At 41.7% G+C, this 72,089-nt stretch overlaps 1 pseudogene; it reads left to right on the top strand.

Moving 5' to 3' along the window:
• Positions 1-26,162: 26,162 nt before the first annotated feature.
• LOC147423279 (G-type lectin S-receptor-like serine/threonine-protein kinase SD2-5) lies at positions 26,163-50,889 on the top strand (annotated as a pseudogene).
• Positions 50,890-72,089: the final 21,200 nt, after the last annotated feature.

Here is a 72,089-nt window from a genome sequence, read left to right as displayed (position 1 = left end):
CTGATTAGCGTGTATAAATTTAGAAAGGCTCGCATTGTTGTGAATGCTCCTCCATTTGTTGCAACTGCTATATCTGCCATTGCAAATGAGGAGGCTCAGGCATTGTATGTCAAGCAACCTTACAGCCAAATATTGAGACATTTACGGAGTCAATGGATCTTCTCAGGACGACCACCAAAGGCAGCAAGTGGAATTGCAGAGGGACATGCATCTCGTGCCGGATGGGATGTAAGTTATTTTCTTTGTCTTTTTGATAGTGTTTAATTAACAAATCTTGCTCAATAGTTTAATTATTTCTCTATTTCTTTTTAGGCTTTTCTTCGATTGGCAAGAATGAGTGCAGCAGCAAGTTGGATTGCTAAACAGGCACACATGGTCACGTACTCTGATTTAGTTTATGATTGCTGGATAGAAATCATTGAAAATCTAGAAGAGGAGAATAAGAAACCCCCAACAACTGTATTTAGATACCTTTGTGGCCTTGAGGAATCAGAGGTAAAGACTATTCAAGAAGAGATTAGAGATGAGAAGATTTTACTGTCAAAGAGTGCAAAGGATGGTGATGCAACTGACATGTATGATCGAATCAAGCAGTTGAAGCAAGACAAATTGATTCAAGATGCACTTCTTGAAGGCTTCAACAATTTGAATGAGTCTTCACCATGTAAAGACTGGGAGGAGGTGGTCAAAATGTATAACATCAATGATGTTGTTTATAAAACAATTTTAATGCTATGCGAGGAATGGATCAGATCTAGTTTGACGCGTGGAACAAAGAAAATGGCTTTTCCAGATGGAGCAATAAAATACATGCAATGGGCAATTCACCTTCAAAAGGAGAAAACTGAGCCTAGAGATTTGCCATGGTCAATCTATGTGGTGAGCCTACAAATGGAAGGCAATCTCTACTTGATGCGCCACTTCAATAATAAAGTGCCTATTGGCTTATGTGTTTTAGATATGACAAAAAACGTTGGAGGCAATTTGAAGTGGAGTGAGGAGACATTTAACAATGCTTTGGATGGGATCTTGGCTATTGCTGGAGGGTCAACAGATCCTGGATTTGTCTTTCTTGCATTTGTGGATTTCACTAACTTCACAAAATTGCAATGTGCCTTTCACGCCATGGGAGATAATCTGAGCTACCATTGTTGTGGTGCATTGCATCACTTTCCATCAGCTCCTTGCAAAGGAGCAATTCAATTCCTAACAGTTATTGCCTTCTTGGGACAAGGCAATGCATTTGAAGACCTGAGAAGAAGATCAGAGGAACATCCCATGCCAATTGATTGTTCTCTTCTTCAAGTAGCAGATAACGATATGTCAGATTTGCAATATTTGGAGGCCAAAAAAAGAGCTTTGGTCAAGCACTACATTCGTACATATTGTTTTGAAGACCGCAAGCTTGTTGATGTTTTTGGTGATGGCTCCTTGGTTGCACAAGAAGGAATACAACAGAAAAAAGAAGTTATCTGCTTAATTGATAGTGTGGAGGAGGCAAAAAGCGTGGAGACCATGCTGCTAGACTTTGTTAAGTCTCATGAAGATATAGAAAAATGGGCTGGACTTCAACAATCCACTTCGCAATCAGGCGACATTGTGCCTGTTACAGAGGAGTGCTCTCCACAAAGAGAAGAAGAACAACAACAACACCATCCTCTGTCAATGGAGGACTTTTTGGAAATGGAGACACGTATGTTTTGAGTTTCTTGTGCATGTTAGTGTTTCTTGTTACTGATTTGATACTCTTAATGTTAGATTTTGCTTTATATAGTATTGATTGAGTTTGTATTTTTTATCTCAAGCATTCAAGGTTTGAATGTAAATAGTAAATTACTTGAGTTTTTGAATGGTGGATCTGTAGACTAAAACTATAACATTTAATACTCACAAAGACTTAATTACTTAAGAGCTTGAACTCAATAAGTTTTGGACCTTTTATCAATACCCCCTTGATATGATACATTAGATCGTAGCATGGTTAAATGGTGATGCTTCATAAATTGAACCTAGCTTAGACAGGTGCTGGAGCCTAAATTTAAACTAACCTTGCTAGAAGGGAGCTTATGTTTGGACTTTGAGAACTAGCATAAGTAATCAATTAGAGCATAGATTAGACATGTGGTGGTGGCCGGCCTTAGAGACCAAAATCTTAATGAGCTTGGAAAGGTATTTAAGTACTGCAATTTACTTAGTTTTAGTACTCATTAAATGCATAGCTTGACAAAAGGTGGACCTTACATGGATCCTAATTTCAAGAGGTGTGGTAGACCTTCAAAACAAGCTCATATAGCTTGGACATGTGGTAGACCTTGCATGAAGACTAGTTTAGACAAGTGTGGTACACCTTGTAACCAACACCCATTTGTTATATTAGCTTGGACAAGTGGTGGACCTTGCTTTTATGTTTCAATGGAGCATATTTTGGACAGGTGGTAGACCTTGTTTCTCTCCATGCTTCAATGGAGAGAAACTTTAGCTTGGACAAGTGGTGGACCTTGTTTTTATGTTTTAAAGGAGCATATTTCGGACAAGTGGTAGACATAGTTTCTCTCCATGGTTCAATGGAACCCACCTTAGACAAGTGAAGTACCTTGAAACCAAACCCCCATAATACAACCTACTAAATAGGTTGGAAAATTGGTGGGATATGAAACCATCCATGATAGAGCATAGTATAGGTGAAAACGTAGTGGTCCTTATATCAATTACCCATGCATAGCTTGGACAAGTGGTGGACCTTGATTCTCTCTATGTTTCAATGGATCCTATCTTGGACTAGAGATATATCTTACTTAGTTCCATGCTTCAATGGATTGTAGCTTGGATAAGGAGTGGAACTTCAAACAAAACTCCACAGCATAGCATATATTAACAATTCATGGGTTTTATAGAGATTGTCTTGCCTATTTTGGAGAGTTGGTACACCTTTATTCTCCATTCTTCAATGGATCTAAGGTTGGACAAGCGGAGCTGGAGAAGTGGTCAACCTTAAAATGAAACCTCCCATGCTACAACCCATCATAGATCGTATATGTAGTGGACCTTGAAACTCTTTTATGTCCCTAGCTTAGAGAAGCATTGCACTCTTGATTATCTCCATACATGAAGGCAAGGTTGGACAAGTGGTGGACCTTCAAACCAGAATCTCTATGCAATAATAGGCAAGTGGTGGAGCTTGTTTTCTCCATGTTCCAATGGAGCTTAGCTTAGACAAACAATGGAGCTTGCTTCTCTCCATGTTTCAATGGATCCTAGCTTAGAAAAGTGGTGGAGCTTTGCTTCTCTCCATGTTCCAATGGACCATAGCTTAGACAAGTGGTAGACCTTGAAAAACACCCCCCGTATACAACATACACTACAAGAGGCTGTTCATATTAGCGACGCTCACACAGCGACGCTCAAAAAAAAAATTCCCGGCATCGCTATGAGCGTCGCTATAAGCGTCGCTATGAGCGTCGCAAATTTCTTTGTAAATTTGCGACGCTCATAGCGACGCTTATAGCGACGCTCATAGCGACGCTCATAGCGACGCCCTGGGGTAAAAAAATAACCGAGCGCGCCCAAAAACTCAGATCTCAGATCTGAGTTTTTCGCGCCCTCAAGCAAGGAGCAGGTAACGCTCTCCCTCACTCTCTCTCTCTCTCTCTCTCTCTCTCTCTTTTTCTTTCCCACACACACACACACACACACACACGAGGAGAGGAAGGAGAGCCAGGTATGCTCCTTCCCTCTCCTCATTCTCATGTTCCCTTCCCCTCTTTCTCTCTCCCTCTCTCTCTCTCTCACACACACATACACACACACATAGTGTTTTTGAGAGAGAGAGAGAGAGAGAGAGAGAGAGAGAGAGAGAGAGAGTACAAACAAAAACAAAAACGCACACACACATACATAAACAAAGAATGCACACACACAGAGAGAGAAAAAGAGAGAGAGAGCATGCATAAACAAAAAACGCACGCATTGAGAGAGGAAAAGAGAGAGAGAACATGCATAAACAAAAAACGCACACATTGAGAGAGGAAAAGAGAGAGAAAACATGCATACGATCCAAAAAAACGCACACACATTGAGAGAGAAAGAGAGAGAAACTAATTTAACGTCGTAAGAAACTAATTAAAATTAAAAGACCTAAAGATCTAGCCGACGAGGAGTTGAACTCAAGACCTATTATTCAAGAGGGAAATGGCATAATCAATCTATCATACTTGGCATGGGTGATAGAAAGGTTATACCATTTATCTCTTTTTATTGGCACACACATCCACACACGCGCACACACACAAGAAGAAGAGAGTTATAACGTCGTAGGAAACTATCTTAAAAGACGTTAAAGATTAGGTTATATGTAGACTTACATTAAATTAGATTTAGGTTTATTTTTAACTAGATTTACGTTTATTTAAGCTAGATTTAGATTTACGTTATATTAGATTAGATTTAGGTCTCCATAGACTGCGATGCCTGCATGAAGCGGGTGAAGAAAGCCCTCAATGGAATATAGGGTATTGCTGCCTTCACTCATGGTGGGCTCCGTCGATCCAAAAGTACTGGTGAAATGTCTTCAGAAGATAGGGAAGAAGGTGGATCTTCAGGGCGGCAAGAGTCACTACATCCCCGACACAATGACCATCTAGACAACCTCTAGTCATTAGACTTACGTTAAATTAGATTTAGCTTTATTTTTAGTTAGATTTATGTTTATTTAGATTTACGCTTATTTACGTTAGATCGAGAGTCCACGCAAGAATTACTTACGGTTTAGGGTTTAGAGTTAGACGAACAGTGAAAAGATCTACTGTGAAAAGATGTTAAGATGAAGTGAAGTGCTACAGCTAGAGAAGAGGCAAAGGGGTTTTGTCCACTACATGCAGTATCATGTAGACGTGGGTGTGTAGATTTCTTATACCCACAAATATAGGTATTGACCAATAAAGACGAGATTATAACCCGGTGGTTCTGATCTCCGTGCACCTCTAGACCGAGGTGTGCGGGGATTGGACATGATGAGGAGAGAAGAGAGAGAGAGAGAGAGAGAGAGAGAGAGAGAGAGAGAGAGAGAGAGAGAGAGAGAGAGAGAGAGAGAGAGAGAGATAAGACGAAGAATGCCAATAGAATATTAAATTTGTTGTCCAGGTTATAAGTTTTTTATCCTCATTATGAGTAGCGACGAGGATGTGGGACCGTCCAACCGAAACACCTATCTCTCAACGAGGGTCTTATGTCCTTGTAATCAATGCAAGCATGCTGTGCGACGGACAAGACGTGTTTCTTTGCAGCACGTTCGCGAATTTGGCGAGTTCGATCCATCTATTATAGATCGAGTTGTTGCCAATTATAACTCGTCGGACTCTGACGCTGGCCAACAAGCAGCAATCTTGCAACCCAATAGACGTGTTCGCAGGCGCTTTGGTCAAGCAGCATATGTGAGGCCACAAGATGTAGCCTCTGACAGCTCGGGGGATGATCATGCAGAGCACATTCCCAACGAGGCAATGTTTGAGCCCGAGATTGATGAAATGATCGAGACGATCATGGATTCAGAAAGGCTTATCTATGATGATATGAAAAGTGAAGCCGATACGCCATTGTATAATGGAGCACGTATGTCTAGATTGAAAGCACTCCTGGTTCTTCTCAACATGCAGGCAAAGTTTGGATGGAGTGACACTAGCGTCACAGCGCTTTTCAGGTGATCTATTACAATTAGTTTACTTTAATAGAACTCTAAATGTATAATGATCTGATAGATTTTTACACGACTGTATCATATTTTTATGTTGTGTAGATTGCTGAAAGAGCACATACTACCAGCTGACAATGTGATGCCAGATTCCCGAGATGAAGCAAGAAAGATTTTGCGAAACTTGGGGATGGATTACAATTCTATCCACGCTTGTCCTAATGACTGCATTCTTTTCAGAGGGGAATACATAGACATGGAGAAGTGTCCGAAATGTGATTCCGAAAGATATCGAGTAGATCTCCACGGGACAAAAATTCCACAAAAGGTTTTGCGACATTTCCTCTGCTTCCTCGCATCAAGCATTTCTTCGAATGTAAGTCCATGGCCGCCCTAGCATCATGGCATGAGGAGAATAAATCTTCGGATGGTGTGCTACGAATTCCTGCAGATTGCGCAGTGGAAACATATAGATGGAACATGGTCGGATTTTGCCAGGGAAGCTCGAAATTTGCGCTTAGGCCTGGCTATGGATGGCGTAAATCCATTTGGTCAAAGATCAACATCTTACAGTGTATGGCCCGTTGTCATCGTCAACTACAACATTCCCCCGTGGTTGACTACGAAGAAGGGGCACCTATGGCTAAGCTTGATTGTGCCAGGGCGATATAAAGTGGGGAATATGGATGTGTATCTTCGTCCACTATTGGAAGAGCTACAACAATTGTGGATTGGCATAGAGGTGGTGGATATGAGCCGACACACAGGACGACGGAATGCTTTGATCAGAGGCATTCTAATGTGGACCATGCATGACTATCCCGGGCTAACAGAATGCTCAGGTGATCTATTGACACTCCTCACTCAGACACTGTAAATCTTGTTTTTCCCATAGTTGATCTATTATCATGTGTATACATGCAGGGCTTCAAACAAGCGGATACAGAGCATGTGTCACATGTGGACCTAGACTGAATGCACGTAGGGCACCCTCACTGAAGAAGCAAATCTACGAAGGTCATCAAGCGTATCTTCCAGAGAATCATGTGTTACGCGACGGCTTTTTGGGAAGAGAGCCACCAAGGATGTCTGCACAAGCATGGTTAGAGCAGAAGGAGATGTGCGATGACGGATTGCCTCCAGGGATGAAGAGACTATCTCTATGGTACGAGTTACCATACTGGCCCCGACTCATGATCAATCACTTGCTCGATCCAATGCACATATTCAAGAATGTGGGTAATCTACTATGGGACCATTTGACCGGCAAGAAAGATACTTTGGGAGCCAGAGTTGACCTTAGAAATGTGGATCGTATGGAGCAATATTGGCCGCAAACAGCGTCTGATGGATCGATAAAACTCCCTAAAGCACCATGGATTTTCACAGGAGCCCAAGAACGCAAAGTAAAAGAGACCATTCGATCTTTGCGGACCCCCACTGGCGTAATGCACTCGCTCCGAACGTGTTTTACTAAAGAAGGAAAGCTTACCGGTTTGAAGTCACACGATTGGCATAAAATGTGTCAGGTACGTTCATAGTGGACTTTAATATCATTGCATAAAATGTGGACTTTAATATCATTGCTGCACATACTTTACAGTTTATTTTACCGGTTGCCATTGAGGGATGTTTGTCTCTCGACATCCGTAACACAATCTACAAACTTGCAAAGCTGGTGCAATGGATCTCACAAAAGGAGATCAACGTAGACTCCATACCATTCGCCAAACTAAATGCTGCGGAGCTTGTGTGCATGTTTGAGAAACATTTTCCTACTACAATGCTAACCATTCAGGTGCATCTTCTTGTTCACATAGTTGATGAGGTGGAAATAGCTGGCACAGTTCATTCCAGATGGATGTTCTTCTTAGAGCGTTTCATGAAAACGCTTAAGGGATATGTGCGTCAAAAGGCACGTCCGGAGGGTAGCATGGCAGAAGGTTGGTTGGTATCAGAGTCCCTAGTGTACATTGGAGAGTGGCTAGACGGATTTGATAAATCCCGGGACACGCTATGGCGAACCATAGATGATGAGCGCATATCTGGGATTGTCATGTGCAATCTCGGTGTTGAGAAGAAGATGACGGAAGATCTAGAGGCTAAAATCAACCGATTTTGCATGCTTCACAATCCAGTGATGCAAAAGTGGATTTCACAATATGAGGATGCAAAGCAAGAGCGACAAAGGGCACGAATCGAGTGGAGACGGGGAAGACGACCACCGATGCACTATCCAGCGGTTCTGGAGAGCCTACCAACCTTCATGAGCTTAAGATGGTTGCACAACCAATTGAAAAGCGCACAACAATGCGGTGACGAAGTGACTGAAGAAGAGTGGGAGTACTCTCGGGGTTGCGCGACCAAGGTAAGTTTGCAATGTACGACTAGCAAGTGACTTTATTTATAAACGTTTGAACGGCCACTCATAATCTTTGTTCGTTGTAGTATAAGTCATACACAGCAGCATGGTGTAAAGGTCGACATTTTAGGGTGGAACGAATCGACAAAAAGCGTTTTACTCAAGATTGTGGAATCATGGCAAAATTTGAACAGTCTAGTCGACGACGTTCCTCTGATGCAGATCCTGTGGTGGCGGAACTCACTTACTTCGGCACGCTGCAAGAGATTTTGAGGATCGATTACAGAGGATTTTTTGTCGACTTGTTCGACGTGCAATGGTTCAAGATAATCATGGAGGGTCGCAACGCTACTGTGCGTAGAGGAGAGTCTGGTTTTCTTGAGGTGGATTCTACTAAGAAATGGACTGACCTAAGAGACACTTTCGTACTACCCGAGCATTGTGAACAAGTAAGTATGTAAATAGTTAACATCCCCCTTTTACAAGTTATGTGCTTGAAAGCTCTCATGTAAGTTATGTGGCTCTGGCAGGTAATATTTCATCCTACAAAGTCTACATCAAACTGGTGGTACGTCATAGAGGTAGCCCCTCGTAGTGCAAGGACGTATGAAGGCTACCATGTGCCAATCACAACGACATCAATGGAGGAGATCAGAGAAGATGCTCAATCAGAAGCCGCTGCGGTGGTGCCAGACGAGCATCAAGATGCTACTACTCTATATGGGGTGCATGCAGAGGAGCTACAAAATGAAACAGAGGATATGTGTTTAAACGGAGAGCTCTATATAGATATAGGAAGTTATGCTGAGTTATGCGAGGATGAGAGAGAGATCTCTTAAAGCCACAAATATTGTATTTGAACAATTTTGCTCCGTGTTGTAAAAGCTCTGGCTCTCTAAGTACCTTCCATGGTGTATAACGCTCTTTTCTACTCGCGCTCACATCTTTTGATTGAAAATTCTGAGTTTTCGACTTGCCTCTTCTATCACTCGATTCATTGCGTCATTGTATTTATATGCGTCATTACGTCATTGTATTTAATGGTCTTTGCGTCATTGTCTACTCTATTCATTCAATATTAAGTTTAAATATTCGTGTGTTTAATGCAGGTATGGATGATGAGGAGTTTCTTTCTTCTTTGTCACCGCAGCAGAGACAGTGGTACGTGGAGCGTCATCGCTCTGGCGCATCATCGCGCGTTCCTACTCCATCCGCATCTCCCTCTCTTTCGGAGCATTCGGCGCGCTCCGAAGCTTCGGCGTCGACGAGACGAGCTTCACACTCGTCTAGACACCGGCGCTCTAGTGGTGGCGGTGGCGGTTGTTGTGGGGATTCCGCCACCGATGCCTCCACACCGCCTCGTGTTCGACGAGGCTCTTTACCCTCCCCTTCTTTGCCCGCCCCCACACCAGCCACAGCATCGCCATCTACGCCAGGTTTTGCACGGCTGACTGTTCCTAGAAGCTACACACCTCTACCTACTCCGCCAGGAGCCACCCCACTCGACACTCCTCGCTTCGGGGCCCAGACGCCGGTGGAGACACCTGACGTCCGTACCCCCATCGACACGCCGCTAGAGACCCCTGCCGGGACACCCAGGTTCACGCGTCACCGGCCAGAGGGCTTGCCTTACTCCGTCGACATCAGCGGCGGCATCATCATGGATGATGACGGCAAGAAGGTGATCTCGCGCATGCGTGGTCTTTGCTCTCAGCTGTTTAGACACTACATACTAAACAAATGGAGTGAAGTACCAAGTGATTTAAAAAACAGAGTCATCAGCATACTTCATGATGAGTTTCCCGTTCCAACACGGGATCAGCGCTTCAATGAAGACCTGATGAAGATTCGAATGCGCGAATACTGCAAACACAAGCGTTCCGAAGTGCAAAAAGCAATCAAGAATGGGTGGAACAGGCCAGATTGGCTGGCCAAAGAAGATTGGAAGAATGCGAAGAAAGCAGCGCGCGAGAATCCCGACAAGTGGAAGCAACAAAAGGATGCAGCCAGAGCGCGAGTAGAGGCAGGGAGCTCGCACCACTTGGGGAGCGGTGGATGGGCATCATTTGAGGCCGATTTTGTAAGTGTTTTCACATTGCTCTTTATGCATGTTCGATAGTTTAGGGTTTATGAGTTTTTTAGTTCTAACATAATGAAATCTTTGTATGTTTTGACAGTGGTCGATGACAGGACGTGATCCCACACCGTACGAGCGCGAGTACGCAGGCAGGAAGGGCTTAAACGCCCTGATGGACATTCTCAGTTCTCGCGGCGGCATGGTTAGTATTAGGGTTTACTCTTTTTTATTTTTTGTATTGTTTTATAAATGTCGTTATATGTTTATACTTACTGAAAGCTGTCTTATTGTCTTTTTTTGCAGAATCCGACAGATACGCCGCTTGGACGCGATGAGACGTCTGACTAGACGACGTCAGTTTAGCCGTAGCTAGATAGCATTAGTTTAGGGTTTCTCATAGCTTATGTATCATGAGACGGATTTTATACGTCTTTTTGAACCATGTATATTATTACATTTGTCACCGCAGTTCCTTTTGCCAATCAATTCTTTATGCCTATGATGTTGTACAATTGTCATTATTACATTTGCCAATCAATTCATTTTGCCTATGATGTGTACAATTGTCAATTTTGCAAACAATGCGTCTTGTGGGTGACTATTTTGGGTCTATTATCTACCTTTGCACTTTTTTAAAAAAGTGAATCAAGTACAATATGGTTGATGGGTGGCAGGGCATTCAATGCCCTGCCACCAAAAAAAAATTCTCTCGGGCGTCGCTATAAGCGTCGCTATTTTTGGCTCTGTAGCGTCGCTATGAGCGTCGCTATAGTCTTCTGTGTAAACGTCACTATAGGCGTCGCTATATGCGTCGCTATATAGCGACGCATATAGCGACGCCTATAGCGACGCTCTCGTAGTGACGCTCGTAGCGACGGTTTTAGCGACGCCGGGGGTTATAAAAACCCAATGTATTTCCATCGCTAACAGCGTCACAAGAGCACACAACCTCTTGTAGTGATATTATGGGGTTTTCATGTTTCAATGGCTCCTAGCTTGGACAAATGGTAGAGCTTGCTTCTCTTTATGTTTCAATGGATCCAATCTTAGCCAAGGGGTGGACCTTGAAACAAGAATCCCCCCCCCCCCCATGTACAACGTATTATGGGTTTTGAAAGCACTGGGAGAAAATAATAGCTTTGATAAGTGGTGGACCTTGCTTCTCTCCATGCTTCAATGGAGCCGAGGTTGGACACATGTTGGAGAGAAGATGGTTGCCCATGAAATAAGACCATGCATGCTATAATCAATCATATGTTGTACACATGGTGGACCTTGCAATTGTTTTATATGCCTAACTTGGACAAGTGGAGGACCCTTGATTACCTCCAGATATCAACAACAAGCCAAGTTTGGACAAGTGTAGTACCACCAAACCAGAATCTATATGCTACAATAGAGTATAGGTAGGACACGCGATGAACCTTGATATCAAACCATCCATGCTACTAGAGATGATAGGTTTCACATGTGGTGGAACCTTGTATCAATGTTCTATGTGTAGTTTTTGACTAGTGATAGACCTTGAAACTAATCCCTCTAGGCTACAAGAAAAAAGAGATGGATGAGGAGGCTAGACTACTTTTGTTGCATCAATGCATCCCATGTTACCACATATACTATAGGGTTCTTGGATAAGTGTTGGATCTTGTGTCAATGCTCCATGTCTAGCTTGGACAAGTGGTGGACCTTGGTTCTCTCTATGCTTCAAATGGGCAATAGATTGGAGACACAGTGGCCTTTTTTTTCCAATGATTTTATTTTTTGGAAACCTTGGAGGCACCATGTAAGAGGCACTCTAAGTCTTCCATACAATGGACCTATTGGACTATAAAATAATGATATCTTTCTTTGATATTGTCATTATTTTATGCATAATATTTTCTTCTTTTTGCAGACACAAAGGAGTTAAGTGATATAAAAACTAGATGTATTTCACACTATGATTGGCATGAAGATCCTTTTGGGACACCAACTTTTCCTATTCCCAAAGATGTAATTTTCCATATTAACGGTGTGGATTTTGAAGTGCGACTTTCATGTATTGAAGGAGCTGGTTATGGGCTATTTGTGCATACTACCCTGGAAAGTGGTTTGACTATTCTAAACTATGGAGGGCATAAGTATAGATTTCAAGACTGGAAAAAGATATGCAAAATATTTCCAAGAGCTTATAAATATTCTCTTCTAGAGGATCCAAACATAGAAGAAGAGGAAGATCAATCATACATTATTGGTTGTGTAGAAGAAGGAAACGTGTCGGGCTATATAAATAGTTCTCACAGTACAAATGTCTGTCCCAACGTACGCTATACATTTGATCCAAATTTGCCACCTTGGCATAAATGCACCTCTTCACACATCAAGTCAGAAGAATATGGCCATGTATGCATTGAGACTATTTGTCAAGTTGAAGCAGGAGAAGAGTTGTTTGCTGACTATAACTTTACTTGACATTGTAAAGTATTGTACATGGATGGAAATCTCAAGTACATGCATCATTTTCATTTTTCATGGATGAAATCTCAAGTGAATATAACATTTGATTATTGTTTAGTTTATGCTCAACGAGAATCTAGAGTGCTCTTATGCTTTGTGTGTTGTCTAACATATTTGACTACCTTGGCCATAGAATCTTGATTCTACTCTAGATTTGTGATAAATCTTACCAAAATTTAATCAATGTCTAGGTTGGACAAGTGGTGGGGCTTCAAACATTACTGTCTTAAACAAGTGGAGTTATCTTACTTGAATAAGTGGTGGCCTTTGAATCCAAATCTAAGCCAAATCTCTAATTATTTTCTTGTAGTCTAGGTTGGACATTTGGTGGACCTTGTATCCATGTTTCCTCAACAAGGGTGGCTTTTAGTTTTCACTTTAAGTACTCATCTTTAATAAAGTGTAGGATGGAAAATGTTGAGTTAGTAGATTGTATTTTAGACAAGTGGTGTTTGGTGTACGAATGCTGAAAATGGTTGCAAGGATTCTAACAACGACTTTACCTTAAATAAATTTCTTACTAGGAGTTCTACATATAAATATGGTGAATAAAATTCTAGTGGTTTTGAGATACCATTTGTGTGTGTGTTTTCTTAGATTCACAAACTGGGATGGATAATGCTCCTATGGTTCAGTCAACAACTATAGAATCCATAGATTCTATGGTTTCTAAAGTGCCCAAGATGGATGATATTTCTATACTAGAGTCTAGTGTTGTGCAACTTGAGCAAGCTTCCAATAATGAGAACCAAGAAATCGATGCTTCAAAAATGCAACATACATCAAAAGAGACTGAAAAGTCCACTCACGAGCTATTGCCAATTGGTACTACGTCATGTAGCGTAGATGTTGAGAAATCCATGCTTACAATTATATTGGATTTAAATGGTCTATTGTTGAAACGTTCCCCTCAACCATCCTCACACCACAACTCAGTGCAAATGGATTCAAAAAGATATATTATACTCAGGCCAGGTTGCATCCAATTCTTGAAGACTATTTTACAAAGGTTTAATGTTGCAATTTGGTCGACAGCTACTAGGAATAATGTGTATCAAATCCTTGCAGCACTAAACAACTTAGCTGAGGATACATTGCCTTTCTTTGCAATTTGGTCGCAAGATGTTTGCTACACCGCTCAAACTCAAAAATTGTTTAGACCCGACAATCCAAACGTTGAGGCAATGTTCAAGCCTCTAGCCAAAATTGCCATGGGGTTTGAATGTGATCCACAAAGAACAGTGCTTATTGATGACTCTCCTTACAAGGGATGTATTTCACCAGCAAACAATTGCATTTTTCCACCACAATTTGATGCTGAGAAGATGGTTGACAATATGCTCTTGGAGGAGCTACTGCCATACTTGATTCAGCTTGATGAGAGAAGGGATGTGCGTGATTTAATTGCTTCTAATCGTTATGGACAACCTATAGTGACAAATGATAGTGAATACAAACAAATCATGGAGTATTGGAAGCAGAAAAATGATGTTTGGTCAGCTAAGGTGTTCTTTACAAGAAGAATACCACCTGCAAAAGGTGACAGAGATGAAACTATCATTGAAGATGCAAGTGACACAAGCCACCGCAATGAAATGAGAAGAGCCCAAATACAAGAGATCTTGGCAAAGGAGCGTACACCCATTGAAAGCATGAAGGCGTCACAATTGACCACTTTAGCTAGGCAATTGGGTTGTAACACAAAAGGAGTTTTGAAGGCAACCACAGCAAAGGCTTATATAAATAAGGTGAAAGCTGAGAACAATCTTCTAAGGCTGGATAGAAAGCAACCCTAAGGTACTAGTGACATGTCATATATTCTTGATACACATGCTTGAACACTCATGTGCATGGTATCTAACAAATCTTTCTTTTTATTCCTTCTTGCAGGATCTTACAAAGGATACTACTAGATGGAGCTCAATCAATAGAGATTTTGATATTTTTGCTCAAAATAATGAAGCAGTCACCTACATTTTTTGTTTATCAATTTCTTGAGAGACTTTATTTTAGTTTGTAATCATCAAATGAAATGAAAAGTATCCTTCTTATTAAGATTGTTGATCTTTTTCTTGTTCAAACCTTTCAATTGTGATTTATAGTTTTGTTAGCATGAGATTGTGCTTTTTTAGTTTGAAAAAAACTGTCAAAGATCCAAGTCTTTTTGGCTTTACTTAAGTTATTAATTGTGAAAGATCCAAGTCTTTTTGCTTTACTTAAGTTATTGATTGCCTATGTAATAGTCCTTAAAACAATATCGGATGGCTTTCTTGCTCCCATGTCTCACATTGGTCTTTAGGTAAGACAAGTGGTGACCTTGAAAGTATGGTCTCATATCTCGATCAAGTGAAGAGACATGAAGCTTAAATATCACTACTATGTATCTAGTGTTAAACTCCATCGAGACAAAGACTAGATAGCCAAATTGCAGTCGAGTTTAAGTGAAAAATCCATTTGAGCTAAGGTAAAACTTATAGTGCCTCATTTTTCTAGGATTCTACCCCATCAAGGAAGTTAGAATCTAGCACAAACCAATTAAGACTCTTTTGGAGCCTAGATAGGACAATTCGTGGAACTTATGAAACTTATTATTGAGTTAGAGTTTAGTTTAGATAAGCAAAAGATCTTCAAACCAGCACTTGACTTTCTTACTATTCAATATTCAAAGTCCCTTGAGGCTAACAAATTACATACCCACTTGTAACCTAACTAATGAGTAATTATATAGATCTAAGCAAGTATATATAATGAGTCTTCAAACTAATAATCCAAGGGAAGAGAGTAGCAAGGTCCACTACTTGTCCAAGCTCAGCTCTAGACAACATAGAAAGATGCTAGTTCTACTAATTGTCTAATTATAGGCATGGAGAAATGATAGAAGGTTGACCACTTGTCCAACCTATCATCTCTAGTAAGATGGGAGGTTTGGCCTTAAGATTCACCATGTAACCAACCTATACATCATTGTATTATGAAGAGTAAAAAAGCAAAGCTCCACCACTTGTCCAAGCTAGTTCTAAAATCCACATGGAGATAAGCAAGCTCCACCATTTGTCGAATCTCTCTTCCATTAAAACATGAAAAAACTCATCTATGTTGTACAGGGGGACTTTTTTCCAAGGTCCACCACTTGTCCAAGCTAGGATCCCTAGTAGCACGAGTGTTTTGGTCTCAAGATACACCACTTGTACACTCTATGTCATTATATTAAGAAGAACTATGTATTAAGGTCCACCACTTGTCCAACCTATAAGGTTATATCTTAAATGGTATCCTTTCTCACCACTTGAAATGCCCATGATATGTTTTACACGGGGGTTTCATTCCAAGGTCCACCACTTGTCCAAGCTAACTCTATTCAAACATAGAGAGAAGCAAAGGTCCACCACTTGTCCAAGCTAACTCTATTCAAACATAGAGAGAAGCAAAGGTTCACCACTTGTCAAAGCTAGGCTCCGTTGAAGTATGGAGAGAAGTAACCTCCATCATTTTTCCAAGATAGGTGCCATTCAAACATGGAAAGAATCAAGATCTACCATGTCTCCGAGATTCTAGGCTCCATTGAAACACCCTAAAACCATGATATTTTGTACATGGGGTGTTTACATTCAAGGTCTACCACTTCTCTAACGTATTATACCTAGTAGCATGAGTGATTTGGTCTTAAGATTCACCACTTATCCACTCTATGTCATTATATTAAGAATAACTGGGTGTTAAGGTCCACCACTTGTCCAACCTATAAGGGTATATCTTAAATGGTATCCTTCACCACTTGTCAAGGTCCATCACCACTTTTCCAACCTATAAGGTTATATCTTGAATGATATTTTTCCTCATCACTTGTAATGTCCATGCTATGTTTTACAAAGGGGTTTTTGTTCCAAGACCCACCACTTGTCCAAGCTAACTCCATTAAAACATAGAGAGAAGCAAAGGTCCACCACTTGTCCAAGATAGGCTCCATTGAAACATGGAGAGAAGGATGATCCACCATTTCTCCAAGATAGGTTCCATTGAAACATTGAGAGAAGCAATCTCCACCATGTCTCCAAGCTAGGCTCCATTGAAATACCCTAAACCCATAATTTTGTACATGAGGGGTTTACATTCAAGGTCCACCACTTGTCCAACCTATTATCCCTAGTAGCAAGAGTGGTTTGGTCTCAAGATTCACACTTGTACACTCTATGTCATTATATTAAGAAGAAATATGTGTTAAAGTCCACCACTTGTCCAGCCTATAAGGTTATATTTTAAATAGTATCCTTTCTCACCACTTGAAATGCCCATGATATGTTTTACATGGGGGTTTCATTCCAAGGTCCACCACTTGTCCAAGCTAACTCTATTAAAACATATAGAGAAAGAAAGGTCCACCACTTGTCCAAGCTAGGCTCATTGAAACATGGAGAGAAGGAACCTCCACTGTTTCTCCTAGATAGGCTCCATTGAAACATGGAGAGAAATAAGCTCCACCATGTCTCCAAGTTGCTAGGCTCCATTGAAATACCCAATACCCATAATTTTTTGTACATGGGGGGTTTACATTCAAGGTTCACCACTTGTCCAACCTATTATCCCTAGTAGGTTTGGTCTCATGATTCACCACTTGTCCACTCTATGTCATTATATTAAGAGGAATTAGGTGTTAAGGTCCACCACTTGTCCAACCTATAATGTTATAGCTTGAATGGTATATTTTTCTCACCACTTGTAATGCCCATGACATGATTTACATGGGGGTTTTGTTCCAAGGTACACCACTTGTCCAAGATAAATCTATTGAAACATAGAGAGAAACAAAGGTCCACCACTTTTCCAAGCTAGGCTGCATTGAAACATGGACCTTAATACCAAATTATTTCTAGTAGCATGAGTGATATTTTGTACATGGGGCGTTTACATTCAAGGTCCACCACTTGTCCAACCTATTTCCCTAGTAGGTTTGGTCCCAATTTCACCACTTATCCACTCTATGTCATTATATTAAGAATAATTGGGTGTTAAGGTCCACCACTTGTCCAACCTATAAGGTTATATATTGAATGGTATTTTTTCTCACCACTTGTAATGCCCATGATATGTTTTACATGGGGTTTTTGTTCCAAGGTCCACCACTTTTCCAAGATAACTCTATTCAAACATAGAGAGAAACAAAGGTCCACCACTTGTCCAAGCTAGGCTCCATTGAAACATGGAGAGAATGATGCTGCACCATTTATCCAAGATAGGCTGCATTGAAACATGGAGAGAAGCAAGCTTTACCATGTTTCCAAGCTAGGCTCCATTGAAACACTCTAGGGGGTTTTATTTCAAGGCCCACCACTTGTTTAACCTATTATCCCTAGTAGCATGAGTGGTTTGGTTTCAAGATTCACCACTTGTACACTCTATGTCATTATATTGTGTTAAGGTCCACCACTTGTCCAACCTATAAGGTTATATCTTAAATGGTATCCTTTCTCGCCACTTGAAATGCCCATGATATGTTTTACATGGGAGTTTCATTCCAAGATCCACCACTTGTCCAAGCTAACCATATTCAAACATAGAGAGAAACAAAGGTCCACGACTTGTCCAAGCTAGGCTCCATTGAAACATGGAGAGAAGGAACCTCCACCATTTCTCCTAGATAGGCTCCATTAAAACATGGAGAGAAGTAAGTTCCACCATGTCTCCAAGATGCTAGGCTCCATTGAAATACGCAAAACCCATGATATTTTGTACATGGGTGATTTACATTCAAGGTCAACCATTTCTCCAACCTATTATCCCTAGTAGGTTTGGTCTCACAATTCACCACTTTTCCACTATATGTCATTATAATAAGAGGAATTGGGTGCTAAGGTCCACCACTTGTCCAGCCTATAAGGTTATACCTTGAATGGTATTTTTTCTCACCACTTGTAATGCCCATGACATGCTTTACATGGGGGTTTTGTTCCAAGGTTCACCACTTGTCCAAGCAAATTCTATTGAAACATAGAGAGAAACAAAGGTCCACCACTTTTCCAAGCTAGGCTCCATTGAAACATGGACCTTAATACCAAATTATTCCTAGTAGCATGAGTAATATTTTGTACATGGGGGGTTTGCATTCAAGGTCCACCACTTGTCCAACGTACTTTTCCTAGTAGGTTTGGTCGCAAGATTCACCACTTGTCCACTCTATGTCATTATATTAATAATAATTGGGTGTTAAGGTCCACCACTTTTCCAACCTATAAGGTTATATATTGAATGGTATTTTTTCTCACCACTTGTAATGTCCATGATATGTTTTACATGGGGATTTTGTTCCAAGGTCCACCACTTGTCCAAGCTAAATCTGTTCAAACATAGAGAGAAACAAACTTGCACCACTTGTCCAAGGTAGGCTCCATTGAAACATGGAGAGAATGATGCTCCACCATTTATCCAAGATAGACTCCATTGAAACATGGAGAGAAGTAAGCTCCACCATGTTTCCAAGATGCTAGAGTCCATTGAAATACCCAAAACCCTGATACTTTGTACATGGGGGGTTTACATTCAAGGTCCACCACTTGTCCAACCTATTATCCCTAGTAGATGAGTGGCTTGGTCTCAGGATTCACCACTTGTCCACTCTATATCATTATATTAAGAAAAATTGGGTTTCATATCTAAATGGATCTTTGCTTGGATAAGTGGTAGACCTTGAGACCTAAATACCCATTCTACACTAGAGCATTGGTTAAGCTTATACACTTCAAGCATACCTTTAACAACAAGTAGTAGTTATTAGTTGACTTAAGTCTAGTTGAACTCCATGGTATTGAGACTAAGAGAGAGTGTAGCATAAAAAAGAGTCAGGATTTTAATTTGACTTTCTTTCTATTAATGAGTAGATCATAGATGGATTTTGGTATCTAATAAAACCTTAGGGTAGACAATGTAAAACTCATGTCTATTGTTGTGTTTGCATTAAGTGTTCTTGTTCTTTAATTTCAGAACCATTACAGAAAAATGGATTGGCTATATGCTGGCATAAATTGAAGAAAACTATTGAATTACCCATCCAACCTCCTCCAAGACCTTGTCCAAGGAATGAATCACCTCCTTATCACCTACCACTTGCTTTCAAGGACATCAAAAGAGTACTTATCTTGGATCTAGAGGGGTTACTTCTCAAGACAGTTGAAATGAAACATGGAGATTCTATGCCATCTTGGGCTCAACACATGCGACTTGTGGAGGACAAAGATGAAGTTTATCATGTGGTGCGACCAGACGCACAAAGTTTTTTGGATTTTTGTGCTGAATACTTTGAGCTATGGATATGGAGTTGCTATAACTTAACAAGGGTGCAACGCATCACACAAAAGTGTTTTCCTGAGCAGTATACCAAGTTCAAGGTGTTTATGAGTAACAAAAATTGCCAAAATCCAAATATCATGTTAGGATTTACAAGGGTTTATCACAAAAATCTGAGTGATATTTGGAAGATATTTGAGGATTTGGATGCAAACAATACCTTAATTTTTGATGACACTCCATATAGGGTGATGTGGAACATGCCAGGGACATATCTTATATTTCCAAAGATGTGGAGGCAAACTTCCGAGCAACTTCAAAACTTCTTGCAGAGAACCATAATTCCATGGTTGGTAGGATGGTTGTATGCAAGAGATAAGAGAGTCTATACATACACAAATTGTAAATCAGTATAGTGATTCTGAGACAAATTATGTCCTTGGTGTGTACTTGTCAACACGAAAGCATTGAATAAATATGGCTATAAGATGCTTTTTTTATTCTAGTGTGTATCTTTCAACATTTGTATAATTTGATATAGTCTTTTTTTTTTTTTTTAAGGTGTGTCAATTTTATGAACACTTGAATGGAGTGCACCCTACTCTAAGGGGACTTCAATGTACTATTGGAGTGCATCCTATTGTAAGGGGACTCTGATGTATTGCTAGAGTGCACCCAAATTTTTGGGGACTCATTTTTTATTTGATTGGGGCCTATGTTGGGTCATATAGTAAAAGAAATTCATTTTTTGTCAATTCATATCGAGGTTGCATTTATTTGGAACTATGAAAGAATTGATGTTTGATGTCAAAATAAAACTTGTAAGTGTGGATCAGAGAATTCATGGACTTTAAATATGTGAGAGGGATCTTTTTCTTGGGCACAAATGTTTGCTTCAAGAATTTTGTCATTACATACTTTATGTGAAAGAGTTTTAGAACCTAAAAGACTTTGAAAACAAAACTATGGAATCTAAGTGCATGTATTCTTGAATGGCTTGAAAGTTGATGTATACATGCATGTCGCCTTGATGAAGATTTAGATCTGACAAGATGGAAAGATATAATTCTTGGACGTTACCTTTGTCAATTTGGTAATAACATATTTAACTTTCTTTTAATATGGGTGGAAAATATATTATTATGTGCATTTGGAACCTAATTGCTTGACCTTCAAACCAAGATTCCTATGTTATTTTTTCATATACTTTTTTGTACTGAATTAAGATTGTGGATGCAAGGTCCACCACTTGTTCAAGCTAGATCTAAGAAAGTATATATACTGAGTCTTCAAACTAGTAAACCAAGGGAAGAGAGAAGCAGGGTCCATCACTTGTCCAAGCTCATCTCTAGACAACATAGAGAGATGTTATGTCTACTAATTGTCCAATATAGTCATGGAGAAATGATAGAAGGTTGATCCACTTGTCCAACCTATCATCTCTAGTAAAATGGGAGGTTTGGCCTTAAGATTCACCATGTAACCAACATATACTTCATTGTATTATGAAGAGTAGAAAAGAAAAGCTCCACCACTTGTCTAAGGTAGTTCCAAAATCAACATGGAGAGAAGAAAGCTTCACCATTTGTCCAAGATAGGTTCCATTAAAACATGGAAAACCTCATATATGTTGTACATGGAAGCTTTTTTCCAAGGTCCACCACTTGTCCAAGATAGGATCCATTAAAACATGGATAGAAACAAGGCTCCACAACTCGTCCAACCTTTATAGCTGCGAAGTGTACCGGTTGTCTAAACTAGGCATGGGAAAATAATATAAGGTCCACCACTTATCCAATATATTATCTCTAATAGCATGGGAGGTTTGGTCTCAAGATTTAGGAATTGGCTGACCTGTATTTCATTGTATTATGATGAATTTGGTTTTAAAGTCAACTACTTATCCAAGCTATAAGTTTATATCTTGAATGGTATTCCTTCCCATCACTTAGAAAACCAATGATATGTTGTACATGGGAGGGTTTGTTACAAGGTCCACCACTTGTCCAAGCTAGTTTCATTGAAACATGGATGAAGACAAGCTCCACCATTTGTTAAAGCTAGACTCCATTGAAATCTAGAAAATCCATTCTATGTTGTACATGGGGTTTTTGTTTTAAGGTCCAACACTTGTCCAAGCTAAGATCCATTGAAACATGGAGTAGAGAAACACTCCACCACTTGTCCAAGCTAGGCAACATTGATAGTAGTTGGTTTATTTGAAGATCCACCACGTGTCTAAGCTAACTCTATTGAAACATAGAGAGAAGCAAAGGTCCACCAACTGTTCAAGCTAGGCTCCATTGAAACATGGACAGAAGCAAGCTCCACCATTTATCCAAGATAGACTCCTTTGAAACATGGAGAGAATCAAAGGTCCACCATTTCTCCAAGACAAGATCTAGTTGTCCAACCTATAAGGTTATATCTTAAATGGTAATCTTTCTAATCACTTGGAATACCCATGATATGTTTTACATGGGGGTTTTGTTCCAAGATCACCACTTGTCCAAGCTAACTCTATTGAAACATAGAGAGAAGCAAAGGTCCACCACTTGTCCAAGCTAGTCTCCATTGAAACAAGGAGAGAAGCAAGCTCCATCATTTCTCCAAGATAGGCTAGCATGGATAAGTGCACCTTGAAACCAACCTTCCTATGAGGCAATAGAGCATATGCTACATATTTTATGTATGCCCCATGCCTCAAATTAAGAAGTTATAGATTAGAAGTGGACCTTTCTTAAATGTCACATGCAATAAATTAAGGAAAAATATCCAAGTGGATTGTATTGCTCAATGGATCCTTGCTTTCACAAGTTGTGAACCTTGAGTCACTTTTACATTAACTTGGACAAGTGGTGGACTTAGAAACCAAGCTCTCCATGTTGAGATAAGTTATAGGTAGGACAGTAGAACATAGACAACGATAATGGATGCAATATACTCCTCTCCTAATAATCCAATTGATTGAAACCATGATATTTTAGTTGTTTTCATTGTGTATTGTATGTGCATAAAGTGGAATGAGACCTTAAGAAAACTCAAATTTTTGACAAAATCTCTATATTTTATACATGATATATTGAAAGTTGTCCAACCTGGGAATTGGGATTTTCCCACTTTACCTAATATGGTCTTCCTTTGGCAAACAAGAAAAGGGAATGCAATAGATCACATGGTGGCCTCGCAAGTACGTGGCAGCCGACGGGAGAGGCAAGGCGACAGAAGAAAATGGCATTGATGACGTCGACATTCACACAAAGGCGAAGGTCATGAGCGCACAAGGTGACACCGACCATGAGGCGAGAGTCAGACAATTTTTTTATTGAATGACTGCATTGCTAGTTGCAGCAGCAGCATCGCATGCGTGCTTGATTGGTTTTATGTGATCGCCATGTGAGGCATAGGCTAGGATCAGACTAGTCGGCGGAAGAGAAATGCAAAGGGGCGTCGATGCTCCATGGCAAAATTTGATTGGTTGGAGTTGACGCACTCTTTCGTCAGGCCCTCCATTTTTCTTCGACCCCCCCCCCCCCCCCCCCCCCCCCCCCCCCCCCCCCCCCCCCCCCCCCCCCCCCCCCCCCCCCCTGCGGAAGAGTTGCTGGCCTCTTAGTCCCCTTCACTTTTTCACTTTTCCGGTCGCCTCTTGCACACTGTTCACACTAGGCGGCGACAGATTTGCGAAGACTTCTTTCTTCCGTCGGTTTAGGCTTAAATTTTTTGAGGAAGGAGAAAGCCTCCACGTGTCGACACCTCCAAGTCTTACATTGACTCAACCTCTGCCAACGTTTGAGCTTTCCTCGCTATTGGTTCGTCCTAGGGTAAAAGTCCCATTTTAGAGACGGTGAAATTGAAAAGAGAATGCCCAGGCGTATGCTGCACTGTTTTGCGGCTAGAGGGACACAAATAGTGGGCCTGCTCATGACCTATGTGCAACAAAAAGCCGCACCTTGAATAACACATGAACGACATCGCACCACACCATTTTTTGTTTTTGCGTGTAACAAAGATGCGTACCACTCTTAACACTGTGTAGGTGGTGTTTAGAGACAGGTCGCCAACATTGCTCGAACACACGATCGGATGGATGGGATTCAATCCTGGCTGTGATAACCAACATAGCTAAGAAGCTTTGTTGTCTTTGAACCGGCGCTTCATATATTAAAGGAGCAGGGGGTCAACCGGTGCCTAAAAAGGGACCCGTCTTTTAACTGGCACCTTTACCCTACCTCCTTTTGTCCGGAGGGGGGGGAGAGAGAGAGAGAGAGAGAGAGAGAGAGAGAGAGAGAGAGAGAGAGGAGAGAGAGAGAGAGAGGGGGGGGGGGGGGAGAGAGAGAGAGATCCAACTTTTAAGCTTTTTCTTTTGAATCGTCCTGTCTCTTCTTAAAATTCTAACAAGTCGCGATCGCGTAGCCTCAGGACTAAGTGGCACGGAAATGGGAGGGTGGGATCTACGACCCGGGGATTGTGGGCTGTAGATCTGGAATGAAGGTACCCTAGATTACTTTTTACAAAATTAATCTAGGGTACCCGAGTATTGAAAGTAATCTAAGGTACCCACGTTTGCGGGCGTCCATATTGAACCCATGACCTCACCCACGAGAGGCGGATACCTTAACCACTATGCCATGCGCGCATTGTGAAACATGGGGGCCCTAATTTACTTAAAACATATATGTACAAGGGCCGCAACCAAAAGTAATCTAGGGTACCTTAGATTACTTTTTGAAATAAAAAGTAATCTAAGGTACCTACGGCTCACAATCCCCCAAGTGTAGATCCCACCCTCCCATGCCCGTGCCACTTAGTTCTGAGAGAGAGAGAGAGAGAGAGAGAGAGAGAGAGAGAGATTAGAATTCCCACGTTAGCTCCTAGTTGTTTAGCAGGCTGTGTGAAATGTGTGTGTGTGAGTGAAGAGAGAGAGAGAGAGAGGATCCCATGTAATTTAGACTCTGATGGTTGCCTTACGAGCATTGTAAGCTCTCAAGCTGCGTGTGTGTGTGCGCGCGCGCGCGAGAGAGAGAGAGAGAGAGAGAGAGAGAGAGAGAGAGAGAGAGAGAGAGAGAGAGAGAGAGAGAGAGAGAGAGAGAGAGAGAGAGAGAGAGAGAGAGAGAAGCCATGTTGCGTGTTGGGCCTTGGAAGACTGTGTGTGTGTGTGTGTGTGTGTCTGTGTGTGTGTGTGTGTGAGAGAGAGAGAGAGAGAGAGAGAGAGAGAGAGAGAGAGAGAGAGAGAGAGAGAGAGAGAGAGAGAGACGTACGACTGGTGCTGGCACGCTATGCCTGTGTGTGTGTGTGTGTGTGTGTGTGTGTGTGTGAGAGAGAGAGAGAGAGAGAGAGAGAGAGAGAGAGAGAGAGAGAGATGAGAGAGAGAGAGAGAGAGAGAGACGAGTGTGCGGCATGCGCACTACGCAGTGACAACCTGTGTGTGTGCGTGAGAGAGAGAGAGAGAGAGAGAGAGAGAGAGAGAGAGAGAGAGAGAGAGAGAGAGAGAGAGAGAGAGAGAGGGAGAGAGAGAGGTATGACGAGCACTAGGACTGTGGGATCCTGGCAGCCTACGTGCCTCGGGCTTGGGTCTGCACTGTATGTGTGTGTGAGAGAGAGAGAGAGAGAGAGAGAGAGAGAGAGAGAGAGAGAGAGGAGAGAGAGAGAGAGAGAGAGAGAGAGAGAGAGGGAGAGAGACGTATGACGAGCACTAGGACTGTAGGATCCTGGCAGCCTACGTGCCTCGGGCTTGGGTCTGCACTGTATGTGTGTGTAAGAGAGAGAGAGAGAGAGAGAGAGAGAGAGAGAGAGAGAGAGAGAGAGAGAGAGAGAGAGAGAGAGAGAGAGAGAGAGAGAGAGAGAGAGAGAGACACTAAGCCCCTGGGCCCTGAGCGTGCAGTGCCTCAAGGAGGGATCCAACTTAGCTTGGTGAAGTAAAGATTCTCTGCTGCTCGCGCATGTCAGTAGTGTGCAAAAAATAGAGACCGAGAGAGGTGACTGGGAGTCGATGCTTGAAAAACCTTCATTCCAAAAATTTGAAAAACCTATAGATTAGAGTTAAGTGAGATTTTCCCCTAAAGTTCGCTAAATTTTGTAGGTTTTCTCACCTTCAAATATAAAATTTAGTTGTATTTCGAGCATTGCTAGGTGATAGAACTTTGTGTTGCCAGTGCATGAAGACAGAGGATTGCTCTACCAGACTCTGTGAGAGAGAGAGAGAGAGAGAGAGAGGGGGGCAGATTTATCAAATCGTTTCCTTGTCACGTTTCTCCTCGAACATGTCCTCCCACCTTGTTCTTCTCGCCTTTCAGCTCCATTTATGCATGTACCCTTTGCTACAAGGATCCAGCAACGCCCAAGGCGCCCTATCCGATCTCCCCTCAAGTGTGCCCCTCGGCACTTCCTTCTCCAGTACTACTCAGGCCATCTGGATGCAGCCGCCGAATACGATCTTTCAGCTCGATTTGCGCACATGGCTTGGCTCTGTATGTGAGAACTTAGAGATTAACTTAAATGTGATTAATATCACTATTACTTAATATGCTAATGTTAAGACATAAGAGAGTGCAAAATAGAAGTAGAGCAATGACAATAGATTGCATTTGCATGGAGAGTGAAGGCCTTGTTATAAATGAGGGCAGCTAATGGGATTTATATACAAGTTGAGGGAGTGAGGATTATCCATCACATGGAAATTATAGGTAGGTGGGAATAGACACATGTTGAAACTTGAGACTTGCATAGGTAAAAAGGGGTCCATGTGGGAATGAGGGAATAGAGGTAGGTGGAAAGTAAGTCCACACTTATTATAATCATAAGTTACTTTTGCATCCCCTGGACTTCTCGTTGTAGCGCATTGAGATTGATAAACAAAAAAGCTTTGTGAAGTAGCCATGTAGTAGATACATGCTATCCCCCCTCAATGAGAAGTTCATCCAGTAGGGATCAAACTCAAATTACGTGATGAGGAGTGAGAGATGCAGTCAATCGCTTGCAGAAGCATGTACTCCGATGTGCCAAGAAGAGGAATGTCATCCGATGCGCCTAAGATATCCATGCCTTTAGAGATTTGCCATATGTAGATATTGTAGTCTGCCATAAGACGTTCCCAGCCACATTTGAGCAAGTAGTGGTGGTGAGAGGCGGATGTGAAAAAATAGACCCGGTGGCCTCTACGCCAAGACTATGCACAATGGCCTCATCATGGGGAATACGCAATAGGGGCACCACCTAGCAAGATATGCGGCTAGGACGCATACATATACACAATGAAACATGCCATGGAAAACAATTTCAAGATCCACACCCAAATGTGGAATGGGGTGGTCAAAGAATAAGGTGATAGAAGTGGTGAGTGAGTGAGAATGGGCTCGCTACTCGTGCATGTAGTAAGGAAGATAACGAGGTTAGGGATACATGCAAGTATTCTCACTTCTCATACAAAAGGTGGCGAATCCGCACACCTCAAGATGGAAGTAGCAAGATGATAGGAATATGAGAGGGAGAGAGAGTGTGTGTGTATGGTGGCGAATCCGCACACCTTAACATAAGCAGAAAAAAAAATGGCAAGGAACAAGCATATACCATACTCACAATGAGATGTATCCAAAGCGACACAAAGTATGGCACCAAGATGGAGTGTGTTGATTGCTTGCAAAAAATGAATACAATAGGTAGCGTATGGCAAGAAAATGACAAGGGAACAAGATCGTAGGAGGCATAATGGAGAGATGGGAGTTGATGGCGAGGAATATCATGAGTGTGTCCACCCTTCTTCTTCTTGAAATTGTGCCTTCAACCCTTAATTACAAGTGGTGTGGAGGTGTGGTGCTCATCTTTTGTGCATGGTGATGGTGATGATAATGGTGTTGTGATTATGTGATTAGGGTTCATGCTACAAGCATGTAGCACAAGAGTGTGTATGGATAGGTGTGTGTGTGTGTGTTTTTTTTTTTTTTTTTAGTGAGCTCTCATGGCCTCCTTATATACGGAAGGAGGGAAGGTTTTAGCAATATTTCTAATTGAGGTGAGTGTCCCACTCTGGTGACTAGGAAAATGGGGTGCATGTGATTGTGGCTCCCATCTTGTCTCCTCATTATTTAAAATACCAGAGTCAATAGAGAGAGGAGAAGAGAGAATGTGGGTAGGATGTAGAGGATAGGAGATATTTACAATAGTCTAGCTTTGGCTAGACATAAGATTATTAGGGAGAGAAGAGAGAGGTAAGAAAATTATAAGAGAGGTTGTCGAAGGTGGATAATTGTTGATGAGGATGGATCCTCCAAAAATGGTGATAGAATCACTCTAGACTAGCCAAGACCTCATTAAAAGATCCTTGTCTCTTGTAATCATGCTTGAAGACTTGTAGAACCATAGCCATTCTAGAGGGAAGAAAATTGTGGATGGCCTGTGTCACCATTACACGAGAAAACTGGGGTCTACCACAAAAATCATAGCTCCGCGTTCATAACTCCAAAAATTATGGAAAACATTGAGCTAAAAGTTGAGCTCACGAGCTACATCTTTCATGTTGAATGCTCCTTCAGATTCGGGGTTCTTCTTTACTTAAAAAAATCAGCCAAATAATGTATTATTTGTGGCTGCAAAAGTCTTTTGGTGGTCCCCTTTGAGTGGACTTCTCTCTTGCCTTCAAGTGTAAGCTCCTTCATTTGTATGAAAACATGACCTAGAGTTTTGAAAAGATTGGCAATCATCTAGATGGAGGTATTATTGAAATTTGAAAGTGGGGTTGAGGTTTGAAAATGAAAACTAGTGAATAAAATATTTGGTAGGGTGGAATAATATACATACATGAAAAATATATTAGAAAATACTAAAATATATAATGTAATTTAGAATATATATATTTAATGTTTAAGGTCAAAAGAGAGATCAACAAAGAAAGCTTACTTATTTATGCTACATCGTGATTGATTAGCATATGTCTTATTTATTTAATAAAGGCTGAAACGTTTGTGAAAAAGGAAGAAAAAAATCAAAAGTAACTTATATAATAGGAAATATTTTGGTAAAAGGGAAAAGATATATGGGGGGGTTCCCATGCATGGAAAAGCTTGCCTCATTAGCCCTCCCCCTAAGGCTAGAGGTATTCATGCCTCTAGCTCTGTACTTGAGCATGTTGAAATAGAGTAGGATTTCTCCTTGGTGGCTGGTAGATCCTTGTAGGGAATAATGGATCCCTTGGAAGCATGAGGCTCCCCAAAGTTCTTTTCGGTGTCCACCCAGGTCCCACACTAAACTTAAATCCACTATATGCAATAATGCCCTCTTCAGAAGATCACACTTATAATGATTCTTGAGTCCCCAAACTGCACAAGAATTAACTCTTGCATAAGTGATAGAAGGTATGGAACGAACTTGATTAGTCCTTGAAAGTATTCCAAAGTGGGACCATGCATGGCTTCCTCGTCCAAACACATAGCCAAAAGGGAGTAAAAAACCATAATCCTCATATCTTGCTTGTCCTTCTTCATGCCAAATTCATAGAGACCTGTTGCCCACATGGATAGATTGCATGGTTGATGCCTGTTGCACAAGAGAGCCCACCATGTACAAAAGATAAACTACAAACCACATTTTGAAAAATGACTCCATGTTACCACTAGTATGCAAAACCATTCTTCCTTGATTGGTGTGTCCTAGATTGATTCCACTGGTTGCTGATGTCAATCCTTCCACTCTTGTCGCAACCCAACTTAAAGAGCTTCCCAAATTAATGTTACACACAATGTTCACAATTAGAAAGGAAAACCTAAAGTGCGAGTAGACCTCAATTTCATTTCTCTGCATGAGTCTTTCTCTAGAAAGGACTTGCCAAGTGGTCGTCAATATAACTTTTGGTTGTCTTCCACAAATCTCGTGCCATAGGGGTAGTTGAAGTGTCTTCACCACTTTCACCTGTGGTTACAAATTTGAAGGGTCCACCTTGTTGTGGTTGAATGTGAGGCCCATTACCTCAATGGAGCTATCACTTCCTTCACTCCCTGTTGACTCCTCCTCTGAAGTGGTTGAAGAGTCACCACTAGAAAACTCATCCATAGAGGTTTCTAGATCCATGTCGCATTGCCGACCTGTCTTCATGTCGTAAAGTATTGGCCTCCCTTTTGCATCCTTCATCTGGATTATGCCGGTGTCCCAGTCCTGCTTAGCTCTCATAGCCATAAGCCAAGGCCTCCCTAGACTGATAGGATAGCCCTCCCCTTTGTGTGGCATGACAAAGATGTCCACATCTACCTCGGTGTTGAATGCCTTTATCCTAACTGCATTTATAACACCAACACATTGAAATTTTACATTATTTGCCATTTTGGCTCGGCATGGTGCCGGCCGACTCACCTCTAAACCCAAACGGTGCATCATTTTTTCACTCATGATGCATATTTGTGCGCCACCATCGATGTAGATATTGGAGATGTGTTGCCCTTTGATGTAAGCATCCATCACTCGTAGTATGTCATCTAGATTTCTCTCAGAGATAGCCCCAGCTATCTTTTGCTTTGGTTGTAGTGCTAACCATCTTTGTCCATTGTCTCCTCACCCTAGGTGCTAGGTGGAGTAACTAGGGCCAGGTGATTTTTGGGCCCTGCACAGAAATATCTTGAACCAAATCATATGGTTTAGAACATTCACCCAAAGAGAAATCTACAATGTCAATTTTATGTCGTGATCTGGACGGATTTTTTCTAGATTCCCCTTTAGTCTTCATCTTTTCTTCCTTTTGCACCATGCCTAGCGCGTTTTACCCCTATGGCATCTACTCCTTTAACTTTGGTCTTATCCTCCTCCACTTTCTCCTTTCCTTTACCTTCAAGATTGATGACGCTTACTGTTTGATTGCCAACTGGTGGTGGGGGTAAGGGTGGAATGAGAGGTTGTGGTGGTGGTGGTGGTGGTTGTGGTTGAATGGGTGGTTGTAGGATTTGCACGGGTGGTGCTTGTTGTGGTGCCCTCGGTGGTGGTGGTTTTGCTCTCGGTGGTGAAACCTGGTTTTGCCTGGCTCCTCTGTTGAAATTCTGCCTCCTTGGGTGCGGACAGTAGTACATGCCATGACCATCCTCCCCACAATTGTAGCAGTGGTATTCTTGGTTTTTCCTTCGTTGTCCTCTCCCTTGCTCTTGGTTGCGATTGTGTGCATGCCCTTGTTGTATCAAATGGACTGAGAGATTCTCAAGTTGATTGGTGATTCGATTGAGCAGGTCTTGCTGATCTTCAATTGGTTCTTGTGGTTGAATCCTCTGGGCAGTTGTTGTAGGTGGTGCTAGAGGTGGTCGGGTTCTAACGGCTTCCTCTTCATCGATATTCTGGCTTGTAGGCGCAACTTCTTGTCTTTAAGGCATGCCACTTCAACTGCTAGCTCATACGTAGCAGGAAACCTTCCCTTAACCTTCTCTTTAAGAGTTGGCCATAACCCAGCCACAAACCAATCCTTTTTTAGGAAATCAGGTGCCCCCTCATCCTCTCTTAGCGATGCAACCCATCGCCCCCATAAATCTACAAACTTTGACTCATATGATGTGTATTTCAGCATACTGCCCTCTTCAACTCTGTCAACAATTGCCATAGCTTCTCTGATGTTGTGCCCTCTCCAAAACGCTTGACAAAGGCTGCTCTTAATAAGTCCCACTGTTCCTTGGTTGCTTGTGCCAAGGCATTGTACCATGATCTTGCCTCCACCTTCATTAGAAGTGGGAAGATGCGCAAGTGTGAAGCATCATCATCTCTCGCAGAGATGACACATGCTATTTCCAAGTTGTCTAGAAATTCTGCAGCATCCTCACCCACCTTACCAGTAAAGGTTGGAAATGCTACATTTGCCATTGTGAGAGTGAGAAAATTAACTCGACTTAGATTTTTTTTAATTTTTTATTTTATAGAGATTCAATACATGGGTGCTCGGTGGATGGAAAACATACTATACAAGGATGAAAATAACTACATCAAAAGACACTTCATGATTAATCATAGGGAGGATAAAGGGTAGAGAAGAGGTGTTTATCTCTTGCAGTCATTCTCTACCAAACATGGTTGTAATGATCTGCTGATAAAACATCTTACGGTCCAAGATTACTTTGATTGATTGAATTCGTTGTGGTGCATAAGTTTGGTTCCTTGAAAAAGGTTGATGTGCTAGGTCCATCACATGATAATTCGGAAAGGCTCTCTCCTTTGTGGTGGAAGGTTATAGTCGGAGGTGTAGAGCTCTTGGTAGTCGAGGTCAAATTTATACTACCACAGGACAAGGTTATCTTCGTCTTCTAGCTCTAGGATTGCCCCTCTAGCAAGCTCTTGGAAAAGCTTGAACTCTCTCTCTTTGAGCGACTTCACTTTCCTACAAGATAGAGTGTCATCTAGTGTATACACAAGTGTGATGAGGTAGGTGGTGAGTCTTACCACTTGTATTAATCCAAGTTGGATGGATACATAGCAAGCTGTAGAGTCGTCATCATAGCCTTGATTCACAAGCAACACCCCTTGAAGGTGGAGGGTCTTGTCTTTCCGCCAAGCAAAACCAGTGTCAAAGACCTTGTTGATGACAATCTCCGCCACTTCACTCTGTAGACGATGTAGAATCCATGCTGCTGTTTCTAGTTCCTGGCTCATGAGATGAGAGTGAGGTATAGAAAGACTTTGAAGGATTTACCCTTTTGTTTTGGAGACGGGGTGATTGTCGGCGCTGGAAAACCCTTGAATCTTTTGGTGTAAGGGAGAGGGAGGGACCACGTGTTCGTAGTAGCTTCCTCAAGTTGTGAAGGCTTGTTGTGGACGTAGGTGGAATAGGTGGCAAAGATGTGGACGTAGATGTAGAGAAGCCTGGCGCTACTTGAAAGCCTACTGATGTGAGAACGCCTGTGCGGATGTCGAGGGAGAAAATGATGGCCTTTTCTTCACTTTGGGTTGCACTCATGTCGAAGGTGCGGTTTTTGGCTACAATGTGAGCATGATGCAGCTTGTGCCTTGCTTTTACGCTTGCAGCGATGATGAGAAATGTAAACAATTTGAGTAGGGAAAGAGGGTCTTACCACCTCTTCTATGCTAACAATACAACACCCTGGCAAGAGTGTCTTGATAACTTAAGTCAAACCTTCTTGAAGCCCCTCCTCTTTAGTGGTCCAATTAGACAATTCAAGAAGCCACTCCTCCATGAAGAGAAGTAAACATGTCAGCCTTGTAAACTGAAGGTTTCAAGAGCCCTCCTCCGTGGGGGCACCAAATGAGAGGCGGATGTGAAAAAATAGACCCGGTGGCCTCTACACCAAGACTATGCACAATGGCCTCATCATGGGGAATATGCAATAGGGGCACCACCTAGCAAGATATGCGGCTAGGACGCATACATATACACAATGAAACATGCCATGGAAAACAATTTCAAGATCCACACCCAAATGTGGAATGGGGTGGTCAAAGAATAAGGTGAGAGGAGTGGTGAGTGAGTGAGAATGGGCTCGCTACTCGTGCATGTAGTAAGGAAGATAACAAGGTTAGGGATACATGCAAGTATTCTCACTTCTCATACAAAAGGTGGCAAATCCGCACACCTCAAGATGGAAGTAGCAAGATGATAGGAATATGAGAGGGAGAGAGAGTGTGTGTGTATGGTGGCGAATCCGTACACCTTAACATAAGCAGAAAAAAAAATGGCAAGGAACAAGCATATACCATACTCACAATGAGATGTATCCAAAGCGACACAAAGTATGGCACCAAGATGGAGTGTGTTGATTGCTTGCAAAAAATGAATACAATAGGTAGCGTATGGCAAGAAAATGACAAGGGAACAAGATCGTAGGAGGCATAATGGAGAGATGGGAGTTGATGGCGAGGAATATCATGAGTGTGTCCACCCTTCTTCTTCTTGAAATTGTGCCTTCAACCCTTAATTACAAGTGGTGTGGAGGTGTGGTGCTCATCTTTTGTGCATGGTGATGGTGATGGTGATGATGATGGTGTTGTGATTATGTGATTAGGGTTCATGCTACAAGCATGTAGCACAAGAGTGTGTATGGATAGGTGTGTGTGTGTGTGTGTTTTTTTTTTTGTTTTTAGTGAGCTCTCATGGCCACCTTATATAGGGAAGGAGGGAAGGTTTTAGCAATATATCTAATTGAGGTGAGTGTCCCACTCTGGTGACTAGGAAAATGGGGTGCATGTGACTGTGGCTCCCATCTTGTCTCCTCATTATTTAAAATACCAGAGTCAACAGAGAGAGAAGAAGAGAGAATGTGGGTAGGATGTAGAGGATAGGAGATATTTACAATAGTCTAGCTTTGGCTAGACATAAGCTTATTAGGGAGAGAAGAGAGAGGTAAGAAAATTATAAGAGAGGTTGTCGACGGTGGATAATTGTTGATGAGGATGGATCCTCCAAAAATGGTGATAGAATCACTCTAGACTAGCCAAGACCTCATTAAAAGATCCTTGTCTCTTGTAATCATGCTTGAAGACTTGTAGAACCATAGCCATTCTAGAGGGAAGAAAATTGGGGATGGCCTATGTCACCATTACACGAGAAAACTAGGGTCCACCACAAAAATCATAGCTCCGCATTCATAACTCCAAAAATTATGGAAAACATTGAGATAAAAGCTGAGCTCACGAGCTACATCTTTCATGTTGAACTCTCCTTCAGATTCGGGGTTCTTCTTTACTTAAAAAAATCAGCCAAATAATGTATTATTTGTGGTTGCAAAAGTCTTTTGGTGGTCCCCTTTGAGTGGACTTCTCTCTTGCCTTCAAGTGTAAGCTCCTTCATGTGCATGAAAACATGACCTGGAGTTTTGAAAAGATTGGCAATCATCTAGATGGAGGTATTATTGAAATTTGAAAGTGGGGTTGATGTTTGAAAATGAAAACTAGTGAATAAAATATTTGGTAGGGTGGAGTAATATACATACATGAAAAATATATTAGAAAATACTAAAATATATAATGTAATTTAGAATATATATATTTAATATTTAAGGTAAAAAGAGAGATCAACAAAGAAAGCTTACTTATTTATGCTACATCGTGATTGATTAGCATAAGTCTTATTTATTTAATAAAGGCTGAAACGTTTGTGAAAAAGGAAGAAAAAAAACAAAAGTAACTTATATAATAGGAAATATTTTGGTAAAAGGGAAGAGATATATGGGGGGGTTCCCATGCATGGAAAAGCTTGCCTCAGTGCATGCGGATGTACCACTCTCGTGCAGATTGTTTTAAGCCATAAATGGGCTTATGCAATTTACATACATAATCAGGGTGGTGAGGGTCTTCAAAATGAGGAGGTTGTAGCATATAGATGAGATCTTGGATCAAGCCATGTAAGAAGGTAGTTTTTATATCAAGATGATTTAAAAGAAGATTAAACTTAGCAGCAAGTGCAATAAGAAGCCGAAATGCAGTCATACCCAGTACTGGCGAATAGGTGTCGAAGTAATCCACACCTTGTTGTTGAGTGAAGCCGCGAGCAACAAGGTGTGCCTTGTAGCGATCAACTGAGCCGTTGGGGTGGTATTTCTTCTTTAATACACATTTGCAAGAGACAATGTTATGATTCTTAGGAGGTGGCACTAGCTCCCAAGTGTTAGCTTCTTCGAGGGCTTGGAGTTCATCCAATATGGCAGCATGCCACTCCTTGCTCTGGCTAGAAGCGAGGGCATCGAGAACAGAAGAGGAAGGGCATCTTCAAGAGGCTCTGGTGGATGTTCAAGAATCATTTCATCACTGAGGACAGCAGAGAAATTGGTGGCTTCATAGATCTCGCGAAGAGAGAGGGTGCGACCATGAGAGCTAGAGGCGGCTTGGTCCAAGTGTATAGCCGAAGTGTGTTTCGATGGCAAGGTGGCAGAAGTAGAGCTATGAGGCTCGACTTTGTCGACATCTACTAGGATGGGAGTAACTGGAAAGGTTTTGTGGGAGTTGCGGAAAAATGATGAGACCGGTAGCGAAGGTGATGGGAGCTCACGAGGTGGAGCACTGAGTGTTTGCGGTGTGATGGAAGTAGCGGTAGTCGGGATGGACGGTGTTGGTGATGGTGTCAACTGTGAGGAGATGGGTGCAAGAGGTGGTGCACAAGTGTTGCCGATTGGCTGTGCATGAGAATGCGAGACACAAGGAGGTGGATGGGCAATGAGGAAAGGCCTTTGGATGGTTAAGGGAGGCTCAAGATTGTGCCTAGAAGGGTGGGAAATTTGTGTGGGTGTGTTTGTGGGTGAGGCCGTCAACAAAGATTGATGAGAATATTTACCTGAGATGATGAATTCTTCATCAAAGATGACGGTGCAGACAAAGATAAACCTGTGATGGTCTCGGATATAGAGGCGGTATGCCTTGATGCCAAAGTGATCACCATAGCAGACAAAAGTTGTGCGTTGAGCACGTGGTGATAGTTTTGATAAGGGTTGCGTCACAAGTGGGTATGCAATGCTTCCAAAGATGCGAAGGTGGCCAAGATGAGGTGGGTGACCGTGCCAGAGGGTGTAGTAGTAGGATTGCGGGTGGATGGAATGCGGTTTTGAATGTAGCATGCAGTGGCGGTAGCTTCTTCCCAATAGGTTTCTGGGAGGCTAGCTTGAAGAAGCATGGCATGAGAAGCTTCAAATAGTGTGCGATTCTTACACTCGACATGACCGTTTTGTTGTGGGTGGTCGGTGATGGAGAATTCATGTCGAATACCAGCAGAAAGACATAGATCTTTGAATGCATGAGAAGTGTATTCCCCACCATGATTTGTGTGGAGAGTTTTAATGTGGCAGCCATGTTTAGTCTCAACTAATGGATTGAATGTGCAAAAATGAGAGAAGGCTGAGGATTTCTCAGCCATGTAGTAAGTAGTTGTGTATTTTGAGAAATCATCTATAAAAGTAAGCATATAGTTATTGCCAGTGAGGGAGTTGACGGGCAATGGGCCACAAATATCAGAGTGGATGAGGTTGAGAGGTGCAGTGGCTCGTGATGATGAAGTGGGGAATGGGACATGATGTGCTTTAGCAAGAATGCATCCCTCACAAAGTGTGATGTGAGTTTGGTGCTTGGGAAGACCTAGTGCAAGTTGGCGATGAGTGAGTAGGTGCAAAAAATGTTGAGAAATATGTCCTAGTCTATAATTCCATTTGAGTGTGTTTTCTTGTGTTTTTATGGATGATGCAGATGCATGTGCAGGCGATGAGTCACCCAATGGATAAAGACGCCCAGTTTTGGGGACCAAAAGTGTGACATACTGACCATCTTTGTTTAGTGATGAAATGTGGCAGCCTTCTCGCACGAATTTGATGATGATGCCGTTTCCGGTCAGCTCGCTGACAGAGATGAGATTTTTCTTGAGACCAGGGACATAATATATGTGAGAAATAGTGGTGTGTAGGCCATTAGGTAGGTTAATGACAACATCTCCATAAGCTTTGGCGAACTGGATGCTGTTATCACCAAGGCATACTTCTAGAGGGTGTTCTAGATAAGTGATGTTGGATAGCCAGTGTAGGTGATATGTCATATGATGGGTGGCGCCCGTATCAAGTAGCCAGATATTGGGATATGAAGTAGCTATAGTGGTGGCATATAGTTTCAAAGGATAAGATGGGCTATCATAAGTAGATATGTCAGCATAATGAGCTTGACCATAAATAAAAGAAGATGGTTGGCCATGGAGTGTCCCCCCTTGAGGGTAAGAAGGATATAGATTAGGGTGAGAGATAGGACGATTACCTTGATTGTGTGGTTGCCGGCAGTCCTTTGTGAGGTGTCCAAAGCGATGACAATTGGCGCATTGCTTTGAATTTTGGTGATTGTGGTGGCTTTGAAATTGCGACTTTCTTCCAGAATTATTGTGTTGTCGAGGAGGGCCCGAATGTTGAGGCTTCTTACCATTGTAAGGGCGTGAGTTTCTTGTCATAGTGACAAGTGCCGTGGACTTCTGCGAGCTGCTAGTGTGGTCGCGAAGCGTTTCCTCCTGATGGATCTTGGCTACAAGATTTTATAACTGCAAGTTAGCTATGGTGGCTTGTGTAGTGATAAAGGCTCTCCATGATGTAGGTAGAGAAGCCAATAAGAGCATACTTTGAAGCTCTTTAGGGATGGCAAGCCCTGAGATAAGTACTTCATCTAGAAGTATTTGCCACGTCTCCAAAAACTTGGAGGATGACTGACCCTCTTGCATGGTAGTGTTTACCAATTTCTTGATCAGGGAAACTTGGTAGACGAGGTCAGTGTGCTCATAGTTCTTCTCGAAGAACTTCCAAATGGCGCTAGCTGTAGTTAGTTTTTTTACCATTTGGACTTGCCGATCTTGGAAATGGAGAATGACCTCCATCTTGGCACTATTTTTTCTACTATGCCAAGTATTATAGGTGTCGATGAAGTATGTTGAATCTTTGTCTTCGGGGTCTTCGAGGTGGTCAGGTTGCTCTTCGACTCCTGAAGTGACGTCCCAAAGTTGCAGCTGCGTGAGGTAGATTTCCATCCGAATCTTCCAAACTTGGTAGCTAGTGCCGTTAAGCTTGTCGATAATGTAGCGGGGCTTGTAGCTAGATGCGGAAGATGAAGAAGCTAACTCGGACATCTTTCGAGATTCCGGATTCCTTGAAAATAATGAAGAGTGAGGCTTCGAGTGTGGGCGAGAGAGATGGATTCTTCTTAGCGCTAATTAAAAAAAATAATCTTAAGCTCTATCGCTCTGATACCATGTCAGAACTTAGAGATTAACTTAAATGTGATTAATATCACTATTACTTAATATGCTAATGTCAAGACATAAGAGAGTGCAAAATAGAAGTAGAGCAATGACAATAGATTGCACTTGAATGGAGAGTGAAGGCCTTGTTATAAATGAGGGCAGCTAATGGGATTTATATACAAGTTGAGGGAGTGAGGATTATCCATCACATGGGAATTATAGGTAGGTGGGAATAGACACATGTTGAAACTTGAGACTTGCATAGGTAAAAAGGGGTCCATGTGGGAATTAGGGAATAGAGGTAGGTGGAAAGGAAGTCCACACTTATTATAATCATAAGTTACTTTTACACTGTAGGCATAGAACAATATTGCATGGGCGGCGTGCGCTACACCTACAAGAACCCCAATGCCTTCATCCAGTCCTTCAACACAGTTCCAGAGCCCTTGGTTGGCTCCAATTGCAACCTTACCGTTCCCGGGGATGGAGTTCTCGCCTTTGATCTGATCATCCCCACTGCTTCATCTTCCCGGGTTTTTGCTTGGCAAACTCCCACTGCCGGTCTAAGCGTGCAAAACCTAACTCTCCAAGATAACGGAAATCTTGTGCTTGTTGATGATTCGGGTGGCATCATGTGGCAAAGCTTTGAGTACTTCCATCATCTCTTCTTGATTCCGTCTGGTATGAGGTTTCACTCTTTATGATAGAGTTGTTCATAGAGTCAGAGTTCAACAGATAAAGATTTGCAGATTTTAGCCATTGCCCAATCCAACTAATCTGACAAGCTTTGCTCTGTTTAGGGATGACAATCTTATGATAAATCGCCCGAGCCCGGCCAATGTGAATAAGCATCTATGGTATTACAATTCATCAATTAGTGGTTTTTGCGATTTCCCCCGTGCATGTGGGGAGTATGGTTTATGCAATGAGGCAACCAGAGAATGTAGTTGCCCTCCAGGATTCCAACTCACTTTTACTATGCCTGCATGCACACCAATAGATGAGAAAACTAGTAAATGTAGTTAGTTGTCCACAAAAGTATCTCTCAATGCCAAAGTTGAGTTCTACATGCATCCCAGTAGACTTTGCCTACAGCTTGCATCCCATAAATGTTTCTTTCTATCCCCAACCCTCTGTTGTTCGTGTGGCCTCTCAAGCTGCGTGTCGAAACCTCTGTGCGTAGAATGCATTTTGTAATGCTGCCCTTTTTGTAAGGTGCAACGGAAGTGAATCTTGAACTTAGCTCAAGATGAGTGCTCCGAACTGTGCTCAAGGGTTCCTTTTACTTACTGAAGGGAGAGCCTTCCGTTCCTTTAGTAAGAGAGTGCAAGTGATCACAAACAAAGTGGATAAACATTGTGAATGAAGGTGTTGAGACTGAGAGATAGAGAGAGAAGAATATGACACAAGAATGTTGTCAAACCCTCCTCCGAAGGCCCCCACTCTCTATAGCAAGAGCGGTCTACTTATGAATGCACAAATGTCTACAATGATTTGGACTTGCCGACGATGACGATGAGGACGACGAGGAGACGGACTAAAATCTAACAGTAATAATGGTTGAAATCTGCAAATCTTTATCTATTGAATTCTGACTCTATGTCGGTGACAATGCAACGACGACGTGCTGAAAATGCAGATGTTGAAGTCTGCGTTTTCCGGGCTGCAACTGCAAACTTCGGTGGATCCGACCATGCGACGAGGATCTGCTGTGGGAAGGTGAGATCTGCGAGGTTCGGTACTTGTTCTGCGGAGTGTCTATGCTAAAAATTGAAAACGTTGGTCTTCTTGTTGGTTCTATCGCGAAGGTCTACAAATACGCTGAGGTGCCAGGCTAATGCAAAAATTCTAGGGTTGATTCTTGTTCTGTTGCGGGAATCTGCTAACGCTAGGGCTGATTTGAAGTCATGCGATGGAATCCGCTAACGCTAGGGCTAATCTACTGTCATGCTGTGGCCGGGGATGATCGGCAATGCAAAAAAGCTGGAGATTGATCTTGATGCAGAAAAGTTGGGCCTTCTGATGGCTGAAAACGTCAGGTTTTTACTGCCGGTGGGGGATCTTGCTGAGAAGGTGCTTGTTGAACGCGAAGTTCCTATTGCCTCTTCTGCCAGAAAGTGGTAGCGCTAGGTTTCTTATATACAAGCTTGGTGAAATTGCCCTACCTAGTTCCCAAAAAAAGTCACTTAAAAATAATAAGTGAAAAATGTCAAAAATATAGAAAATAGGTCTATGTAGTGTAAAAATGCTCCTGATGGGTTCTGATGGAAATCTGATGATCATGTTGTGTGCAACCAGAGGACATGTATCTCATCTAAGTGTTTAGACACGCACGCTCTGCGAACAGACTCACAAAAGTGCTAGATCGCTTCCTAAGCTAAGTGAACTGAACCCATGTCACGAAGTAGCTTGTCCTCATACACATAGGGCTAGATGTGCACGTGACATGCCCTTCTTTTCAAAGTGAGGTACTGGTACCGAATTGTATGGCGTCGAGGGATATCGCCAATAACATCCGGAAATTGCGAAAGAATTCTAGGCCGGCCCACTCTGATGTGTGGGTCGTGCGATACTTGAACTTCATAAAGGTTTGCAAAGTCTTCTTCTTTGGGCTGCGCCGAAAGCGACACAAAGTCATCTTCAATGCTTCCGCTTTGTCTAGAGTCATTTGTCTACCTTCTTCAAGAATCTTCGAGGCTAAAAATTCCTGAAACCACTTCCAACAAAAAAACATGAACATACCCATTCCATGTAAAGTGACTGGAAAAATTCTAGTCTTCTTTAAAGACTGTGCATGTAATGCAAATAAACAAAGTGACGGAGTGCCAAACCATTCATCAAACACACGCAAACAATGGGGTTGAATCTTGACTTTCCGATCTAAATCAATCAACTGTGGCAAAACACAATGGAAATGCCTATGCTTGATGCTCAATCCTTCTTGTGCTCTTTCTGATACTGTGTCATGCCAAGGAAGAGACATGCAATGTGAATTCCTTGGGTGCAAACATTTTATCTTTTCATGAATCATCCGCATATAGTCGTGCTCATTCATGAGTGAATCGTGCTCATCGTGCAATATGTCAAGCCTATGAAAAGGTTTCACATAAGGACGGCGACTAAAATATAGAAAAGCATCAAGAATGAAACACTCGAACAATGCGTACTGACTAATCATTCATACACATATTACTTCCTGTGGGGGTTCTTTGGACATAGGCTTGAGAGCCAAAATCGGTTCTTCATGGTCGATCGAATATGCAATGAGGTTAGCCTCACAGGGAAAAGTAGCAACTAAACCATCATCCTTGTGAACAATCACATCATTATCCGGAAAATCATCATTCTCGTAAAGAATCACATCTTGATCATGCAATTCATCATGCTTGTCATTATCAGACAAATCATCATGCAAATCCTGTGTGTCATGATTTGGATAAGAAGAGACTCAGAGAGTCTCCTATTCCTGAATCCCTTGCATCTGTGCCTGTACTTGAGAAAAGAGTCGCAACATCTCTTTCATGTGTCGGGCGCTCTGTTTGGCGGCCAAGCATGCTTGCTCATGCTCATGCTCCAGGTCGGCCTTTCTTTGGCTTCCAAGCGGGCTTTCTTGCTCGCACGTGCTATGGCTACCATTCTTTCTTGATACTTACGCTCTATGGCTGCGATTTTTACTTTGCTTTCTAACTTACTGTACATCATCATCTTGTGGAAAGCCTCCATAGGAGTGAGTGCAATCCTTGGCGTAGATGGGGAAGGGGGAGGGTCGGAGAAACCTCCTGGTGAGGAAAACTCTTCTTCACCACTCCCATGCTCAGCACCTTCATGCAAAGTATCCATTCCACTTCGGGTGATGACCATCCACTGAAGTCTTCGGTTCTGAAGTTCACGAGGAACTTGGGTTCTTGTGGGTCTTGAGTTCTTGGGTTCTTGAGTCTTGAGGTTCTTGAGGTTTTGAAGTCTTAAGGTTCTTGAGGTTCTTCTTTATCTTGTAATCTGTGTTAGAGAAGGATCTTCTCTTCACACGAGTTTTGCTCTTTCCCGCGGGCGCACCCCTTGCGGCCTTGCGCTCACACCAAGGTTGCTTTTTTCCACCTCACGTCGATTGGCCGGCCGCTAAGTGCACGGTCTGCTCTCAATGAGTGAAAAGAGGCACAAGGGGAGGTTGGACAACCCCTTCTTTCTTGGGTTTCCTATCACTCTTCAAAAACACGATTAAGAATCGACACACCCAAGGGAACTTGGGTTACGTGCGACTGTAAAAAGAAAAAGAAAATGTGGTGCTTGTGGTTCTTTCCTTGAGTGATAGAGAACACTGTCAAAGCTCTGCTACCAATGTAAGGTGCAACGGCAGTGAATGTTGAAATTTTCTCAAGATGAATGCTCCGAACTGTGCTCAAGGGTTCCTTTTACTTACGGAAGGGAGAGCCTTCCGTTCCTTTAATGAGAGAGTGCCAATGATCACAAACAAAGTGGATAAACACTGTGAATAAAGGTGCTAAGTCTGAGAGATAGAAAGAGAAGAATACGACACCAGAATGTTCTCAAACCCTACTCTGAAAGCCCCACTGACTATGGCGAGAGCGGTCTACTTATGATTGCATAAATCTCTACAATGCTTTGGACTTGCCGACGATGTCGACGACGACGAGACGAGCTGAAATTTGAAACTGCTAATGACTGAAATTTGTAAATCTTTATCTGCTGAATTCTGACTCTATGTCGGTGATGATGTCGATGGCGACGATGCAGCGACGATGCGCGGAAAACGTAGATGTTGAAATCTGCGTTTTTCGGATTGAAACTGCAAACTTCGGTGGATTTGACCGTGCGGCAAGGATCTACTGTGGGAAGGTGATATTTGCGAGGTTCGGGACTTGTTCTATTGAGTGTCTATGCTGAAAACTGAAAACAGTGGTCTTCTTGTTTGTTATGTCACGAAAATCTGCAAAACACTGAGGTGCCATGCTGATGCAAAAACGCTAGGGCTGATTCTTCTTCTACTGAGGGAATCTACTAACGCTAGGGCTGATCTGCTGTCATGTTGTGGCTGGGGCTGATCTGCAATGCAAAAACATTGGAGGCTGATCTTGATGCAAAAACGTTGGGCCTTCTGATGGGTGAAAATGCTAGGTTTACCGCCAGTGGGAGATCTTGCTGAGAAGGTGCCTGTTGAATGAGAAGTTCCTGTTGCCTCTTCTGCCAGAAAGTGCTAGCGCTAGGTTTCTTATATACAAGCTTGGTAAAATTGCCCTACCTAGCTCCCAAAAAAGTCACTTAAAAATAATAAGTGAAAACAAACAAAAATAGAAAAAATAGGTCTATGCACTGTAAAAATTCTCCTGATGGAAATCTGATGATCATGTTGTGTGCAGCCAGAGGATATGCATCTAATCTAAGTGTCTGGACATGCATGGTATGCAAACAGACTCACAAAAGTGCGAGATCACTTCCTAAACTAACTGAACTGAACCCATGTCATGAAGTAGCTTGTCCACATACACAAAGGGTTAAATGTGCACGTGACACTTTTTTATTCCAATAGCTCTTCATGTGCCTGCTTCCCTGTCAGGACACGGGTCCTACGGGCAGGGCCCTACCCTAAAGGGGGGTCACCGACCCCCGCCACGGGCCAGCTAGCAGTGTGGACAGGGGATCCTAGGGCTAAGAGCCTATAAGTATGGGCGGTTGGGTGGAGGATCCAGGTCTCTAGCTCCTAGGGTTCTTATATTGGTATCAAAGCGAGGTGGGAAGGGGGGAGCTATGGAGGAGGAGGAAGCCGAGCATGGAGGATTGCATGATCGTTCTCATGTCTCTTTCTTCTCTCTCTCTCTCTCTCTCTCTCTCTCTCTCTCTCTCTCTCTCTCTCTCTCTCTCTCTCTCTCTCTCTCTCTCTCTCTCTCTCTCTCTCTCTCTCTCTCTCTCTCTCTCTCTCTCTCTCTCTCGTCATCGATCGGAAGCCATGGCAGGGCAGGTTGAAGGCGGTGGACAAGCTTCACGAGGAAACCCTGCTGCAAGGCGGGCATGGCCCCTTGAGTAGAGGCTAACCGAGCGGGCATGGCCCCTTGAGTAGAGGGTTTGGGGAAGCAAAGCGCACCGCGGGAAAGCCCGCTTAGCAGGAGGTAGGGTCGAAATTCGACCTACACCATACAGGACATGGAGAGCATCAATGGATGTGCGCGAGCCTGTGGAGCAAACCTCGCTCCTATTGCACGGCCGTGAGCTCACCATACAGGCGAAGACGAGGGACCTCTTGACTGCGCAATCGGCCGCCATGGCTGCAGGAGGTTTTTCATTTTTTATTTTTTATTTTTTAATTTGGGCGCCCTAATTTTGGGTATCCACACCCAGTAAAGGGTCACAGCCCACGGGAAGGCCATACCAAGTCGTTGAGGGAGAAAGGAAGGCCATACCCAGTCGCTTAGGGAGAAAGGAGTGCCATACCCAGCCGATGAGGGATAAATGAAGCTGTTGCGAAGGTAGTAGATGGGAATTTTCAGAGGAGCACTCCATGGTGATGTGGAAGGTGAGGCTAGGAGGTGGTAATTGGAAACATTCAACCCTTCCTTGCAATTGTCGAAGGTTGAACAAGGGTTTAGATTTCGTAACTTCCTATCAATGGAAATCAACAAATGTTATTTTGATACACAAGCAAGGCTTCTTGCTAGTCTTGATCGTGCATGCCAGCAGAAACGGGTAACAGGTACACTTTGTTCCTGCAGTTACTATAACTATCCTCAAGTTCCATACATTGTTTGACAAGGTCAGCAATAGCCAGGGATAATGTACTTTAAACTCTGTTTCCTTTGACAATGTCATAAGATGCACCATGGTACATCAAATTTAACTAGGTAGCAAGGCTCCACGCATTGGATACATAAAGCATATTTTTCCTATGCAGTAGGACTCTGTATGAGGCCACCACGAGCAAGGCTTGGGTCAAAACTTGTTGTGTTCCAGTTTTCATAACGTTGATGCTTGTATCTTTGACCTAGTGTCGAGGAAGAGATAAACCACTCAAAATCATGACAAAAGAAAGGTTTTCACGAGACAAGCTTCATACCTATGTATATGCATTGGGTGCATGGTCACTCCATAGTATTTATAACTTGCCACAATACGGGCAAAAACACTATATATGACGCAGATGGGCATCACCAACTGTGCTACACCTTCCAATGCCAAGGGCAGTGGTTACAAAAAATGTGTTTGGCAATACTTGACACTCTCTTGATAGTTCAGCTATAGATGTTGTCTCTATCAGTATTGAGCAATTATCTGGTTCTCAATACGCTTCCGGATTCGGCAAGGCCAATTTTCTATAACATTTTGAGAAGGCTTCACTCTATATGCTGGATTCGAGTGCACTACTAGAACCCTCGCCACAAGTGGGAGACAAGGTTAGTACATTTCAAAGTTATGTTTGTTCTAGTCTATGTTTTATTTAAGCTCTCTCTGTTGAGCAAATCAAAGTGCTTGACAGACTCCATAAGCAGCCATTGTACAAAGCAAACTGCTTTGCGGGACTTTGTGTGAAGCACGGCTTCTCGTATGTGCCAATGTTTTATCAATTGAATACTTCAGATTGATGATAATGGCACACATCTTTGACACTATGTGGTTGCCATGGTTGAGATTGTGAACGCACACTACCACTAAATGGAACCTAAATCTACGACATATTTCACAGGCAAAGTGCCATTTTAAGTCATTTTTCTAAAGTCACGACCCCATACATGGTAAGAGGTCAAGCTATGGCTTGTGTTTTCTGTCCCCTCTCGCGATGAGAGCATTATACAGACAGATTGTGGAATGCTTATAAGACAAGCTGCAATTCAGGCATACGATGTCTAAGAGCACACCTTCTGGGCACACACTCTACAAAATTAAGGAAAGTTCCTCAGCCCAACATGCTCTTCTTTTCTCTCTTTTTCTTATTTCTTCAAGAATAAGGAAACTCTTCTAAGAAGCTTTTGCTACATATTCTGCTCGTGAGTCAACTTGAGCCAAGGTGCTCTAACTCACAGCTAGCACATGGCTAAGATGCTACTCAAATTAGTCTTCATCGGTTCGTCGATTGAACACTATTTTGCATAAGGGCTATGAGCCAAACAGGCTAAGAGCCAATGACAGGAGAAGGGTAAGACCCAACTATTGGCATCCTTTGGGTGATTGTTTTCAAGCGATACCCAAGGAAGTATACATCGCCGTTAATGGACAAGCAAGAGTCTTGTCATTATGGATGTTTACAGTGTCAATTTTTCCCCTACATGTTTTCAGTGCGACACTCAAGTTGAGTTTTTGATAAATCTTAAACTCACACCAGCTGCTCTCTACCATGGAGTATAGACGCAGCAATCATTTGTGACAGCATGGCTGTCTATAAGAGATTGGTAGTTCACTTCTGTGGGTCTCCTGCTCTCTCTATAGCACTACGGAGTGTCTATGGACAGACTGTTTTGGGGTAAGACCCGACAGGTGAGTGCTACATCACAACTTCAGCATTAAGGATCACAGTTTGATCTGCATTGAGGATCACAGTTTGATCTCTCCTACTTAGACTTTCAAGGAAAGAATTCTACAATCTACCATGCGGTAGCAGACAACTTCAACTTTCAAGTTGATTTCAGTCATTACGTACACGGTTAACTCTGTTGGTTATTGTTACCTGCTAGTTGAGCAGTTTCTACAAAGGGTCTTACCAAAGGGTTTGACTATGTAGATTTTAACCAAAGGGGTTGGATTGCGAGGGCAACACCCATGGTTCCCAGTGCACTGCTGTTTGTTTTTTCAGGTTGGAGACGTGCTCCTCGCCATTTGCATACGAGTAAGTGAACATTACGTTCAAATCTACAGGTACACACCTATTGATTTGCTGTTATTCCATTTTTTGTATGCTTTGCTTAGTTTTTTTTTTCAAGACGTATCAGCACGCTTGAATGTTACAGAGTCATGCCAAGGGCATGTTGGCACAAATTATTTTGGACCAAGTGTTCAATCTACCTTTCTGCCTTATGATGTTACGAACCTACTTGTAGGGTTGGATTTGGCACATGTTGTCGACAACATGGGATACAACATGGTCTAGGAACTCAAGGAGTTCGGTTTAGCCAGTGTGGAGCATGATAATGAGGGTCCCTCTCACTCTTGTCGCAGAGTGTTATCAGTTACCTCCACACACAAGTACAGCTCGTACTTGATGGATGTCACTTTTCCTGACATCCTTACTTGAGACATATTCCACATGTGGAGAATATGAGTCTCTGGGACTGACACTGGCGCCCAATTCTTAATGATGTGTCGCAACGAAGTCCCTAGGTGCTGGTCGCATCTGTTCATTAGACCATTCAAAGCACACAGTATCAGGTACAATTTCAGTGGCCAAAAATTGTCGGGTACTAAGTACAGACTTGTTGTGATTACAAGTGTTGTGAAACCACCTTAACGGAGGGTTTTTTCTACATATAGAAAATTCTGCTACGTTCATGAGAATGTCTCATGGTTGGTAACTAGGTGTGATTGGGTTTTCACATTCTATTATGGTCCAACTTTTGCTGCAAAGTATGCTACGTTCATGAGAGGGTCTCATGGTTGGTTCCTAGGTGTGACCGGGTTGTCACATTCAATTATGGTCCAACTTTTGTTGCAAGATTTTCACGTAAGTATAGTGGAAAGTCTCGTCATGGAATTGCGGTTCGGATATGTTTGTGTTAAATGCATGCACACTAGGTGTCATGGGCCCTAGTGTTTAACACAAATTTATTCGGAGCGGCATGCAAATTCATGGACTTTATTGTTTTTGTAATTTTTTGCACGGTCAGTGCAATTTCTCTTGCAGATTTAGTAGGAGTTTACACCCTGCTATACAAGGTGATGGCTAAGTAAGGGTGTTTGTGATTGGATGCTTGAAACTCCAATCTGCTTTCAACCTAGTTAGTTGTCTCCATTCCATATCGAGTATATGGCTGGCTACTCAGTGTTTGAGTCATGGTTTATCGTCAGTCGTGGAAGACTGTCTGTAAGTGGTTGGGGGAAGTACCTCACCCTTACTACTGTTATTCATCCCGCATAGGATGGGTAGCTTACAAGCATTCTATTTAGTGCTAAAGGACATGCAAAGTGCATACGTTAGTAAACCATGCTAAAGGATATGCTAAGTGCATACATTAGCAAGAAGCGAAACAACTGGATCAGTAACCTTTCTAGTTTGGAGTTTGCTTTATATGATGAAAGGCATGTTACGGCTAGTTTTAGTCTCTGCCTGTTATTCTCAAGTTATCAACCTTAATCATCAGTTTTGATGGGTTTGGCTACTGGCAAGAAACCATAGCAAGTCAAGGACTTGGTTACTGCTGATGAGTATGTCAGCATAGTACTTTCATGGAAAGATGAGCCGAGGTTATATTGCACATTCAAGTACCTTCAGAAAGTCTGAAACTTGGGTATGCATTTAGACACCTCTTAGTTAGGATAACTCGTTTAACATACTCAAGCGAGTTTTAAATGGAGTCTTCACATTATGTTGGTTATGGGTCGGTTAACCAAGACAGTTGTACAGGGACAACAATGTGGAAAATCCAGATGTTACTCTTGATTTCATTGAACCTCCCAATCAACCGGGTTCCGATTCAACAAACCGTTGGATCCATGAGGGATGCCACGGTGGAAAACATTAGTGTTCTTATGAAGATACAACCACTTGTGTTTTCGAGGACGAAAACTCTTCCAAAGGGGGGAATACGTAATGTCAGGACACGGGTCCTACTGGCAGGGCCCTACCCTAAAGGGGGGTCACGGACCCCGGCCATGGGCCAGCTAGCAGTGTGGATAGGGGATCCTAGGGCTAAGAGCCTATAAGTATGGGCGGTTGGGTGAAGGATACAGGTCTCTAGCTCCTAGGGTTCTTATATTCCCTATCCTCTACACAGTTGCTCTGCCTTCTCCCAACAAAGCAAGAATCCAGGTCATGTTCCTTAAAATTACTGTAGTGGGCAGAAGCTCTCGTTCTGCCACTCCCATCATTGTAAGTTCTACCATTAGGGGTGATTCTCTCATTTCCATTGTGGTTTTCTTGATGCTATTTTGGAGGTTTCGGTGGCATGTTCACTACATTCACATTCAATCCCAAAATCAATTTTTGCAAGACATATTCAAACTACCTCCGCGATTCACATACAAGGAGTTGGAAGTTGCAACCAACAACTTCTCTAACAGGCTCGGAATGGGAGGGTTTGGATCTGTTTATGAAGGGTTTTGAACGTGCCCACAGGTATTGGCAAAGTGGCAGTAAAAAGGCTCGATCAAGCTGGAGCTTTTGAATTGTCCACCATGGATGAGAAATGCAAAGCAGAGGTTTCTACCTTAGGTAGTGTGTCACATGTCAATTTGGTCACTCTGAAAGGCTTCTGCATGGAGAAGAATGCACGGTTGCTTGTATTTGAGTTCATGCCAAGAGGTTCCTTGGATAGATGGCTTTATATTAATAAGCTGCAAGCCAAACAAAGCAGCTCTATTGCTTGTGGAAGGTCATCAACCGAGCTCCTTGATTGGGAGAAAAGATGTCACATAGCATTAGATACTGCGAAAGGTTTGGAATACCTGCATCACTTGGCAGTTGAGCACATTGTGCATTGTGATGTGAAGCCGGCAAACATACTGCTGGCTCATGGTTTCTATGCCAAGGTTGGAGACTTTGGTTTTGCCAAGTTGACAGGAAGCGACACCCAAAGATTTTCTATGACAAAATTGAAAGAACAAGGGGGTATCTTGCTCCAGAGTGGCTACAAGATGCAAGCATCACAACAAAATCATATGTGTATAGTTATGGGGTAGTATTGCTGGAGTTTTTAACAGGGAAGAGATGCATAGATCCAGAATATGGGCATCTACCCACATGGGTTATGAAGACAATGTTTGCTGTCAAAGATAGTACAACGCTTACTTCTATTTCCCACAACAAGGTTTGGATGGTGACACTATAGATGCCTCCCTTGTGGAAGCAAAGATTATGGATGATCATTTACCCTATGATGGTGTTCCTAGCTAGTGGTATCTTCTTGCGTGTGCTGATGCTAGCTCTTGCTTGTGTGCAGGTGGATCCAAGAAATCGCCTGAGCATGATGGCTGTTGTTAGGATGCTGGATGACATTTTTGAAATCTCACACTTAGTACCATTCTTAAAGTTGAACGAGAGGAGCAAGAAATATTTTCTTGTCCATTTTTCTGGTTGGAATCCTATAAATTCCATGTCAAGCAGTGAAATTTCTAGTTGGCAGTTTTATAGACCACCTTTGCTCATGGAGGTGGTTATTGTATGGCATGCCATATAATCATTTGTGTTGTCTTTCAAGGAGACTCTTCTGTCTACAATTCCAGATTTTAGGAGGTCATGATTGTTGGAAAGGTATGCCATGCCTTTTTCCTTTTGGAGCTTGATGAAGGAGAAACACCATCTTCAAAGAAGTACTAATGGAAGCTTAAGAAGGGTAGGTGGAGCTAGTGACAAAAGCCTCTGCCTAGGTGTCGGGTGCCCTCTTCTATGTGTGAGCTAGAAGGAAGACTCCCGTCCTGCCGCCTAAAGAAAATAAAAGAAATTAAGAGGAGCACTAGAGACTTGTCGATATTGCAAATAGTAACACCACCACCAAGTGAGGAAGAGGTGTTAGCACAGCCAGTTAGCCTTGCAGATTACCAGGAAATTAATATTATTGGTAAATCAAATGTTATAGCTTCATGTTGTGAATTGATATTATTGGTACATTAGACATTGCAGATCAAGACCTAGAGCTGCAAATCAAATCTCATTTGAATCTTAAGTGAAAGATGGAGTACAGAATGCCAATTACAGCAGTTGACCAGAAACCGATTAGACAAATCGGAGTCGATCTTTAATTTAGGCCTGGTTCAGGCGAGATGGGCCTATCCTCATTGGATGCTTCTTTTGATTCGAATAAAGTTGTGCTTCTGCCTCTTTTGAACAAGAAGCATGGGCTCGTCTGAACTTGGCGTTATCCCAACCATATTTAGCTCGACCTTCAATAAACATATCACTTAACACCCACTGCCGCACAAGTAGTCAGGTATTTGATTTACCTGTAGAGTCATTAGTGATGTTGAACTTGCAGGTTGCTAGAATTACAAGTTCAATGATGCAAAGACTTTTGGTCGAAAAGTATTAATAATATCTCAAAGCTTTTAAACTTTTGATCGAAAAATCTCAAAGACCCCTCATCATATGCGTGCGTGCATATGGTTAGAGGATGTTGAACTATATAATTTGTTCATATAAGCATCCACAGTCCGCGAGTTATACACAGGTGTACATGTGAATGCATACTTACATGCATAAATCTCGATCAAATTCAAATTTGAGTAGCAACACAGAGTATCGTCATGTTTGTGAACACATAGAATAGTCATTTTCGTCATTTTCTATGTGCAATATGGAAGGCAATGATCACAGTAAACCAGCGAGCATCATCAATAAAGATAAACGAAGATCAAGTAAAAACCCTAATACTTCAAGACAGTTTGGTTAATTTAGGGTTTGGCAGGTGTACAATTGCGGATTGAGAACTACAGGTTTGTTGGTAGTATGGTACCGATCCTTTAATCTACGAAACTTGGTTGACTTAGGACGTAGCTTCACTGAAAAATTTGAAGATGTTCCAAACAAAAGGTATGTTGAAGAACATTCTATTTGAATTTGTCTGATAAAGAAGAATCCCTGTTTATTTAGTAGTGTAGTCGTAAAGGAAATTGTGTGAAAGAAGTAGTTGAATACCGTCCTTTTGAAGGACTATTTGTAAAACTGGAGACAAGAAGCAAATAGTCTATCAAAGGGACGACATTCAACTACTTCTTTTGCACAATTTCCTTTACGACAAACAAAACTACTTCTTGTGCACCAGTCAATGAAGTTTCGCAGATTAAAGAATCATTAGAACATGTATCTACATCGGGTTGCTTCTTTATCCATACTGCCAACAAACTTGTAGTTATCAATCTGCAACTATACACCTGTCAAACCCTAAATTAATCAATCCACCATGAAGTCATAGAGTTTTTACTTGATCTTTCTTTATCATTATTGATGATGCTCACGGGTTTAATACGACCTTTGTCTTCCATATCTTGTAGAGAAAATGACGAAATTGTCTATTCTGTGTGTTCACAAAATGACGATCACTACAACACGTCGCATAGAAATTGACGTAGATACCAACGAGAAAAAGTTAGTTTTAAAACTAAAAAGCACTGAAATAGGCCTCCGAAAAGACGTCGGTTACGTGTTGATAGCCGTTTTTTGGCTCTTTGTAATTGCCACAGTGAGTTACCTCACCCTACCAAAATCACCCAACACTGTGGCTATCCCTACCATTTCACTGTACATAGGCGTACGTGAGTCACGGGACTTTTCCCATATCTTCTTTAAAAACCCTCAATTAGCTAGTCATTGGGCTAGTTGAGCCAAAAATAAAAAATATATATATATATATAAGTATATTATGGCCCATGCGTATGTAAATATTTCTTTGTATATAGGGTCTAAATAAAAGATTTTTTCATAATTATTTTGGTATTTATTTTAATATTTCTACCTAGGTGTGTGATATTTATGCTCTGTACATTGCCTCACCATTACCACAATTTTTCTTACCATTTTTCATATTCTTTATTCCATATAGAAATATTTTCATGTAAGCTTCTCTTATATTTGGTGTAACTCCATCCCAACAAAAATCCAAAAAAACTAGTTCTATTTATGTGTATATTTTTTTCACTAGTGTGATTTTTTCCTTCCTACATATATTCTCTATTGCTCTCATAAATTAGACCACCAAAAATATTCATCTTTTTATGGTAGACTTATAATGAGAGAGATTTATTTTGACCCCTTAATATTTTTCCACCTATATTATTTATATTTGACATGTACATATTTTTTAGACCCCTCAATATTTGATTTTCTTAGTTGTACTATTCACTTATATCATGATCTCAACAATATCTTCAATTATAGACCTACCAAATAAGGTCAAGGGTAGGTGGCATGCATACATGCACTATGGAGGGCTCACTCTTGGAGGTATTCAAAAGAATCATCCAAAGAAGGACCCCACAAGGACCTTGTGCAGTGGAAAAAAACGGTCGGTTTTGCTGAATTTTTAAAGTTCACTTGCTCTCCGAATTTGAAAAGGTGATACAAACAAAAGATGTAGCTCGTGGGCTGAACTTTTGCCTCAAATTTTTTCATATTTTTTTGAGCTATGAGCTGTGAGCTATGATTTTATTAGTGGACCCCATTTTTCCCATGCTATGCAGCCACACTCTCTCTTCCACTTTATCATTTTCCTCTTTCACACACACTTCTCCACTCATCATCCCCACCTCTCTCACCACTCCTCTCTGCACCCTACTCACCTTCTCCTCAACCTTGAAGAATAAGAGAAACCATGGTGAACTCATACCTCCCACACACAATTCCATTCCAAAATTGACCACCTAGTTTCATTTTTCCTCCTCCAATTTACCCATATCTATCAAAAAAACCACAAAATTCAGCCTCTTCTCTTAAAAGACAACATCATGGTGGTTGATTACTCAGCTTCAATTACCTTGTCTCTCAAGGAAGGTCAAGAGTGGAGGAAAAATGTACCGTCAAAGCTAGTGGACCGTCAACAAGCGTCAAAATTGGCCCTACTCAAGACACTTGGAGCATCAACCTTGTAAGAAATCCACCTTTTCTTACCTCTTAAGAGTTTTTCTTCCTTATTTGTATCCTACATGGATACTCCCATTGTAAATATCCAATTCCATTTGTAAATTAATACTAACTCTACTAACACTAACCCACTATGAAAAGTCCTATCACCTCCATTTCTCTCCTCTCTCTTTCCCCACCAACTTCTTGATAATTCCAAGCAAAAGAAATTAGATAAATTGCTGAAAATCTAACCCAACCATGGTTAGAGGAGTAACCCTAGCCTTCAAAATTGCTATAAAAGGAGGGTGTAGCTAGCACAAAAAGGGGGAGCCATAAGCAAGAGCACTATGCTATAGCTTGAGAAGCCAAGCTCAACCTCTCTAGAAGGAGCTCTTGAGTGGAAGCTCATTGTCTTATGCATGTGCATGTGTTGTAATAGGGGATTAGCAAGGGAACTCTATGCCATTGTAAGAGAGAGAGTGATCATTCAATTGAGAGTAGGAAATCTATCATTTCTCCTACTAGTGTAAGCCCAACATTTGCTGAATCAAGGAGGGTGGATTTGGACTAAGCTTGGATATTTTGTCTCCCTTCCAACGTGAAGTAATGGACAACAATTATGCGTAAGTGTCTTGGTGTTTTTTGTTAAGTTCTTGATAGCTTGTCTCTGGTGTTGTCATCAATCTAGCCATAAATCCCACATACTGTAAGAGGGCGACAGGGTGGAGAGGACTCCCCTGGCTTTAAGACAGTGATTGGGGTGGCTTTTCTTGTGATGTGTTGTGGTGAAATTTACGCAAGCTATGTTGAACAAATACTAATTTCACTTTGATTTGTCATGACAGATTTGTAAGAAGGTATTAATGCAACAAGCACCCCCTCCCCCTTTCTCTCTCTTTCTTAAATATATAGTTGTGTTTGCTTGATCATTGCCGATACGTTTCAAAGCAGCCCGAGCACTATCTCTCTCTCTCTCTCTCTCTCTCTCTCTCTCTCTCGTGTTTTAGTGTGTGAGAGTGTTCCATTGGTGTTAGGGTTAGTGTAAATTCCTTGCTTGTTTGTGGGTTGCTCTAACGATTCTCCTCTTTTGCGTCCTAGTTCGCTCTTAAACTAGGTGGTGCCCCTTGTGTAGTTGGGATTTGGCTGTCGGTTTGTTGTTTTGGTTTGTGTTGTGTTGTGCCCCAGTCCCATTGAGCAGCACGGGAGCCTTCAAGGGTGTCTAGAGGTTGCTCTTCTTGTTGCCCGCCCCGGACCACCTCAGTGTCATCGGTATAAGCATCGGTATACTTTGCGTCGGAATTAGCTATGCAATAAGCATCTGAATAAGCTTTGAAATAAGTGTTGGTAATTGTAAAGGATATTCCGATGATTCTTCTGAAGTTGTATATATACCGATGCCTGTACCGTACTTTGTACCAACGACCAAACATGCAAATTTTTTTGGGAAGAGAGGACTGGGAACTGATGCTGCGTGTACTAGAGCAAAAGAAAACAGACCTCTCTGTCCAAAGGAAGAGTGCACAAGCAACCGCACTCCACCTACAAACTGAAGCTAAAGAGCGAGTGTATGGAAATTAGCAAAATTGTAAGAATAGCATAACCACAAAATCAAAAGAGTGATCATGGCATAACGGCATAAAGATTTTATAACTATAAATAAAACATGAGTCAAAAATTGCAAAACCATAAACATAATCCGTTTGCCATACCATAACCATTACCATAACTTGCTTGTCATATCATAACCATAACAACCATACCATCATTGCACAACCATAACCATAACCGTAACTAAACCATCACATGATTGCCATACCATCATAGCAAAACCATAACCTTAACTTGACTTTCAAACCTTAAACCCATAACATTTGTGCCATGCCATAAACATAGCCATAAACATAAGAACTACAAAACTATACATATGCAAACAATCATTAAGTGAGACTACATCAATGACAACAACATATGGCCCTTCTTGATATCTAGGCATGGTGGAAGATTATAATTAACCAGAAAAATAGGCCAAGTGCTCCATGACAAACTCCGTAATCCGAATGGATTTACTTCATCCATTGCCAGACCAAAGTGGATACATCGAGGCTCGTTCTTAAATGTAGGCCAACTTTTCTCTATGTGCTTTTATGCTCGTTTGAAAATCGTCTTCTTTGGGATGAAGTTGGAGAAATATCTACTTGAGGAGTTTGACCTTCAGTCTCTAGACCATGAGATCGATAACGTAGGTCTTGTAGTTTCTCAATCGGAAAGAATCCGTGATTGCGTATGTGTTGGTTGCAGATTTTAGTTTTTGAAAGATCTGATGCTTGCAATGCGGACAAGGACACACCATCGTATCGTCCATACTTTATCTACCAATGATGCAAAAAATAATTAAAAAAGTCTAGTTGTTATAACTACATACTACTAAGTACATCACAATACATGACAACCTCACATTCTCTAGCCAAGCCGATCCCCACAAACCTCAGTCTAGAGGTGCACGGAAATTAGGACCACAAGGTAATAATATTGTCTTTATTGGTCAATGACTATATATTAAGGTTCTTGAAGTCTACGTGCACTTTGGAAGTCCAATTGTGTTTTTTCAACTATTTGTTGCGTGCTCCAACAACATCACATTCTCTAGCCAAGCCCGATCCCCGCATACCTCGGTCTAGAGGTGCACGGAGATTAGGACCACAGGATAATAATCTCGTCTTCATTGATCAATGACTATATATTAAGGTTCTTGAAGTCTATGTGCACTTTGGAAGTCCAATTATGTTTTTTCAACTGTTTACTGCTAGCTCTAACAACCTCACAATCTCTAGCTAGGCCCGATCCCCGCACACATCAGTCTAGAGGTGCACTGAGATTAGGACCACAAGGTAGTAATCTCATCTTTATTGGTCAACGACTATATATTAAGGTTCTTGAAGTCCGTGTACACTTTTGAAGTCCGATTGCATTTTTTCAACTATTTACTATTGGCTCGAGCTCTAATAATCTCACATTCTCTATCCATGTCCGATCTCCGCACACCTCGATCTAGAGGTGCAGGGAGATTAGGACCACAAGGTCAATGACTATATATTAGTTTTTTTAAAGTTTGTGTGCACCTAATCTAACCTATAACTTAAACTATAACCTAACCTATAAGCAAATTAAACTTAACCTATAACTTCACCTATAACAAAACCTAACCGAAGTCCGTTTGCGTTTTTTGAAGTACATGAGTCATTCTTGAAGTTTATTTGCATTTTTTCTACTATTTGTCACTAGCTCTATCCTAACTTATAATCTAACCTAACCTATAACATAAACCTAACCTAACCTAATGTAACCTAACCTATAACCTAATCTAACCGAAGTTCGTTTGCATTTTTAGAAGTACACGAGTCATCTTCAAAGTCCATTTTCGTTTTTTCTACTATTCATTTGTTGCTCGCTCTAACCTAACCTATAATCTCACCTAACCTATAACCTAAACCTAGCCTAACCTAACATAACATACAACCTAAACCTAACCTATAGGGTAACCTACTAATTGAAGTCCATTTGTGTTTTTGGAAGTATACGAGTCGAAGTCCGTTTGTGTTTTTTCTACTATTTGTCGCTAGCTCTAACCTAACCTAACCTATAACCTAAACCTAACCTAACCTATCATAACCTAGCCTATAACTTAACCTAACCGAAGTCCGTTTGAGTTTTTAGAAGTACACAAGTCATCTTCATTTACCCGCTAATAGATGGATGTTGTGTTCGGATAGTTAGAACTTATGGTATGGTGTGTAAAGCCGCTTACTATTAGGCTGCTCCAAATTGGATTAGGATAGCAATTAGCCATTTCAATACGCTTAGGGCTAGCCACCTAGGGTTAGCGTCTTAGGACTAGTATTGGTTTAGCCGCTAATAGATGACCGTATTTTGAAGTGTTAGAGTGCGCTATGTAAAGTTTCCTAGGTTTGGCCACTCAAAATTGGATTAGTGTAATGTTTTTCCATTTCAATCTGCTTAGGGCTAGGCACTTAGGGTTATATGGATTCTGCTTTGGCCGCTAATAGATGGCGCACCATGTTCAGACGGTTAGGGCACACTATGTAAATACGCTAATGTAAAGCGCTCTAAAATATATTAGGGTATCGTTAGGCCATTTAGTCTGCTTAGGGATAGCTGCTAAGGGTTATCATCTTTAGATTAGCGACTTTTGTTTTGGCATCTAATACATTAGTATTTTTGGAGCCTTAGGGTAGGCTATGTACATCCGCTTAGGTTTGGCAACTTTTGATTTGGTCTCTCCAAATCCAATTAGTTAGTGCTTGGCCATTTCAGTCTGCTAATAGGGCTAGAGGGTTATGGTTTGGACGCTAGTAGATGGTCGAGTTTCGACTTTTCACCGATAAGTACTTAGATTAACATAAACGTTGTGAGCGGGATGAAAACACACAGAACTCCTCTATAACCACCCGACACACACTCTTGGAAGGATACACAGACACACTATGGGGCACCACTCGGCTTACACAACACACCTGGCCGAGACAGGGAACACACCTCTGGAGTGAGAGGAGAGAGACTATCCACTTGCCCACTCCACACAGACACACACACACACACACCCAAAAAACTCAGCTCAAAAGAGGATAATTTCTGATGTTTAGATACAATTGAGCTTGGGCCAACACCAATGGGGCAAATAGCTCGCACAATATGGGTAAAAGATACCAGATACAATCACAAATTGGAGCAGAAGCTTCGCTCATAGGAGAAACTTACACAACCAAAACATCAGAAAAACCATGAGGAATTTGGTAAAATGGACAGCTCCATCACGTCCGGAACGGCCCAAAACCCCAGTCTACAATGTCAAAGTGCTCAAATCCGACCTCGGATGAGCAGTTTACAGCCAAAACAGGCTCCAAAAACCCCAAAAACACACTTGCGACTGTTCCTCCTCTCTTCTCCACGTTTTTTTCTCGTCTTCTCTCTCTTTTTTCAGTTCCCACACTTAGCTTTATTACTTGGGCACCCTTGGCCTTTTAGTTGACCTCAAACGGACCCCGAACAGGCCAAAAACGAACCTTGCAGTGCATAGTTGTCACCATTTTGCATCATCCGCACACCTGATACTCATTTCTTTTCACTAATGCATCCCGCCACCACGTGAAGTGGCCCCAAAAAGTTTTCCTCATGATGATCTTTTTGCATAATTATCACAAGGAAAACACCCACGTTGTGTCCGTACTTCTCCGCGTGCAAGTATTGACCCCATTCGCCGTCCTGATGCCACTAGATGCCATCTGACGCACCTGCTTACCTCATGTCGTCGGCCTGTGGATAGCTTACTCGAGAAGTTTTACGCGCTACCAACTCCTCATTATTGTAGAAAAAACACAGTGGTACTGGTAACGATGAAAATCGATGCACTATGTACACCTTGTCCTACATGTACACATGTGGGCCCGACGTAACCACCTGGCTCTGGAAAATGGACAATCCTTTATTCGATGCACCATGCATGTGTATGTACATATGCACAATCCATTGCTCCGAAAAACTCCTGACATAATTTGCCCACCCCCTAGCCTCCTAGAGCATTCATGCTCAGCAGCAGCACTAGTAGATGCTCATTCCACCTGGATCAAAAGGCCAAAGGCATATCGCCTGATTCACAAGAAGCATCATAACACCACACCTACATTTGTCAACAATCAACCAAAATGCACCATATGCATATTCAACTAGCACATCCATCCTGTCTGGACCCCCAAAAGTATAAATATTGCATACCACATTCAACCCAACCAATCGAGACAGCTCAAGTGACTCATCACATGGCATCTTGGCTTCACCAACCATAGCAACAACCTGCAAATCATGCACCCAAGTAGCTAAAATCATTGTGTGAAGGTAAAGTTGTTGATATCCAAAGCACAAAAGTATCCTCGCAGCACACATATCCCTAGCATAGGCATCCACATAGCTGAGATTGGACTCATATATGCCAAACCCCTTCTCATCATCATAAGCATACTCATCATCACACATAACTTTATCTACATCATAATCATGGCTAGCACCACTATCCATAGCTTCTAGCATGGGTGCATCAGTCTCCAAGAATACAGATCCCTGCTCTAAACCACAATCATGCTCACAAATCGGTTCAATCACTGCACATCCATCAACATATGGCTTCAAAACAGGCTCCACATCCAACAAATCCACAAAATGGATCTCAACCTTTCCCTCTTCCCTAATTCCCAAGGAACTAGTATCCAAAGATACGTGCTCATCATCAATAACCTCAACCTCACACTCACATCCAGAATCACAAGGTACACAAGTAGCCAATGCATCCTCTTCAAGACTTTGCAATCCTGTATCCAAAGCATTACTCACCTCTTTAGGCTCTTCCATAACCCTGTCAACCTGCAAGGCCTCTTTACGATTCACAATAGACCTTAGGAAGAAACGAGAAACATCATAGGATAGGCTACTTTTCACCTGCTTAGGCTTAACTTCATCTTCCATGTCAAATGCATTTTGCACATGCATACCTGTACTGATACCATGTTCCTCAAGACGCTTAAACTTCCATTCCTTGTGCTTTGCAATGCATACCGCATCTTCAAAAGACTCGGGCCTCTTCAACTCAACCTCAAACCGCAACCAAGGTGACAAACCATCAACAAAAAAACTTTTCTTCAATGAACAAGGGGGGGTCTCATCCTTAAGAGCAACACACCAACGAGTCCATAAATCTGTAAAACCTTGTACATAGGCATCAACACCTTGACAAGAAACTTGCTTAAGAGCATTGAGCTCATTCCATACTGAATTTTCATCTTCAAAAACCTGGAAACAATCTAAAAAAGCTTCTATAAACTTGTCAAGACTCAAACCATAAGAAGAATCCACTGCTTCTTTAGCTTCCAAATCCATGAACCCAACACGTGCCTCATCTTTCAAAAGCAATCCAAATAGCGTCAAAATCTTGTCCTCATCACACATATTGTTGCTTATGCATGCCACCTCGACTTGCTCCAGAAAGTCTTCTGCATCTTCACCACTTCTTCCATGAAATTCCGGATAAGAGAAAGCCATGGCTAACCAACCTACTATGCTTTAAGAACCCCTTTGAACACACGTGCAAGAACCCAAAACTTTTACTGAATCAATTCCTAGAAACTTCAATGGAGCTCAACTTTAGATAAGGACAAACACATGCACATCAAATGAGTTTTCATAGTTGATCATTGGAATTACAATAGGCAAGGGACATTCCAAGATCTCTCGTAATCTTCTTGGCCTAAACATAAAGACTATGCACTGCTGGACAAAAATCTTCTTGGACACATGAACATTTATCTGGATTCTTTGAGTTAAATGAAATGGAGTGAATTGAGGGCCATTTTGATCATCCATTAAAGCCAACCATGCAACTCCCAAGAAGGCACACCTGACTTATCCTCTGATTTTGCCAAAATTTCAGTAGCATAACAGCATAAATGGCTCAAAAGACCAGAAAACCAGCCATCATATCTTGGAAAAATTTTGACAGAGTTTCCCCAGAAGTAGAGCAGTGAGAACCCAAAATATAGACTATATATGTATGCATAAACTGTCAACAATAGAACCCGAGCATCAATTAGGAATCATTAGTACATAGCCTATGGTGAGGTCACGAAAAGGGTGCTCCAGCTACCTGTATCACCGAAAGGATCTCCACATTTGAGAATCCCCGAGCTCAATAAAACCTCACACTATCGACCCTCATACGAAGGCTAATGCAAATCGCGTATAGTCAAGTCTCAGAAATGACTATCTTCCAGACCAAGTCTCATAAATGGCTGGGACTGCCAAATAAAACCAAGTATGGCTCCACAAAGGAGTACAATAGTAGTTTCCACAAGTAACGTACAATCCAATAGACAATGTGCTTAAACAGGCGCCGAGTGATGCATACCCACAACAACTGCAAGTGACACCAATGCTAGTATATCACTGTACTCCAGCTACCTGTACTTGTGTGAATCACCTGTACCTATACCTCTCCCTGTAACCTGTAACCTATAACCTGTAACCTGTAATCTACAACCTGCAACCAGTAATCCCGAATCTCGAAGCTTGAAGCTCAAAGCAGAAGGTACTCGAAGAAGATCCTCCGTGGGGGCGCCAAAAGAATGTGAGCGGGATGAAAACACACAAAACTCCTCTATAACAACTCGACACACACTCTTGGAAGGATACACACACACACTATGGGGCACCACACGGCTTACACAACACACCTGGCCGAGACAGGGAACACACCTCTGGAGTGAGAGGAGAGAGACTATCCACTTGCCCACTCCACACAGACACACACACACACACACACCCAAAAAACTCAGCTCAAAAGAGGATACTTTCTGATGTTTAAATACAATTGAGCTTGGGCCAACACCAATGGGGCAAATAGCTCACACAATATGGGTAAAAGATACCAGATACAATCACAAATTGGAGTAGAAGCTTCGCTCATAGGAGAAACTTACACAGCCAAAGCAACAGAAAAACCATGAGTAATTTGAAAAAATGGACAGCGCCATTGCGTTGGGAACAGCCCGAAACCCCAGTCTACAATGTCAAAGTGCTCAAATCCGACCTCGAATGAACAGTTTACGGCCAAAACAGGCTCCAAAACCCCCAAAAACACACCTGCGACTGTTCCTCCTCTCTTCTCCACGTTTTTTTTCTGGTCTTCTCTCTCTTTTTCCAGTTCCCACACTTAGATTTATTACTTGGGCACCCTTGGCCTTTTAGTTGACCTAAAACGGATCCCGAACAAGCCAAAAACTGACCTCGCAATGCATAGTTGTCAACTTTTTGCATCATCCGCACACCTGACACTCATTTCTTTTCAATAATGCATCCCGCCACCACATGAAGTGGCCCCAAAAATTGGTCCTCATGATGACCTTTCTGCATAATTATCACAAGGAAAACACCCATGTTGTGTCTGTACTTCTCCACGAGCAAGTATTGATCCCATTCGCCGTCCTGACGCCACTAGATGCCATCTGACGCACCTGCTTACCTCATGCCGTCGGCCCGCGGATAGCTTCCTCGAGAATTTTTACGCGCTACCAACTCCTCATTATTGTAGAAAAAACACACTGGTACTGGTAACGATGAAAATCGATGCACTATGTACACCTTGTCCTACCTGTACACATGTGGGCCCCACGTAACCACTTGGCTCTGGAAAATGGGCAATCCTAGCTTTATTCGATGCACCATGCATGTGTATGTACATATGCGCAATCCCTTGCTCCAAAAAACTCCTGACAACGTACATAAGTTCTAATTACTGTTCGAACACAACGTCCATCTATAACCTAAACATGAGTTAACTGAACATATAACCTAACCTATTTTTTTACGTACAACTTATAATCTAACCTAACCTAACCTATAACCTATATTTTTTCTTGAAGCTGACCGATAATTTAGCTAACCTATCCTACAACTTATAACCTAACTTATAACTTAATTTAACCTTTAATTTAAACATAAACCTAGAACCTAACCTATAAGCTAACCTAACATATTTAACGTAACTTAACGTATAACCTAACATATAAGCTATATATACCCTAGCCTACCATATAACCTAAACTAAACCTAACCAAAACCTAAAACCTAAACCTCATCAATTGCATAATTTCAAAAACAACATAATTCAAAACGAGATTTTCTCATAAACTGAAACGAAAATTTTTCATAATTCAAATTGAAATTTCACAACACAAACCATAATTTCTTTCAAAGCATTGAAAGTTTAAAGCATGAAATTTTTCTTTATCAATATACAAATTAATTTAAATAAATTTAATATGCATTAAAAGTTCAACCACTCACATGTGGCCTATTTGAGCAAGAAAAGGTGTCATAAACGTCCTCGAGCCTTCAAAAATGCACACACACACACACACCATGTTAAACCCTAAATCATAAACCTACAAGTAAACTTGAAAACAATCTCACGTTAGTACTAATGAGTAGTCCGCGAGCAAGATTAGCACCTTCGACAACTTGTTGCGCACCAGATCTGTAAGAGGTGAGGAGGAAGAGAGCAAGAATAAAGGTGCAAGAAGAAGAGAAATGCACGGGAAAAGCTTGCGGGTTTGTTTTTTGCAGTGTTCGACGATAAAGTATGGATAGAGGCGTCGGAAAGAGCATTCGTACAGGCGTCAAAAAGTGCATCAGAAGAGGCGTCGGAAGATACCTCAAACAGGCATCAAAAATTAAAAAATGAAAATTTTTAAAACTGCGTCTCCCTCCATAGTTACCTACACATATACCGACACCCGCCATTGACGCCGGAATTTAAGTGACCTTTTGTAGTGGATACTGTGTCTCAGTGTATATTCAGTGATCTGGAACTACACTAGACCCAATGGTATCAGTTTTTGCTCAAAAAGTCACAAGGGGACATGGATTGAGATCCATGTTCCTGCACCAAACTGCATGAAACTTGGGCAATGGATCCTTGGATTCGATTCGGCTCCTTGTTTTGTTGGCGGTTTCTACTTTCGTCTTCGAAGGTCCTACTTCCACTCTATTTGGTGGCTCTCTCCTAGCATGCAATTTGCTTGTGGCATTAGTGCACGCATGGTGGCACCTCGAGAGGCTCATATTGGTGATGGGGATGCTGGACCCCGCCTTGGCGCATTGCAGTATGAAGCTAGGATTGGGATAGAGATGAAAAGAAAAACATCAAGAAACGAACAAAATCACAAATCAACGCACACCTTGTTCGATAAACCCTTTGAAATTTATTTGTCAATTTGATGGAGAGAAAAAGAGAGGGAAGACTTCAAACCTTGATTGATGCACCAAAATCAAGTCCTTGTTTGAGTAAAGTTGATCTTAAAATGATTTCTTACAATAATTAGCTAGTCTTCTTCAAGGAGCAAGTATAGGCTTAGGTTCATTGGCTAAGTACAATTAGGTAAGAATCCTCTCACTCTCTAATGAATGGTTTTCAAGGAAAAAGAGATCCCAGTTTATAGGTGAAGGGAACCCCCAAGGGTTACACAAGAAAGAGAGAAGCCACTGTGAACATGAGCTCGCAAAGTTTGAAATGGATTGTCCTTGCATAATGTGGGCAAAGTGGGGTCCACCATTTTGAGCATATTTTCTCAATCGTAGCTCCAAAATAAAAAATAAAAATAGGGATAAAAATTGAAGCTCATGAGCTACGACCTATACATTTTTCAATTTGAATTGGAACCATGTGTAAAAATTTCATCAAAATAGGGTATCTTTCGAGTAGCAAAAGTCTTCTTATGGTCCCCTTAGCCTAAACTTCCATTTGATTCCAATGGACACCTCATGAAATATGAAATCATAACATTGCTTCTTGACAAAGTTTTGTATGCATCCTATTAATAATGCATTAAAATAGGTGTATCTTTGAAAATCATGCAAGCTATTGTCTCACTAGGATTTCATTCCTTCCTAGTAGCTATTAAAAAGAAATATAGAAAAACTATGGAAACACATAGAATATATATATATATATATATATATATATATATATTCGAAATCACACTAGCTATAGGATCTAGCTAGAGTGTGAGGTAATACTGGGATAGTAGAAAGAAAGAACCAATGGTTCTGTTTTCCAAGAGGCACCGCTATTGACGCTTTTTTCCACAACACTTTATAATGGTAAAGTAAGAATATGCTACCCTTGAGATAAATACTACGATGAGATAGAAAGCTTATTAATATACCTATATATGCATATGTACATTATGAAAATTATACTTATGCATCTAAAAATCACAGAATAAATCTCGTAGCATTTGTTCCCACTATGTACGTGCCACAACATGACAACGTATACTCTTACATATCCTCTAGCACTTAATTAACATGTTTTTTTCTTACCATCCATTCCAAGATGATCTGTAGTATTGATGTTGAGTTTGTACCCAATCATTCAGACACAACCCTCTAAAAATGACTGTTAAACATAAGATGTCCTCGTATGAATTATGGTGGAATTGTAGACCGCCATTTATGTTTTCCTAGGTCTTGCAAAAGAATGTGAATAGCCCCACTCTTCTGACAAGGGTGGATGTGAATAGACTAAAGGAAAAAACAGAAACCAAAATCCCATTGAAATTTGTGAAAATTCCGAAAGACCCTAATAATTTCAAAAATACTTAAACTACCTCTCATATTTTGCCAATATTTCCCAAAATGCCCCTGGATTTTGTGAAAAATCCTAATGTCCCTCAGTGAGTCTCGCAAACGTTTCTATAGAAATTTCTCTTTGAAAATATTCATAGATAGGTTGGTTCTCTCTCAATAGCACATGATAGAAGATGGTATTATGGACACCCGAGATGAAACGATTCATTATTTGTAGACACAAGTTAATCGATTTCAGAGCTTGGCATTGATACTTGTTATTCCGGCGCAAAATAAAAATTGTATTAACGAAGAAAGGGGTGGTGATACTTTTTACCTAAGACAATTAAAGATAGATCTCTATTGGAAAAAATAATAAACTACTAGTAAAATGGCGCCGCCTTCGGCGGCGGCATGGCCTCTCTTATCCTCAAACCCCTCATTGTTGACAAATTTCATAAAAGAAAATCAATAAAAGTTATCTCTCTCTCTCTCTCTCTCTCTCTCTCTCCCGCCCTCTCTAACCATAAGTTTAGTGTAATCTCTTCTCTTTCTAAATATTTTCTTGCTCTCTATCTATCCCTATCAATCTCCATTCCCCTACTTCTCTTTGTATACTTGCATCCGTTCATTTCTCTCTCTCTATACCTATCCTCTTTCTTCTCTCTACCTATCTCTCGACTTCTTTTCCTCTCTCTCTCTCTCTAACTCTAAATCTCTCTCTATCTCTATCACAAAAGTGCAAAAAATGGTTATCACAATTCAATGTAATATTTAGTTTCAATGATCGCTCATACCCAACCATGGTATCATATTCACCAGTTTGTAATGATCATTTTGGCCTCTCTATATCCCTCCTTCCCTTCATTTCTCTCTCTCTACCCCTCTATTTCCCCCTTTCTCTCTACCCCTACCTCTCGTTGAACTCCTCTCTCTCTCTATATATGTATATATATATATATATATATATATATATATCCCTCTCTATCTCTCCATTTCTACCTCTTCTCTCTCCACTTCTCTTTGTATCCCTGCTTCTCTTAATTTCTCTCTCTCCCTCTATCCCTCTCTATCTCTCCATTTCTACCTCTTCTCTCTCCACTTCTCTTTGTATCCCTCCTTCTCTTAATTTCTCTCTCTCCCTCTATCCCTCTCTCTCTCTCTCTCTATTTCTTTTCCTCCTCTCTCTTTCTTTCACCACGGATATCACGCGCTCTTATCAAGAGGTGTGTCGAATGGTGAAGGCAGATGGGAGGTTGACAGGGCAAGGATAGAACTCGACCATAGATGGAAGAGCAAGGAAGTAGCAAAGGGAGGTTGAGGGCCATCTCCATGTCAATGTCATAATCCACTCCCCCCATAGGCTCATCATCCACTTCTGGTGCTTCTGAAACTGCACCACAGTTGATCCGAAAAAACCATGCCAACCCTCTACATAGTGTGGCATGTCTTCAAATGGCAAGCATAGGTGGTTGCATCTAGAGAGTAGCCCTCATTTCAAAGCCTTGGCCTAACCCAAAGGTTACGATGGTAGAGCATAGGTCGTTTGATTGTCTCCCCGCGGGTCGAGCAGTCCCAGCTTGTATTCGGTTGGCTCTTGCTATTCGAGGCATTGCGTTTTGTGCTTGTGCTAGCCCCCAAGCTACTCGTGTTGTTCAAGGCAAGTGTTGGGATGCTTGTGTGCTGATAACACATATGCCAAGTTGGAAGTAAATTCGGCTCTCTCTCTCTCTCTCTCTCTCTCTCTCTCTCTCTCTTCATGGAGCCTGTTTCTTCCTCTCTGAGCGCATTGCGCACCGTGGGCTGCAAGCTACATTGGCTTGGGGTTGGCCAGATGGAGGAATCCCTTTCCCCATTATACTTAGTATAGATATAGATAAGCACATTTCCAAGTATTGTCCGCTAATTACCAATGGTACCCATGGCGTCCTTGCAAGTTCCCTTTTCGCGCGCAAAATAATTTCTCTTTCTATTGTTCATAAAATACACATGTACACCAACATAACTATTTTTGCAAACAAAATACACGCATAGGTCATCTTGCATGCTTGGAAGCCTATGTGAGAAATGCTTGACAATGTTTGAGGGTGCTTGGGGTGCACTTGTAAGTACAGTCGTAAGTTGAAAGAATTTTTGCTAGAGTGCTACGCAAAAAAAGACACCTTGTGAGGGCATGCTCATCGTGCAAACATTAAATAGTAAAATCTTTCAAAACTATTTACGCTCAAATCTGCAGACTACACCAAAATACCCCTCAAATTTTCCAAAATTACCAAAATACCCCTCTAATTTGAGGAAATTCCCAAAATACCCTTGTATCTATTTTGGTTGGAATGTTCAAGATTTTCTAATCTTCATTCATTTTTGACAATTGAGATCCGTTTTTGAGTGCTCAGCATGTAAGTTGTCACCGGTTACCATCGCAAAAAAGACAATTATGTCTAAAAATAATGAAGCAATTCATCTCCAAAGCCTACATAACCAATTCAAATTGTAGTTTTAGCATCTTGTACGATAGACAATCACTCTTCTTGTGAAGACCTACAGAAAAATTTATTTTTTGAGAAATTTAGTCTCACAACCAGGGGTATTTTGGGAATTTTGGAAAATTTGAAGGGCATTTTGGGAATTTATGACAAAATATCGGGGGCATTTTGGGAATTTTTGAAATTTGAGGGGTATTTTGGGAATTTCCTCAAATTAGAGGGGTATTTTGGTAATTTCCCCTAAAAGTTTCTATAGACGAAGGATGGCACAGGCTAGAGAGACGAAAGACGCAGAACAAAAAGCAGGGAAGCCTTTGGTGGCGAGGAGCGGCACAAAAATGAAGGCCCCTTTGTAGCATCTGAAACAAAATGCACTGCCATCTTGCGCTGGCCGGCCGGCATGGAATTCTTGACCAATAGATAACTCCCATCGGCTCTACTCATGATACAACACGAACTCCGAGTGCTTGGCGTACATTTTGTTGAAGGCGACAATTACTGAAGCGGTGCACTTGCCCGCAAAAAGAGGGAGTCATCTTTGAAACGCTGCTGCCTCTTGAGGTTGGTGTGAAGGGGTTGGTGACAATAGCAGGGTGGCGTGAAGGAAACTGTCTTAAAGAGACTGCCAGTAGGAGTTAAAGACGAAGGAGGCATGCGCAACTATGGAGTTGGGCTTGAAGCATGGTTTGTTGTCGGGCTGGATGGCCTAGCAAAATGGGTGCCTGCAACACGTTTGGGTAGTGGCCACGCACCAATGAAGGCTACGTCAGCATTGCAATACGTAGCCCTCGCCCACTCTCTCTATTTATTTTTGAAGATGCGCTTGCCCTGGTGGGCGATGAGGTGGAGGTTTCATGACAGCTGGTGGCTCCTGGGCGGCTAGAGCCGATGTGCAAGGGCTGGTGGACGCTGAAAATGGTGAAGGGGTCGCAGTGGGCGGAAACCAAGCGACCTGCACGAAGGGGATGAGAGCTGGATAAGGCGGAGACATTGTTGGAGCAGGAGAGTACGCCGCACTTGTGTAGGGAGAGAAATACACAGGGTGCAATGGCGGAGCCTGCATGAAATTAGGTTTCAATGAGGACCATTAGGGTTTAATGAAAAGCCTCAGGTTTAAAGCAGAAGGTGACATTGTGGCGGAGCTTCTGCTACACCAAAACGCAGGTAGGTAGGGGCGATCAAGGAGCAGAGTGAGGAGAGCAGCTGGCACTAATAGGAGGCCGGGCGGAGGAGTGCGACCTCTTGTGTGGGTGTACCGCAGTTGCACCTCTCTCTGCCTACCCTGCCCCATCTCCACCATCACCCTTATCAGATTACGCGCACTCCCTCACATGCCTGAATGATGCCATCCTCTTGCCAATTCGTGAGGAGAGGGTCGAGTACCGTTGGGCGGAGCCTGCATGACCTGGCGAAGCTTCTACTACACCAAAACGCAGGTAGGCAGGGGTGATCGAGGCAAGGCAGAGTGCGACCTCTTGTGTGGGTGTACGCAGTTGCACCTCTCTCTGCCTACCCTGCCCCCTCTCCACCACTCCCGCACATGCCGCCTCTCTCTCTCTCTCTCTCTCTCTCACTCTCACACACACACACACACACACACACACACACACACACACACACACAGCGTGCTGAACGCCTGGACTGCAGGCCACACTGGCCGGGGCTAGCCGGAGGTTTCTCCTGCAGCCACATGGCCGAGGGTGGGACTGGAATCCCTCCCCGCTTTATAGAAGTATAGATAAGCATATTGGAGCAAATCCAACAGAAATTGGTAAGTGGGTATGTTGGCAATTTTTGAAATTTGAGGGGTATTTTGGTCAATTTCCCTAAACTAATTGTGGAATCCTATTTAGGGTACTTACTCACCCGATGTAGCCCCATCCTTAGTGTCAACTATAATTCTCCGGCTTGTGGCTACTATCATGTTGTAATTTTTTTTTGGCTATTGTCACGCTGTAAATTTGAACCCTAATATTTTGGCTATCATAGGAGTAAAATTATACATGTTATCGCCAAAAATATGAGCATTAAATGAGATGTATAAACCTTTACAGCCGAATTTGTATTTTTTAATCTAGTATGTATATTGTAAATTAGAAAATTTATGTTAAAATTTAGAAAATTGCCTCTTCTAAATGAAAATGGTACTACAACTTATTAATCATTTTGACTTAAATAGTGTCTGAGGAGCTATGAGAAGCTAGTTGTTTTTCTAATACTAATATAACCCTTCACAAAAACTTGATAATTTTGCTAAAAAAATTTATAGTTTATCGCCAAACAATTGAGCAAAAAGCTTAGGGTTTTCCCCCAAAAGAATACAATGGCTACCAAATATTCATTAGCAACATTGTTTGTTGTACAAGGTGGATTATGTGTGTAAATAAATATAGCAATTAAAGAAAGTTCTTAAGTATTGTTTGTTATAAATTTTACACACATTATTTAGGTTTACAACAATTACAACCTTCCAAACTTGTACACTTCACACTAAGAGCACCCTATGAGCACCCTATGTCTATGAAGAAAGCGACTTTTTGGCTATAAACATAGCTAAACCGGAAGCCAACATCCCCTTGCACAAAGACTTTGAAACCAATTATGGGCCTTGCTTTGCTTACTACTAAGTGGCATCCAAGGCAATCGCCTAGTATGTACACATGGATTAAAATGGAGGAATGATCTAGAATGATGGGTGATTATTTGAGAACCTTTTAGCCTCATCAATAAACTCTTAAGAAAATGCCTCCAAAATGACCCTGTTCAACCACTTCAACATTTCAAGAAAAACTACCAAAATACCCCTAAAATTTGTGAAGATTCCCAAAGTAGCCCTCAAATTTCAAAAACTCCCAACATACTCATTTGCCAATTTTCAATGTATTTCCTTGGGAAATTAGAATTTAAGATCATATAACCAAGTTATGTCCCTTTTGTGAATTATAACTCCCGTATATGCTCAAACTTGGAGGATTGTCTACTCTTGGGGCATTGGCTCTCCTTTTGGAGCGGTGAGGGGTGAGACTTGAACACAGCTTTTGATGGATTTTCACCAATTCACCAATAGGGATCTATCTTCAATTGTCTTTAGTAAAAAATTTCAACATCAAGTTCACAAATAGAGACATTTGTGTCTACAAATAATGAA

Source organism: Adiantum capillus-veneris, chromosome 26 (assembly GCF_014529385.1).
Source record: "Adiantum capillus-veneris isolate H3 chromosome 26, ASM1452938v2, whole genome shotgun sequence".
Taxonomy (NCBI): Eukaryota; Viridiplantae; Streptophyta; class Polypodiopsida; order Polypodiales; family Pteridaceae; genus Adiantum; species Adiantum capillus-veneris.
This window is presented reverse-complemented; position numbering and strand designations above follow the sequence as displayed.